This window comes from Gobio gobio (assembly GCF_949357685.1).
Source record: "Gobio gobio genome assembly, chromosome: 14".
NCBI classification, from domain to species: Eukaryota; Metazoa; Chordata; class Actinopteri; order Cypriniformes; family Gobionidae; genus Gobio; species Gobio gobio.
In genome coordinates this window covers 14,058,667-14,130,755 of record NC_137107.1, presented here as the reverse complement: position 1 = coordinate 14,130,755, position 72,089 = coordinate 14,058,667, and the positions used below count along the sequence as shown (strand labels likewise).

General features: G+C 37.9%; 3 protein-coding genes and 1 long non-coding RNA gene across 4 annotated transcripts in view; 2 read left to right on the top strand and 2 right to left on the bottom strand.

Moving 5' to 3' along the window:
• Positions 1-28,002: 28,002 nt before the first annotated feature.
• Positions 28,003-34,845, top strand: fundc2 (fun14 domain containing 2). Its single transcript, XM_079836010.1, has 5 exons — positions 28,003-28,087; positions 31,298-31,445; positions 31,528-31,603; positions 31,712-31,840; positions 34,148-34,845. The coding sequence occupies exons 1-5, from the start codon at positions 28,021-28,023 to the stop codon at positions 34,223-34,225; spliced, it is 498 nt and encodes a 165-aa protein (XP_079692136.1). The 5' UTR covers positions 28,003-28,020; the 3' UTR covers positions 34,226-34,845.
• A 269-nt stretch (positions 34,846-35,114) lies between these two features.
• cmc4 (C-x(9)-C motif containing 4 homolog) lies at positions 35,115-35,667 on the bottom strand. The gene is made up of 2 exons (XM_079836011.1): positions 35,498-35,667; positions 35,115-35,392 (listed from the first exon to the last, which is right to left on the bottom strand). Exons 1-2 carry the CDS (start codon positions 35,553-35,555, stop codon positions 35,262-35,264), a joined length of 189 nt encoding a protein of 62 aa, XP_079692137.1. The 5' UTR covers positions 35,556-35,667; the 3' UTR covers positions 35,115-35,261.
• Positions 35,668-41,622: 5,955 nt separating this feature from the next.
• Positions 41,623-52,209, top strand: brcc3 (BRCA1/BRCA2-containing complex, subunit 3). Its single transcript, XM_079835096.1, has 8 exons — positions 41,623-41,812; positions 41,918-42,038; positions 45,830-45,916; positions 46,246-46,334; positions 46,438-46,493; positions 49,219-49,350; positions 49,512-49,555; positions 51,215-52,209. Exons 1-8 carry the CDS (start codon positions 41,708-41,710, stop codon positions 51,361-51,363), a joined length of 783 nt encoding a protein of 260 aa, XP_079691222.1. The 5' UTR covers positions 41,623-41,707; the 3' UTR covers positions 51,364-52,209.
• Positions 52,210-68,900: 16,691 nt separating this feature from the next.
• Positions 68,901-72,089, bottom strand: part of LOC307137173 — a 6,798-nt gene continuing 3,609 nt past the window's right edge. The window contains exon 5 of the long non-coding RNA XR_013817876.1: positions 68,901-69,828. This is a non-coding gene — a long non-coding RNA (uncharacterized lncRNA). The remainder of the gene's footprint in view (positions 69,829-72,089) is intronic.

The following is a 72,089-nucleotide window of genomic DNA, read 5'->3' as shown; positions in this document are numbered from 1 at the left end:
GGTTAATTTAGTTTATTAATTAGATTTATTTCGATGTTTAGTTGAAAAATTTAGTGAGAGTGAGAGTGAACTATCCCTTTAATTAATTTCATAACAAATGAGATGAAAAAATACAGCAACATTTTTTAATACAGTTCTTTTCTTTTTCAATAAAATGATATCTTGTGAAAATAGCTTTTTGAAAATATCTTTCACTTTAATTATTGTTTTATTCATCCAAAAAAAAAAAAAAAAATGCATCAAACTCCAAATGTAATAAATTAGAACAAAATGACATGGAATTATTTTCCGATTAGCAACATTTAGCAAATAGCTAAAACAGTTTTAGTCAAACCAAAGTCTCCTGCAAAAGATACCTAAGCTAAATTCAGCTTTAGAATTGTGCAAGAGCCCTTGTCCAAGATATTGCCTGTGAGCTAAGATGCTTCTTTAAATTGTTCAGATCTAAAGGGACTGTCCCTTGTAAGGTGACTAACACACACGATTCCCAGCCAGGTGAAGGGAGAGACCCAGGGGAAATTTATAGAGGGCTGATAAACTCTGGCCACCCGCACACCCGACACACACTCAAAAAGATGTACAGAGGAGCACAAAGGTCTACCATGTGCAGACACAAAACGCTGTGAAGCGCTTCTACAACCAAGGAAGTCGCTTTTTCCGTATTCTTAGAAATCGGAGTAGACTGAGCAGGAGGAAGGATGTGGAGCAATAGACAGCTTGCGTGAGACGTCAAGTGAGGAGTTCAGTGGAAATTGGTATGGTTGTACAACAGGTAGGTTTCTGAGCCAACAAAAGTCTTTGTCAGTGTTTGAACATGTCTGTTGAAGAGCTCAGAGATGTGCAGCGCTGCAGGAACAAGATGTAGCAACACAAGAAGCAACAATGAATGGCTCACTGAAGTAAGTAAATTCTAGATAGACTTAAAAAACCTGAGACAAAAAATTTAAAAAAATGTAGGGGCTGGTCATGAAATATTTGTTTATGTGTTGTGCATTTTGTAGCTCTATTGTCCTGCAGCAGTAACTATATCTTTGTTAACTTCATACGCAACCATAACTAAAAAGAGTTTTTTTCAAAAGAATGCTATAAATGCAATGTTTTCTCTGTCACAAATATTGTGACAGACCCATGAAGAATACATTTTATGTTCAGTTTGTATCCAGTAAGCGTGGATGCTTTTGGGAAATAACCTAATATGCATGCATAATAAGGACATGGTATTCCCCCTGACAGACACCATCAGTTTCACTTTTTCTGAACAGCTTTCAAAGAGAAAGCACAGAACAGCCACAGAAGAATAATGTGACACTTTAATGGCTGCCAGAGTGGATTAATATTATTTTATAATACATTAATGACATGCTTATAGGATGTTTTGTGGACATGGAAGATGAAATCTGCTTCAATGCATAATTTATTTAATCTTTTAATTGAATTGTATTGTGTTCACTACTGTTCTGAATGTATGTAATGGGACAATGTACTGGTATGGTCGAGGATTGCACTGATGTCATTTGCTTACTCAGTACTCAGTGTAGAGTCTGTCTGATATCAAAATGCAGCTACATCTGATTACTGGGTCAGTACTGATTTCACAAGCTTCAATCAAAAGTTCTTCAAGAAAAACTATAAATTATATTTTGTACCTATATGAGTCTTTCTTTCTTTCTTTCTTTCTTTCTTTCTTTCTTTCTTTCTTTCTTTCTTTCTTTCTTTCTTTCTTTCTTTCTTTCTTTCTTTCTTTCTTTCTTTCTTTAGCACTGACATGAATAAGGCTTCTGTAATATTATGCTGTATAATCAATGATGTAGCACCCAGTTCATGTTACAAAATAAAATGTTGTCAAAAATGAGTTTTATATTCATCCTTATAGAAACAACTGTTAAAATTCACAATTGCAGACAAAAACGTTCAAGGAACCCTTTTTATGGTTTAGTCCAGTATACTACAGTTTTTTTTTTATTCAAAAAAAATATTATTTTATTCTTTGGTACTTTTTCACAAGTAAGGTGTACATTTTCAAAAATCCAAACTGATCACGCTATAGTCATTCTTTCAAAAGACGATCCCATGCTTTCATTAAAGTTATACACATTTTCATAATCACTGTATTAAAACACAAGCTTATTCTCTTTCATGGTAATCTGTTTACAGTATCACATGGCATAATGTAAAATGCTGTATGTGATGCCAACTCCCTTTTTTCGAATGTATCTCTGATCTGATGTTTTATAGTCATTGACTGTTGTACTCTATTCTGTTCACAAATTGCAAATCTCTCTGTCACACACACACACGTCTGGTTCATGACTCTCCATAGACGTAATGGTTTTATACTGTATAAACTGTATATTCTATTCCCTTACACTAACCCTATTCCTAAACCTACCAAGAAAACTTTCTGAATTTTTTAATTGTCAAAAAAATTATTTATAAACTTGTTTTCTCAATCCTCTAGGGTCCCCACTGTGACACGCGTCCCAATGAGCCTATGTGCATTCAGGTTGAAGTCCCCATCGGTATAGAAAAACATGAAGACACACACACACACACACACACACACACACACACACACACACACACACACACACACACACACACACACACACACACACACACACACACACACACACACACACACACACACACACACACACACACACACACACACACACACACACACACACACACAATCGCTTATAATGTAAAAATAATTCATTTGGTTATCCATATCGGAAATTGCAGACAACAAACTATATCTCTGTACTGAAATCTATAGATGCACTAAATGATTCATTGATTAACTTTTAAGATCAGTTGCATTAAATAATAGACACATGTATCAAACTTAACTAAAAGAGATGCAAATGAAAAGTTTGATAGTAATAGCATCATGAAAGGCAGTTACTGTATATAGATGAAACATTTATTTTGTGTTGTGAAAAGGATACTTGTATTGTATTGTACTGTACTGTAATAACATAATTGTAAAACATGCTAAATGTTTTTTTTTAAAAAGTGCACTTTCGATGATCTGTTGTGCTATTAAGAGTTTTGAAAATGTAACACTTGCGCCAAAGCAATAAAAAACCCTGTCATTTCTCTTTTGAAAGCTATACATTTAAAAACAATTAATCTCTGAAAGAAAAAAGTAAGCAAGTTAAATCCATCAATGCATATATGCATGTATTTTTTTCTCTCTTTCAGAAACAGCTGATTAAATGTCTGAACCCAAACATTAGATTATTATAGTCATGGTAAATGTAGGGTAAATTGAGGGAAATTATGGTAATCAAAACAGGGAACCCCCACAAACCTCAATATGTTCATAATAGAACTGCAAGAGGGTTCCTGTAAATGTCAATAATAATAATAATAAACTTTATTTTGATACAATAAGATGCATTATATTTTTTAAAATCACAATCAAAACAAAATATAACATTTTAATCTAAAAAAACTTAATCACTTATCTATTACATGTCACTTCAATATTTAATTTAGGGGCAGGTTAGAGGATTGCTTTAGGAGTACTTTTAAGTTGGTATTTCGTGTTATGGCAGGTTTAACAGACCAACAACAAGGAGAAAATGATCTAGAACATTACACAATATCAATGACAGTCCACATAGAGACAAACAACAGTGTTAACAAAAGAATGGGATAAAAGAGAAAAAAATATTTTAGTGTAAGATAATTTTATATTATCTTGCTCCTTGATTTTGCTTTATTACATTTATTCAGTGAATAATTGAATACTAATTTGTAATATTAAACCAATATTCTTCTGTATACATATAAACCTTGTCTTGGCTCCAAAATACTATTGAACATTTACACTGATACTGATATAATATTTATATATGAACGCATATTGATCCAATAGCGAGGCTTGTTATCATACTTTATGTGCTAAGTGTAGTTCAAAAGAATTTATATTTTTGAGCCACAAATTTTTCTATGGGTTTTCTGAAAGCTTGAATTTCATAATTCAATTAGGTAGTAAAGTAAGGACAACTTTCATGAGGATGTGAGTGAAGGGAAACTGTGGTAGTTCTTATAGCAACTTGTTTGCAACATACACTATATTGCCAAAAGTTTTGGGACGCCTGCCTTTATATGCACATGAACTTTAATGACATCCCATTCTTAATCTGTAGGTTTTAATATTGACTTGATCCACCCTTTGCAGCTATAACAGCTTCAACTCTTATGAAGGCTTTGCACAAGGTTTAGGAGTGTGTTTATGGGAATTATTGACCATTGTTCAAGAAGCGCATTTGTGAGGTCCACAAATGCGCTTCTTGAAGAATGGTGTTGGAACTGATGCTGGATGAGAGGCTTGGCTCACAATAAATTATTAGACAGAGAAGCGTGATTGGAGAGCACATCTCCACTGCTGTAGAGTCCAGTGGCGGCGTGCTTTACCCCACTGCATCCAACGCTTTGTATTGCACTTGGTGATGTAAGGCTTGGATGCAGCTGCTCGGCCATGGAAACCCATTTCATGAAGCTCCATATGCACTGTTCTTGAGCTAATCTGAAGACCACACAAAGTTTGTAGGTCTGTAGCTATTGACTCTGCAGAAAGTTGGCGACATCTGTTGCTGTTGTTCCCAATTACTTTCACATATTGTTATAATACCACTAACAGTTGACCGTGGAATATTTAGTAGTGAGGAATTTTCACGAATGGACTTATTGCACAGGTGACAACCTATCATGGTACCACGCTTGAATTCACTGAGCTCCTGAGAGCAACCCATTCTTTCACAAATGTTTGTAGAAGCGTCTGCATGCCTAGGTGCTTGATTTCATACACCTGTGGCCATGGAAGTCATTGGAACATCTGAATTCAATGATTTGGACGCGTGTCCCATTACTTTTGGCAATATAGTGTATGAGTTATTTTTTGCAACTTAATAAAAACATGGCGGCTACCAAATTCACATTTGAGGTATGAGTGATGGTATGATTTAAATTGTACAAAATGTCCAACGTCCAAACGTGACACATTCTACTCTTAAATAAAAAACCCATTATAAAAACACAGGAAATTCCAGATGGGTGAATAAGCCTTCCAGGTTTGCCAACCTACATCATGGCTGGACATGGACTTTAAAAAGCCTAATATTAAACTAACAGTTCTGGTCCTAGCAATGGTCAACAGAAACAAAACACCTGTTCACCATGTTACTGTGAAAATCCCATTTAACTGAACTATGTCAATATATGACCCATTTCAGGGATGTCCAAATGTATCATTTAAAATAAGAGTTATGTATCTAGAAGTGTGTCTATATATACACCCCCCACACACAACTTGTTTTGAAGAGGATCAAGACTCGTTTTGGGGTTTCTGCCTTGTTACGTTTTTTTTCTAATCGTGGAGAATAGAAAGGAAACTAATGGTCACGTGATGTACAGGATGCGCAGTAAATTATCGTCCGTATAGAAAACAAAGGAAGGTGGTGCTAGAAGATCTGAACATGCAGCTGAAACCTGGGAATTGACATGTCCAAGGACTGGCAGAGTTTACCATGTCTCTATAAGACCTAACTCAGATACAAGAAGCAAGAACTATAATCAGTTTCAGTTATTATTCAGTCATATTCGTACATTTGTATTGCCAAAGCATTTGCAGCATTGCTGCATACAATTAAAATAGTGCAAAATGAGAATAGTGCAAATCAACATACAGAAAGAGAAAAAAGAGTTAATTGACAGAGAATATAAAATAGATGGCATTAAAAATTTAATTAATTTAGAAGTGAGTAAATAAAAGAATATTACAAAAATTAAAGATCATTAATAAATTGTGCTAGAGTCAGATCAATTCTATTCAATTCACATTTGTTTGTATAGCGCTTTTCACAATTCATATCGTTTCAAATCAGCTTTACAGAAAATGCATGCGTCTACATTACAATTTAGAGTGATTTGTTATCAGAGGAGACTGTGTCCAAGTTATGGATTTCAGAAGTACATATACAAATCACAGAGTAACAATGTATTAATAAACAATGTAATTATTTAAGGCAGAAACAATGGGCTCATTGAAATAAATAATACATGTTGTTAACAATGATGAGGTATATAGAAACATAAATTTAGCATAGGTGCATGTTGATTCAGAGCTGCGTCATCTGAAGTCCTGAAGTCCATCTGAAGACTTACCTGTGAACCTCTAACCTCTGTGTCACTGTTCTACTGTCTCCAGGACTCCTGTTCGATTCCCCAGTGTCTGTGACCCCGTGCTCTCCCGAGCTTCCAGTGTTTCTCCCAATACCAACCACTTCTGAAAGAGAAAGAACAAGTATTAATGAACTAGGACTGTCTGGTATCAACATACCTGAAGTGGACGTACTCACCTGTGTTCAGCCCCGCACCGAGTGATCTGCACAGATTCTACACCTGGATTCACTGCAGACTCACCTTGCACTCTACACATCTTAATAAACACGGTGTTTGGATTCACTTACCTCTGCCATCTTGCCTATATCCTGACAGCTGGATTGATTTAGTTTTACAGTATTGTTTTGGTCCAGATTTGTGATAGGGGTCAGTGGATGTTAGAAACAGCAGGACCAAAGTGCTGGACTAGCTGAGAGAAGACTGGTTCCTTTCCTCAACTCTTGGTATTGGTGGGATTCATAATGGTATGAGTTGGGGTCACTGAGTTTAACTGCTCCCAGAATTTGATTGCCGTTTCTGTATTTTTAAAATTAGTGGATATTTGCCTAATTCTGCCCTGCATCTATTACTTTGATCTGAGTTTCAGTTGGATATTGATCCTATTTGATGAATTATTCACTTGAATTTGTCATTGAATGGAGCCCTTATCTCACTGCCACAGGGCAATGGCTTAATAATGGATTCCAATATTTTTAGCCAAATTCTAATCTTTATAGGACATTGTTTTATGGCATAAAATGCCCTGCTAGGTTTATCCCTCAGTTCATTCACTGCTGGGATAAAATTTCCAGTGGAGATGATTTTAGACCTAGATAGTTATTCTGTGATGAGTGAGTTATGTGGTTAGTTCCTAATTTAAATGTGTTGTGTTCCCTGGGATCTGGATCTTTTCTGAAAGGTCATGATGTTAGTTTTCTTGAGATTGATTCTCAGGGCCCAGGTCTGACAGTATTGATCCAGCAGGTCCAGGTTCGGTTGTAGATGCCAGTTCATTGATATGTTTAATAATGTTGCTCTTAAAGGGATAGTTCACCCTTTAAGAGCATGAAAATTTGCTGTTAATTACTCACCCTCAGGTCATCCAAGATGGAGTCGTTTTTCTTCAGTAGAAATGTAAAGAAGATTTTTAGCTGAAACCATGTGTGGCAAGCAGTCGAGGCAGAGGGACCATGAGAGAACGGCTCAAGGCAGATTGATAATGAGCTATTATTTTGACACTTCAACCTGTACATGCTACCCTTGGGAGATATCATTGAGAAGCATGGCGTTAGTTTTCATTGGTATGCTGACGATACTCAGCTCTTTATTTCTTCGCACCCTGACGAAACTTACCAATTCACAAGATTGACGGAATGCATAGCTGATATAAAAAATTGGATGACTAGTAATTTCCTACAACTTAATTCAGAAAAAATGATTGGACAAAACACCTCTGCGCGTAGTAACCTAGAATAGGCTACTATCTAACACTTGTTGGCTTCTCTGTCAAGTCCTCGTTGTCAGTTAGGAACCAGGGTGTGCTCTTTGATATCAATCTTTCTTTTGGAAGCCACATTTCTAGCATCTGTAAAACAGCCTTTCTCCATCTTAAAAATATATCTAAATTACGGCACATGCTTTCAATGAAAAATGCTGAACAGTTTGTTCATGCGTTCATGACCTCAAGGCTAGGTCTGCACAGGCGGAGAGAGTGAGGGGACGAGCGGTAAGAAAGTAGGGCTGCATTCCATTCAACAGGGTCCCTACGCACTATTCACTGCTCCCTACTCTCTGAGCACGGTATATCAGTTGAAGTGGACTTCGCTGACAATAATCATTCATTTGGAACGCCCTGCAACGTCATCAAAGAAGGGCAATGATGGGTGCAGATTATGATATAACAAATTAATATTGTAATTTACTTTACTTTCAATTGAAAACCATATAATAAGCGTATACAAAACACACAGTATATATCTAAAAAAGATAATCAAAATATTGTCCATTAGTTTTATTAGTTATAAGTTACCTGTATTGACTATGAACAGATTTGAAGCTGCACCTGTCATTCAATATGAAAATACATTTTGATTTGGTTAACTATGTATAAATGTAGGCTATTCTTAATCAATGGTCTTTGTAGCGGTCTCATCTCGTGCGCTTTCTTTCCGAAGTGCAGCTGCAAATAACATTCCTGAGTTAAATAAAGTAAAATATAAAAAATATCAGCCCTCAGGTGCTTCTCAGCACTTTTAATTGGTTTACATATTCATAAAATATAATATGCGAATGTAAGAGTTATTTCCATAACCATTCATAAATACTCTAGTTTGTATAATAACTATGAATATTCAAATGCATTTGTAAACTCCTCCATCGCAGAGCTGTTTAAAAACTCTTCCAACCAACGGCTCTGCACCATCATTAGTTCAGACAGGTAATGCATGCGACGCGCAAAGACAGTTGGGTGATTTTCACTCTCTACTTCTTGCGAAGTGATGTATCGATGTTCCCTTCTTCCCTATGCCATTCGCAGTACCCTTCGGACTGAACATGTTCGCTCCCTTTGGATTGGAATCTCACTTAAGATGGCGGAATACCCTCTGAAGTCCACTTCGCAGTCCACTTGCGGTCGAATGGAACGCACCCAAGGTCAAGTGCATGATGATAAACACCTGTGTCTAATTGCAGTGATTGGTGTGGAGAGACCGGATAAAGCCACTCCCCAAACAGTGCTCGGGAGAGAGACGGACTGAGGACTCGTGGACGTGGGAGAGTGATTCAGAAGGATATGCTGATTGCAGAAACCAAGTTGACAGATACAGAGTGTGTTGATATAAAGTGAGAGTGAGACCACAATGAAGCCCTGAGATGTCGACAGAGACCGTGTCAACTAGACTCTCCCCTGTGAAGGCCTCCTTCCCTTCCCCTCTGTACAGATAAAAACACATATGTACACATACGTATTCAAACTCCCTTGCCTATAGGCCAAGCATGTAATGCTTGCGTACTTGCCTTCGCCGTTTTCACGGATTTGCCTTTTTTGGGGTTTGCACGGGGATGATGATGGTATAGTTTCAAAACTATTTCAAACTTATTTCATGGTTTGCGTTCTCAGGCCACCAAGTGCTGTTGCGGTGCAGATGGGGGTCCAGAACGCATAGGGGGTTTTCTGTTTTATTAGAGGATAGTGTTGTCTAAGTGGTGCCAAATTAAATAACTAATCAACTTTTACAACAGAAATGAATCAATCAAAAACGTACTTTAGCTAAAAAGCGCTATATACAGTAAATGAAGGTGACTTGACTTGGCTCTCAAAGTGACAGTAGCCATTGACTTACATGATATGAATCACCTAGGACCAGGGTTTCAGCTAAACATCTTCTTTACATCTCTACTGAAGAAAAAAAAGACAACTACATCTTGGATGGCCTGAGGGTAATTTTTTTTTCTAGATTGCTAACACGCAATTCATGAAACAATTTACAATTTTCTCACAACTATAAACACAATCTCAATACAACACATCAGCTTGTACAAACCTCAAACTTCCACTTCAAATTCAAATATTTTAGCCAAAAACACATTCTCTTTTAATAGAATCAAACTTTGGCCTCAGATGACACACACAAACTACTATTACACAGACTACTCCACAGCCAAGAGAACACTAGTGAGAACAATTCATAACACTGTTACAAAAACTTCCTTCTGGCAATCAGGAATCATTTTACAGTATACATTACAGTATACAACCTAAATAGAGGGGTGCAGATACAGTGAAATTCAACAGTAAGCTTCAAGAAAAGTTTATTTTCATTACACTTCTGTAAAGAGATCTTGATGTAGAGATGAAACGCACTAGAAAAGGAAAGTTCAAATACCAAATAATTTAATATGAACTTGGTATGCAATACAATACAGTATACTGTCAATTACAGTACAGTAAAAAAAAAAATCAGCATCCTCTGCAAAATTGCATTACAGTATTGGTAATGACCATGAATTTAAAAATCTGAATTCAGAATGTCTGATCTGGGGCAAGAAAGTATTGTTTATATTATTATTTATATAATAATAATTTATATTTATATTGTAAATATTATTTATTAATATTTTTAGTCAGTGATGAGTTTATTCAAAAAAATGTATTCATGATAATTTTTGTTGAAAGCTTCTTTTGATTTGAACAGATTATGTGTTTTGTTAACACTGTAACAAAAACCACAAACTCACATAAAAAGCCAAAAGTCTAACTGCCCAACTAAAGGAAACACTGATCACCATAATGATCAACATTTTCAATAGAACCAACATCTAAACCTCTGTTAATTCTCAATAAGAGCTTCTATAGATGTCTTTCAGGGTTGGAGCCAAACTCTGCAGGACAGCGACTCACTAGGACCGAACTTGCCTGCCCCTGCTCTAAGTAGAGGAAAACAATGGTATGTATCCTAAGGACCAATTGTGTACCTAAGGTTAGTTATACATTTTGTTCCTCAAGGATTTTTTTTTTACCTCCACTGTACCCTTTTTTCTGAGAGTGTACTATAACAGTTTCTTAGTCTTCTGACAAGACTTTTTCTCCCTCCCCTATAGGCAGCCGTCTCTCAGTAAAAATATGCAAAAATGCAAAAATACCCAAATGTAGGACGTACTTAGCTACAAATCAATTTGATAATTATGAGTTTGAGGGTGTACAACATGTGCTACGATATTTACTGTACATAGAACAGTGTACGGTAATTATACTGTAGCCTATGTATAAAAACCCTGTAGATGAGCCTGTAGGCCAACTTTCCGCATGGCCTTTCCATGCACAAGAACGTGGTCAACTTTAGGGATTTGTATTTCATCAGGAACAAAGGTCTTTTTACCCGGTCCTCTTCATCCCTCCTCCTCTTCCTCTTTGTCTCCCACCATTTATTTTCCAATTAGCCTAATCCCCCATGGCCCTTTTTATATTATAAAATATTCTGATTCGTGTGTCATCAGTTTTGCTACTTAATGTTTACACGTGTTGTGTTCCAAATCGCCCCCTATACCCTCATTCACTATTCCCTCCACTAATGTAGTCATCAACTAATTGCCTGTTTATTTAAAGGGGGGGTGAAATGCTGTTTCATGCATACTGATCTTTTTGCACTGTTAAAGACTTGGATTCCCATGCTAAACATGGACACAGTTTCAAAAGCTAAGGTAGACGTTTGATGGGAGTATTTCTTTGCCAAAATTAGTACTTCCTGTTAGTCATAAGTTTCGGAAAGTTTTTTTCGATCATGGGTCCGCTTGACGTCAACAGGGCGGAATTTCCTTGTATGGGCCGTACGGACAATTCTACCGGAAGAGCGCGCGCGAGAGAGAGAGAGAGAGAGAGAGAGAGAGAGAGAGAGAGAGAGAGAGAGAGAGAGAGAGAGAGAGAGAGAGAGAGAGAGAGAGAGAGAGAGCGTGAAAGCAATAGGCTACGCCCATCAAAGCGCTGGCTCGTACAGATGGAATTTGCTTTTCCGGATCAGCAACTGAGTTGCGCAAATATTTATGTCTGTTCCCTGCATTTCGGTGCTGATTGTTTTATAAACAAGGCCCAGTTCGACGACGGATTTTCAGATCGCCTAATACTGAAGGATGGAGCGGTCCCAACGATAAAGGTCCCAACGTTGGAACCGCAGGTTTGACTGCTTCAAATGTCTGTTTTTGCCTATGCCCATCAAGTAGCCCAAACATGATCACGTATTGATCAATGGAGCATGCGATGTATAGTGTGTGTACATTTGTTTAGCTGGCCACTATATGTGTATGTTTGTGTATTGTAAAAGCACTCCAAACAACAATACACAAAGAGTGGGGAAATATGTTGAACTAAATAAGCGCGCTTCTTCATTCAAATGCGCTACTATTCCATGTCTTTCTATGTAAACACTAGCCTGACGCGCAAAACCAGTCCGCTTACTACAAATCATGTCTACACAAACCACGCGTAAACACACACACACACACACACACACACACATTGTAACACTCGCGCTTGACATGGTGTTCTAAATAACACAAGCCGCTAAACATATTATATAGTTAGTGTAACTTATACCACATAGTCGACGTTCTGCTCTAGTCGTTTTTGCTGCTGCTCCTGTTCAACTTCAACCTCTGGGTCTGATTCCGGATCATAGATGAGTGGCTGTATCTGATTAAAAGCCATTTTTTATGTTGAATAAAGTTTTTCCCCGCTTTTAGGGATGACGCAGCTTTCAGACGCACTCAACACAGTAACAGCGGCGCGCGCTCAACATTCTTTAGCTCCGCCCACACGATACGCCCCCAGCGGCACGGCTTTTTCCGGAAAGACTCGGAACAGCGCATCTTTCTTTTATAATTATAATAAAAATAAAGACTTTTCGGAGATATGCAGGATGCAATGCTACTCTATAGGTACTCAAGATTGACATGAGACTGACTGAAACTGAGTGTCCCCCCCCCCCCCCCCCTTTAATGAATAAGTGGGTGAGTATTGTCGTATTGAGTATTGTTGCTGTTTGCTTAAACCAGGAACGCCGGGAATGAATTGACGTGTGTAACGAACCCACTGGCATTGTTTCCGTGGCCTTTGAGTAGCCATAAGGCTGACACTATAGCGTCTTTCTGTTTTTAATACATTTGTTGAATATATGTCTTAATTACATAGGCCAATTATAGATAGTTATGAAATTTGTGGCTGCACCGGGGTCCGTTATTTACAAGTTCTGGGAACTTCAGAAATGTGGAAAGTTATTAAATTGCTGTACATTTTTTAAATTATTTTACTTATTATTATTAATAAAAAAGGGGTATGATCATTCATGCTTTGTACTGTAACTGCAACCTTTCAATGGGGTAAAGTGCTGAAACCCTTTTATACTTTATTTAATGGAAAATATATTAACCACTCAAAACTGACAAAGAATGATAACAAAAAGCTTACACACTTATCTTTCATCCAAAGCCACATGAAGCAATTTTGAATTTAGAATCATAGTTACAACTATTTAATGGACACTTTTCACATTTCTGAAGTGATATAATTGTCGCTGGGTAAACAACATAGATTTGGTGAAAGTATAGTGGTAATGTAGCGGTGAACTACAGCAATATGTAGGCATATTTCTATTATAGAAATATTATATTAATAATGCAATCAGTCCGTGGATGAAGCCACTGATGAAGTTATCTTTTGCATGTTTAACAAAAGGCGTCCATTCACAACTGACTTCCGGAAAAACGGGTATGGAAGGATATCGCGGACAATTTTCAAAAGGAATTGCAAATGGTATTTGCAATTGCGTTTTCAATTTGTGGACGCATAATATGTGACACAATCCAAACGCAATTGCAAATCGCGCATTACCATTTGCATTTTCGTTTAGGCAAACGCACAACGACTGCCAAATTTCAAATGGAAAAGCAAAGTCTGTTTGCAATTGCATTTCCAATGTCTTGCAAGTTATGACCCTGCCATTTTGGAATAGCAATAGAAAATCACCTATTTGCTCTTTCATTTCCTTCGTGTCCTGCCACAACCTGCACAAAATTCAAATGGAATCGCAATCCCCTTTGCGTTTGCATTTCCGATGCCTAACACAGTCAACTGTCAATCAGGCTTGAGGGCGGGGTTTATTGATATAGTCGGAAAGTAGGCCACGCCCTCAAGTGGTGGAAAACGGGGGATTTGGCTATTTTTGTAATAAAAAACAAGTTTAAACTCTTTAGTTCAAACAAAGTAAAAATGCAGAACTGATTGTATGTTCACCTGCAACCAGAAAAAAAACAGCAAATAAGAAAAGTGACATGACTGCATTCGGTAGGCTATAGCCTAGACTATATCAGACGAATATCATCATATTGCACCCGACACAGTAAATTATCATGAGTTAAAATCAGAAAATCTATAGAAACTTGACATGATGTGAGTTGTGTGTTGTCCATACGATTCTGTGCTCAAGAGCCAAGCGATCAAAAAAGAAAAGAAAACTACATTAGTGACATTCAATCGCAGTTCATGTTCGTTTCGTAGCCTACCTCCTCTGATGATCTGATTTTCTTCTTCATTTCATTTTATTCAACATTATTATTTTCATCATATGTAGCCTATTCCTATTCACTGAACTATATTTGTATCTTTATTTTGACATTTAACAGATTTGACAGAACAGCTCAACAACAGAACCTGGATTCACACAAATTTTCACGCACCTGCAGCGTTTCTGACAACAGAGAAAAACTGAAATAATATATAATAAAGTAATATAAATAAAAAGCATAAAATAAATAAATACTAAATAGCCTATTTCTCACTTATTCTAAATAATTAATACATTAAGATGACAAAACGAAAAACTACTAAATCATATAAAGAACCGGCATTTTTTTCTCATCAGATTAATTAAAAAAATTTCACTTTGAGGTCCGGTTATAAATTTGTGTGTGCAGTGCACGCACACAGTGCTTACATCTACTGTGTTTATGTGAATACTCGACTTGGCATTTTGATATAGACTATTTCTGTGTTTATTTGGCCGTTTGGGCACGCTTGTCCGTGTTGCGCTCGGAACACGCGCACAGCATCCTGTCAGTAATTCAGTTGTCTTTCGTGACTTATCACGCTTTTATAATTTATTTTCGTCAACTGAAATCTACACGGATTATCATAAATACAACACATTTATTTATCACAAGGATCTCCGTGGCAAAACCGAAAGTACCAGCTGGTGAAATCTTTCAAAATGTCTTTTTGCCCCAGGTGCAATTAAAGGATAGGCCTATTTTAAAAGATTATAGGCCTATATTATATATTGAACTGATTTTTAAACCGAATTTAGCATATTTTGCTTTAACCATGCAGCAAAAAAATTAAATAAAAATAAAAACCTTAAAAAAAAAAAAAAAAAAATAAATATATATACACATTTTAAACCGTTTAACTGTATATTAATCTGTCAAAATTCTTACTTTTGGTCAACGGTTAAAGCATCCCTATCTTAATTGCTTCTTGACAATTTGCTTGCAACCAGAGCAGTCTTCTTTTGGTTTCTTTTTGTTTGGTTGGCAGGTGATAAATAGTCTATTTCCAGGTATTTGGCTTTGTTTGAAGTGCAAAAAACTACACAGTAGTTTTATGACTTTTTTGTTGTTTTTGCTAAATAGACACATTGGATATTTCTCCCCATGTTCTTAGGAATGAATAATGATGAAAAAGTCCTTGGTTTTCCACCACTTGAGGGCGTGGCCTACTTTCCGACTACATCAATAAACCCCGCCCTCAAGCCTGGTTGACAGTTGACTGTGTTAGGCATCGGAAATGCAAACGCAAAGGGGATTGCGATTCCATTTGAATTTTGTGCAGGTTGTGGCAGGACACGAAGGAAATGAAAGAGCAAATAGGTGATTTTCTATTGCTATTCCAAAATGGCAGGGTCATAACTTGCAAGACATTGGAAATGCAATTGCAAACAGACTTTGCTTTTTCATTTGAAATTTGGCAGTCGTTGTGCGTTTGCCTAAACGAAAATGCAAATGGTAATGCGCGATTTGCAATTGCGTTTGGATTGTGTCACATATTATGCGTCCACAAATTGAAAACGCAATTGCAAATACCATTTGCAATTCCTTTTGAAAATTGTCCGCGATATCCTTCCATAAACGGGATTGACCAATGACATTTCAGGTTACAATGAAATAAGTAAAGTACCGCCCCACGACTGACAAAAATAAAAAGTTTTCACGCGAGCAAAATAGAAGCATAGAGTGTGGGGAATGATGACGCGCGTGCTGCGAATCGTGTCCAAGCTCGCGGGCTGCTGTTTCCTCGCGTGTAGATCTGTCTCTCTCGCTGGAGTGATTTACTGCGCGAGCAAGCATCAGTTGTGCGCTCGGTTATTAATGGCATTATAATGCCGGCATAATTATTGTATGCCGGCATTATAATGTTGCTCACTGTAGCCGTTGAGCATACATCGGTGGAGGTCGGCCATGTGCTGCGTTCCACTCCAGTTATACACACGAACACGCGAACTTCACTAAGCACTTCCCCTCGGGGGAATCCCCGCTGCCATTTTGAAGTGCGTTCCACTTCGTGAAGTGGACAAGGGAAGTTTATATGGACAGACCCTTGCTCTAGGGCCGACTCTAGCTCTTTGGTTGCCCTAGGCGAGATTGAGTTTTGCCTGACCTAACGCCTGAACGCCTGTGCTCGACAATACTCACCATCAATTCAATCTAATAATCAGGTTAAGTAATTAAACGTGTGGCTGAGGGGGCGCCCAAGGATGATCATGTTTAATAAACAGTATGTTTTATTTTGCTTGTTTTAATTCTATGCTTAATGGGAAGTAAGTTTAAGGGCGCCACTAGAGGGCGCCTGGCTGCGCTCCCAACAAATTTGTCGCCCTAGGCAACCGCCTAGCTCGCCTATAGCAAACGCCTGCCCTGCCTTGCTCCCTCAATTTTGACCGAGGGAGCGAGTCTACTTCATATGTACACTTCAGGCAGTCATATACCACAATGCAACACGATTGTGACGTCACCGCATATCGCGTTTAATTTACCCCACCACAAACAACTCTATGATATTTTTATTATTTTTTAAAAACATTTAAAACAACCCAAATACAGCTATATACACATAGAATGCTGCATTAAACAATTTCGTAAAGGAAAAAAATAAATAAATAAATCAACTCAATACTGGATTCGAAGTGATCAAGGGCTTAGGACGTTCCAGTTCAGTCCATTGCAAATGTTCCTCCAGTAGTGGGCACTCATGCAACGTAAGCAATGATGCACGTCCGAGTGAACGAGATGGAGGGAAGTTAACGAGTGAAGGGCCTAATAAAAATGAACTGAAGCGCAGCACTAGTCGGAGCTAGCTGCAAATGGGTGGGTCAGCAGCAAGTGGGTGGAGCTTTAGCCACAAGTGGGCTGAACAAAGAGGATTTTGATTGGTTTATTTAGTATAACCTGTGTATAGCTATTGGTTCATGCTCCACAGTTGGTCGCGGTAATGTTGTAAGTTTGTTGCGATCCATCAGAAAACAAGGAAAAAAAACCAACCACTTTCACGTGTTCATCAACGTTGAGTTGAAGGGGTAAGCTTGTTGTACAGTTTTTAGTTTTGTTAAAAAAAAGCATTATAAGTTGTGAAAAAGAACATTTCATAATGGCGTTTAGTTTAGTCTTGGTGTAGTTAAAAAGAATAAGGGTAAAGTGTATCCAAATTAATTCCTGTCGTTTTTTAGTAGCACACACAATTTATCAGATTAATAGATCTTTCCTGCATTCCATTTCTACAATTTGGATTCTGAAGACCATAATAAGGTATTGTGGCAGTGTAATTTTTGTCATTTTCTAATTAATTCAATTTTTTTGTATTGACAAGTCTTTACTGTATTTTGTGATCTATTTAATGCATCCTTGCATTCAATTAATTTTGATATTGTACTAGTTATATTGCTTACTTTATTTGCTTTTGTTGCATGACATTCAAATTGTGGAAGACATGGGAGAAAGAGAAAACATGCTGTTGTAGCTGGTATTGTCAGCTTTTTTATATTTTGCGGATATATATATTAGTCAAATAAAAAATTAATGGATAATTTTATGCATTTATATTTCGTTTTATTCTAATCCACTTTCAGAAGAAAAAGGCCCTGCACTTCTCCCTGAAACCTATGGCAAGGAAAAAACAGAACTTGCATATGAAAGTAAGAACTTTGATATGAAACAAAATACATATACTATGCTGGGATTCAAATTATGTAACTATAATATTGGTCAGCTAATTTTAAATTACTTCATTTTAGCAGACCAAACCCCAGTTGTGCCCTCTGTTTTATTAAGTTATGCATAAATCAGTTTAATGATGATTTAAAATGTATCATAGAACAATTTGAATCCACTTTTATTTTTCTTTAAGGATGAGCTGTTAAGAGATTATGACCCTCCATCATGCTTCATCTTCAAGGTAGTTGAATAATTTTAGATAATGTGCTTTTTAACTTTTCTAACGGCCTGTGCTAACTGTTGCTATCTTTTCAGTTATCAGGAGAGTTGCTAAAGAACATATTGCTTGAAGTTGTTCTTGAAGAAGGAGATGATGCCTACATGCCCCTGTCATTGGTTTGCTCTAGGTTCAGGGACATATAGTTGGGAATGAAAACTTCAAAAATCAGACACACTTCTTATAGCTAGAAAGTAACACAAAAAATAAAACGCACAACAAGAAAAACATTGTTAATGTTAAATGTTATGCAAATTTTTTTTTATAAAAAAATAAATCTTCACACTACAAACAACTCTTCTGGAAAATGTACTCAATCTCCACTTGTTTGAAGTGCCGTTTTGAGTAAATGCACACCTGGTACGTTTTGTGTAAATTGATGATGAATAAACTAGTTGTTAGAAAAGAGTAATAAAGTCTAATTTACATATGTTATCCCTTGGAGTTTAAAAGTTCTGGACACCATTCACTTGCATGACATGGACCTACAGAGCTGAGAAATTATTCTTAATGTTTGTAAGGTTCAATGTCAACTATAAACCCTGCTTATTGTGCTTCTTGTGTATCCACCAGGTTATGCTGGGAAGGGAAAGCAAGGCCAGCTCCAGGGCATTTATTCGGAAACATTCCACCCTGGACTTTGCAGAGTTCCTTGCATGCAGATCAATTCCAATGAGCTGCAATAGTGTACATTCAAATAATAAAAAAGACTAAAAATAATAAATTGAATGAGTGACTTGTACATGATTTTATTAATTGAAATCAATTTAATATATGTGTAACATGTTCAGAAGAACATTAGTATTTTTTTTAAAAATGCAGTAAAGAGGGATGGTATCTTAAAAATGTTTTACATTAGCCAAATGTTTTTTACACATTCACTTCACTGAGTGCAATTGCATCTCATTGTGTTCATATGTTCATTTTCTTGATACTGTAGAATTGTAGAATATGTAGCTAATATTCAGAATTATGCTTGATTGGTACTTCAACTGGTACAAAACGCGGCAGCACGTCTTCTCTCCAACACCTCCAAACGTTCACACATCACCCCTGTCCTCCGCTCGCTTCACTGGCTCCCGGTGTGGCTTAGGGTGGAGTATAAGGTCCTGCTGTTCGTGTTCAAGGCCATTTATGGTCTGGCCCCGGCCTACCTCGCCGAATTAGTAACGGTCTACCAGCAAGCCAGAACTCTCCGCTCCTCTAAATATACCTCTCTGGTTATTCCAAAGTTCAAGTACAAAAAGTTTGGAGGCCGGTCATTTGCCGTCCTGGGACCTAAGCTGTGGAACGCACTTCCAGCACACTTACGAAGCATCACTGTGCTGAGTGGTTTTAAATCACAGTTGAAAACACATTTATTCATACAAGCTTTTAACACGTAGCCTCTGACTGGACTGCTATTTTATGTACATTAATGTTGTTACATTATGTTGTCTAATGATGTTTTTCTGGAAAGCGCCTTGTGCTCCTTTTGGTTGTTGTAAGGCGCTATATAAATAAAACTTGATTGATTGATTGATTGAAAAGGTATAAAGACGTGACTTCACCTTTGACAGTTAGTGGTATTGGACACACAATAATAACAAAGCTGTAAGAAATTAAACAATTAAGAGGAATGTAATATTTAATCATTTATTTTCATTACTGTCGCTACTTCCTCCATACTCATTCATCTCGGTCCTCGGCATCAATGACGCTTGGGGATTTTTTGTGCAATCCCTCCTACTTGCGACGTAAGCTCCTCCCACTTGTGGTGTAAGCCCCTCCCACCTGCAGGTCTCTGGGCTGCAGCGATACATACATGCCTTATTGCGATACATTGTGGGATTGAATGAGTGCACTCAATAACGTCCACTATGGTTTCGGACATCACTACAAATGTCTGTCCCCTCAAATAGTGCCCTATTTAAGTAGGGGGCGATCTCGGCCATGGAGTTGTGTGACACTTGACGAACGTATAATGTGTAGTTGTGTTTTCTGAATGATAAGTGTCCCACCATAGTCAATAATTTCATCCCTTAAAACTCATCTTTGATCACCAAAATGACATATTTAAAAAAAATGTTCCATGAAAAAAAATCGTCATGCCTTCAAATAGCTTGAATGTAACTCTACACCCTTGCCTTGTATAGACTTCTGCTGCGTTCACACCGAACGTGAATAGAGCGTCAAAAGCGCGTCTACCGCGTCTAGTTGGACGCTTGAACATTTTGAATCCATTTGCACGTCCACATTTCCGAGACCTGTCCACGTCTTGCGATAAATCGTTGCAGTGCATTAATAAAGGAATCAGTATCCAATGATGGTACCACATCGATGTGAATAGTTAGAATGGCTAGGCATGTGAAGATAACTCCGTATCTCTTCACGATACTTCTCCTGCTCTTAATTTCAAAGAGTCCAAAACAGTCAACCCCAACATACGTAAATGGAGGTTTATCTGGAGAAACTCTATTCAAAGGTAGGTTAGCCATCTGTTGATGCCCTGGTGCTGCTTGTAAACGCCTGCAGATCACACACTTGGATAATATCATCCTTATGGCTACACTAGCACCAGGTATCCAGTACTTTTGATGCAACCTTGATGGCATATAATTTCGACCACCATGACCCACCTCTTGATGTATATGTTTAAGAATGATATCTGAGATGTGAAAGTCCTTTGCAAGGATAGTGTAATGTTTTGACTCTTCAGGCATAACTGCCCTACTCAAACGTCCACCAACCCTTAAAACACCATCTTCAAGGATAGGATTGAGCTTAAAAATGTGACTGCTTCTTTTCACATTTTCTCCTTTTTGTAAGCTTGAGAGTTCATCAGAGTATTTTTTTTCTTTGAGAGTAACGAATTACCTCTATTTCAGCTTTCTTTAGCTCCTCCACAGAAAGCTCCCTTCTGCCACATTGTGCCTTAATTTTCTCAATTTCCTCTTTCAATTGTTGTCTTTGTTGGTTTTCCAACAAAGATTGAAGAGTAATTGCTTAAATCTGAGGATCCAAGCCACTGACTTCTTTAAAAGGGTCCAAGAAGAGAAATACTGGATAAAGTGTATTGTAACATCCATATTCTCTTCTATTTGTACAGCATTGACTTTGACACTTCCTTTTAATTTTGGATCATCTGGTGAACATTCACCCAGGTCAACAGGATTAACTGGCCACTCCTGTTCAGGCAAAAGAAGAAACTGTGGTCCAAACACCCAATTCTTGTTCTTGAGAAATTATTCCACTCTCAACCCTCTAGAAGCTATATCTGCTGGATTTATTGCAGTGTTCACATACCGCCATTGTGATGATCAAGACACCTTAAAGATTTCTGAAACTCTATTGGCAACAAAAGTTCGATACCTAGAGACTTCTTTTTTGATGTATTTCGGTACGGAGGTACTGTCAGTCCAGAAGATGGAGTCCTGAAGGTACATGCACAATTCTGATCTCCACAATGAATCCATTCGACTTGCCAATGTTGCAGCAGTAAGTTCCATTCGTGGGATGGACACTAGCTTCGTAGACAGAACTCACGGTAGCTAGGATCCCTCTTTTGGTCAGAGGTCTTTGCTGCAACACAATCTTAAACTTAAAGGCATCAGACTGTATGCACCATTGTACTCCTAGCACTCTCTCCATCGGGAGTAAATCTTGGTCCAAATCCAAATCCTTCACAATTTTTGCTCTGAATTCATCTGGAATTTTTGCCAGGACATACCGATTGTTACTTATCCATTTGGTCAGTGTAAACCCTCCCTTTGCACAAATAGCAACAAGGTTGTGATAAAGAGAAACAGCCTTATCCTCTGAATCTACTGACAACAGAAAGACATCCACATAAAAACAATGCAAGATCGCATCGATTACTTCCTTGCTGAATTCTTTGTTGTCTTCTGCACACCTTCTGAGAGCAACATTTGCACAACTGGGTGATGAAGTAGCTCCAAAGCGATGCACGACCATACAATACTCAACCATATTTTGAGTAAGGTCACCATCAGGCCACCAAAGAAATCTCAGCAAATCTGCATCATCCTTTGGCACCCTCACTTGATAAAACATGGCTTCAATATCTGCCATGATCACAACTCTTTCCTTCCTGAATCTTGTTATCACTCCAATCAATGAACTGGTAAGGTCTGGACCCTGTAATAGTTGAGCATTCAAAGACATCCCTTGAAATGTAGCACCACAATCAAATAGGACCCGGAGCTTTTCTTTTCTAGGGTGATGGACACCGTGATGGGGTATGTACCATACTTTACCGTCACTACGTCTTAAGTCCTCAGTTGGCACTCTCTCTGCATAACCTTTAGAAATAAGGTCTTTCATGAAAACAGAATATTCAGAATGAAATGAAAAATCCTTTTTCAACCTTTTCTTTACGTTCAGCGCACGCTGTTTAGCAATTGTCCTCTTGTCCGGCATTTTAACATCTTTCTTCCTCAAAGGCAAGCCAATAGAATAATGACCATCTACAATATTTAATGAGTCTGTTACCATCTCAATGAACTTGTGATCTTCTCTTGAAAACCCAACTTGTTAATTTGTGTTACATTCAGGAAAATCAAGCTTGAATTGTTATTGCCAAAGCTCTCCCAGGTTTGAAACTGAAATCCTGTTAGCTGTAACATCAGGAAACCCAAAGGCAGGCTGGTCACCACCATCTCCTCTTAGTGGACCATTTACTGTCCATCCCAACCTGGTCTTAATTTGATAAAGGTCCCTTATTGACACTGCAGATCACTTGAACTGGCTCCATAACTCTTTGGGGCATTTATTCCTATAAGCAGTTCAATATCAGAGTCAATTTCAGGTAGATTCACATGTTTCAGATGTGGCCATCCCTGCAGATCCTTTTGTCTTGGGATGTTTCCACTGTGCACAGGCATACTATTTTGTGTATAGACATCAGGCAACTCCCAAAAGTCTTCCTTGTTCAAACCAGCCACCTCTAATCCAGAAACAACATGGGTAGTTGTGACTTTCTCCTGACCCATAGTACGCAAAAGGATATTAGTCTTTTTACCTGAAAGACCAAGTCTGTTCATCAATCCAGGTGTACAAAATACTGCTGTGCTACCTTGATCCAGAAAAGCATAAGTAATCACAGTCTGATTTCCTTTTTTAGATTTTACTTGCACAGGAACAATGGAAAGTATACATTCGCATTCACCAGCCCCAATAAATCCACTGGACTTCTTGCAATTCACAGACTTCAGATCTCCATTTTTCCCTCAATTTGTATGGTAATTTCTTCACTACAGTCAACATATTAGAGGGCGTATCCATCTCATGAAAATACTGCATATCTTCCATAGAGTTGCAACAGCTTCTTAGAAACAGACTATAATCATGTAAAGCTCTGACATCTTCACTTTTGACATTTGCCCATGAAAGATAAACCTTTTGCCCTTAAATACCCACGGTCAGCAGGCATATGCTGACAACTGTTTATGGTCTCTTTTGGATGACCCTGGTATACTGTTCAAGAAAGAATAAGCGATCATTAGGGCTTTCAGTTATACGCTCCACAACACTTTCAAAGGATTTCATGAAGGCATGATATTGCAGAGGGTTTCCATCAAACACTTGAATTTCCCTTTTAGGCAAAGATGACAAACATTGTTGTTGAATCAGTAGAGATGTTATTTCATTTTGTTTATCCATAATATGGAGAACTTGATCGTTATTTCCTGAACCTACGTTTAAACTACTTCCGTACTGGGCATTGGTATTCACATAACCACTCTGAGTTGTTTTACTTGACTTTGAGATGTTCTGGGAATAAATGGTCTGTGCATTCCCCTTGGTAGCCTTGGTACCTGTACAGTATTGTGACAATCCTTAGAAGACACAGTTTGTTGAGTCTCCGCTCCAGGAGTAAATGACTTTGCATCAGCATTGAATGTCTGTTTTGCCTGTTGTCCTTTATCAAAGTATGAATTCATTCCATCAGACTGCTGCATCACATCACTTTTAACATAATGTACACTAGAGCCTTTAAGCACATTCACTTTTGCCATAGTTTCAGCAATTTCCATTCGCAACTCAAAATCCTCTTTCTGTTTCCTTAAGTTGTGTTCTTTGGCCTCAATTTCATGTTTTTTCTTCATTAAATTTTGACGAACCAACAAAGCTGCTATATCAGCCTCTGCCTTGATGCGTGCCGAAGAGGTTGTTGAACATCTTGTGGAAGAGCTACGTTGACTTGATCCTTTACTTCCGACATTAGAAATACTGTCACTTGGATTTATATCATCTTGATTATGCATGGAAATTTGTGACATATTCTGGTTCTTTGACTTATTTGAAGGACATTCAGCTGTTTCCAACTGTTGATCTTGGTCATTACCACTTGACCTCTCAAATCCATTTATCCATTGCTTTGCATCTTTTATGAATGCATCACTGTGTTTATATATGCTTGGGAACCACTCATTCAGTTTGATTTGCTCATCATCAGGCAATAATGGGATCACAGAATCATGAAGCTTGACTTTCTCTTTAAAAGTTTGCGACAAAGTTCTGAGTTCAGAACGTAGCCTACAGCTGAAACGTTCTCATTTTTCAGCATAAGGTCTTTGATGGCTGGTATAGAACTTTTAATCACATTTCTTTTTCGTTCTTTCTGAAGTTGCTCAAGTTTATTAACCAAAGCCTTTGCAGTGAGTTTAACTTTTCTTTAACATTTGTCCTGTTCATGTTCATGTTCGACCTCCGCACCAGCTTCAATCTCACTCATGACTGAAGCACGCGCACCTCAGCGCATCAAAATGCGAAGCACTTAAAACGCTTTCCAAAACAAAGAACACCATCCAAAATACTGCCTATCAACAAACATGTCTCGCCAATCAAAATAGTTTCACCAAACCCCAGCGGTCTAAACAATGATTCAAACGCACCAGTAGGGCTGCACCAACCGTAAACAAACAGCAAATAGCCTATTACCGACCCATTTCAAATCATCAGTAAACACAAGCGAAGACATAACAACCCAATGTCCTACCGGTTCCCCAACAGCAAACGTATCCAAATGTGTCGGTACGGATGTTTTGAAAGTCGAACTGTGCAAAAATCCTTTTCTTTAAAACAAGCAGCGGCAAGATGATACTTTGTCAGCGCTACGCTTCCTTTCCGTCCAGTTCAAAGCGTAAGGGTCTCTTCCTTGATCCAAAGTTGACTCATACATAGCGTTCACGAACAAGCCAACAGTTTTGTTGACTAAATTGTAGCGGCAAAATAAAAACAATCCAAAACCACTAAGGAGCTGAGTGCAGGAAAAACGTATGTGACACGCCAATTCTTGCATATTTCATCTTGGTTTATTTCTACAGTTTGCACGGTCAACAAAAGTATGTGCTCCCGCACTCACCCCCATTCTTCCATGCCAACACACACCTCAACAGATGTCTTAACCACACTTAATGAATGACACTCCCCTTAGTCACATGACTTTACACCTTACATGGCTCCTACAGTAATGATTACAATTTATTTTTGCTTGATGCAGTCCCGAAAAGTAGTCATGTGGTGTTCTGCACCTCTAGTAAGTTAATAAACCCTGATCTGAAGTTTTATACTGCTAAATAAACAGACAGAGCCGTTCGTCAATTTTCGAAAGCCTGTGCAATACGTCCATTACAATTAAACATTTGCACTACATGATGCCGGTATTATTGTAAAGATTAAAAAAAGAGATTTCATTAACTGCAATGGCAAAGGTTTGTTGAACAAAACGCCAATCAAGTCATACTTACATTTACATTTACATTTAGTCATTTAGCAGACGCTTTTATCCAAAGCGACTTACAAATGAGGGCAATAGAAGCAGCTAGAGCAGTCCAAGGGCAACAATATCAACAATATGCAAGTGCTGTAACAAGTCTCAGTTAATCTAGCACAGAACAGAATTGTTTTTTTTTTTTATAAATAAATTAGACAGACAGACAGACAATGAATAGAATGATAAGTGCTATTCTCGATCGGTCAGGTGTTGCTGGAAAAGATGTGTCTTTAGACATTTTTTGAAAATGGCTACAGACTCTGCCGCACGAATTGAGATCGGCAGGTCATTCCACCAGGTGGGAACGGTCCAGGAAAAGGTCCGTGACAGCGATTTCATGCCTCTCTGGTATGGCACCACAAGGCGTCGTTCACTGGCAGAACGCAAGTTCCTGGAGGGTGTGTAAGTCTGAACGAGAGAGTTTAGGTATATTGGTGCAGAGCCAGTGGATGTTTTGAAGGCGAGCACCAGTGCCTTGAATTTAATGCGAGCGGCTATTGGTAGCCAGTGCAGACTGATGAGGAGAGGCGTGACGTGCACTCTCTTCGGCTCACTGAAGACCAACCTCGCCGCTGCATTCTGGTGATGTTCCTTCATCCAGGCTGAAATGTCTGTTAGGCAGGCAGCGATACGAACACTAACTGATGGATCATCAGGTTGAAATGAGAAGTAGAGTTGAGTGTCGTCAGCATAGCAGTGATAGGAAAAGCCATCTTTCTGAATGACCGATCCCAATGATGACATGTAGATGGAGAAGAGAAGTGGTCCAAGCACTGAGCCCTGGGGAACGCTACTTGTCACGGGACTCAATTGTATTTATGTATAGCAGTTTTTCACGATGAGTGATCACATATCCACCTAATGCGTGAGGTTATTAATGTACAGCACATTCAAAAGTCTTCTTTATTTCATGATGGGAAGGCTCATGCTTGTGCTTCAAGCTGATAGTCACATTATACGACACTTGTAAATTTTCTCGTCTAAATGCAGCTGCTCCCACCAGTATTACACAACATAATAGCTAGGCTACTTCATTAATCACCCAGTCTTTTGATGAAGACGGTTGCTAGTTTTTAAGTAAATAAAAAAACGTTGCTATTGTCGTAATTCTAATAATATTGTGACACTGACATGTCAATTTCATAGCACAAGACACGTTTTATGATCATTTTAAAACGTTAAATGTATGTAATACATACGTTTAATCCATTCAATTCAAGAACATAGAATGAACATCCTCATGGAAAGACTGGGTGATTTATGAAGTGGGCATGTCATACCTGTATGGGGGTCGGCGGAGCAGCATGTATTTTGATGAGAAAATGACACTCTGGCCATTGATTCCGTTGGGTCATAGTTACTGTACAGACAATCTGACCCAATACGGCTCAGTTTTTCTATAGATCTTGCTCTGTCGAGCAGCAAAAGTGATTCTACACCAGCTAAACTGGGTTAACCCCATGCATTTTTACATTGCGGGGAATGGACTGTTTTCCCCCACGCCGACTCCGCCCCCACGCCACGCCCCCAGCTATGATATGACGCCGACCAAGTCTATGGGCTATGTGGTTCTATGAATATTGCAAATCTGCCCCGCCTCCACTCACTGGCACCAACAGATCAGCAACAGATCCACTCCTTGACGAAAAGACTGGAAAGACAGCGCAATCTCACGTGATTGGTTACAAGGTAGTTTGTAACACTTTTCTGATTTCTTTGTCTCATGGTTCTCTGAGGTTTAAGGAGAAAATACTCAGCAATTGTGTTGACTTATGAATTTGCACATGATTTGTCTTAAAGCATGTTAAAAACCACATGAACAATATAAACAAAATTAAAACATTGATTTTCACCACAGGGGGACTTTAAACATTTTAAGAAATGTCATTTGAAGAACTGAATGAATAGTTTGGAAATTGGGCCAACTTAATCAGTTATAGTTAGTTAGGAATCAAGAAAAACTATCCCTTTAAGCAGCAGCCCTGTCTCAAGCTCAAGCCACACTCCTGGGAGTATTACTGCAGTGCAGTAGGTGGCGGTAATGTTCCAAAAGAACGAACCGCCAATAAACAAGAAGAAGAAGAAGAAACGCAGAATGTCTGAAAAGGGTAAGCACTATATCTTCCTTTTTTGTTTGTTTGTTTATCACTTTACAGATTTAGGCAAGGCTGTACATTGCTTAATTTGTCTGTTTGACATTATAGTAAACCTACTCCTCACGAAACGACCTTCAGAGCTGCTACATTATGAGTACACACGTAACTCATGTGAACACACGCCCTTCAGTATATAGCACAATTTACATTTAAATCCATTTAAACCGCGCATAGAAACAGTTTAAACGATGAAGAGAGTTATATCACATTTATATCACATATAAAGCATAGCAAGACGCTCGTTAGCTTATTAACACTAGCCAAGCACTGAAAGTCACATGCAAAACCAATTAATGTTTGTGGTATGAGTCATATTACCCACACACCCCTCTACATTTGGTTATATAAGCGAAGCTCTGAATGTGTCTAAAAACAGCTAAATATATACCTCCCAAAAACCTGCTTGAAATATTGCTTGTCAGATTGAATGAAACAATCACAAATACAACCAAAATATATAAAACAGTTTCTTAAGATTAATGCTGTCAAAGAATGCAAGTTTAGCCTTTGTATTAGTGTGAGTATGCCATGTCATGACAAGTCAAACTTGTTGGTTTAATAGCTGAAATCCATTGCATTGCAGATTAGATTTAAATGTCTGTCTTTACTGCAAATCTGTCTGAAAGTGATACTGTGGTCTGTCTGTGTATTGGCTGCTGCAGTAGTGTGCTATTTGTGTCTGGCTTATGTCTGAAGTCCAGCAAGGTCACTTCTTTGGCCAAGGCTACTGTCACATAAAGACGCTGACTTCCCACAGTTCCCTCTGATAGCTCCTGTATCCAAAATCCATTATCCCACCTGGATGGAAAACAAAAGCAGTGCATTTAAAATGGTTGAACTTTCTGCCTTTCTTGTCGAACTTGTTTTGTATAACACCCAGAACCGAAAATGATAGTAGCCTCTATGTTTACTTGAAAGTTGCTTCTGTGGTTTGCTTTCATTTATGACAGTGTATTAAGAACCATTACATGCATGCAGTGACTTTTAAAATAAATGTAGATATTTTTATTTGGGCATAAAGTAAACTGATCAACTGGGCATAAAGTAAACTGATCAACTGATCATAATGAAAAGTACAAATAAATAACATTCTTGAAAGGAAAACCTTAAAAAGGTAGTTTTGTCAAGTCAAGTCAACTTTTTTTATATTGCGCTTTTTACAATGCAGATTGTTTCAAAGCAGCTTCACAGTGTTAAACAGGAAAATAATGCAACAGAATTTTATTCGGCCGTACAGCCGCTCCGGAAAAAATGGTGTTGTCATCTAGCCCATTTCAATTATCATACAGTGACAATGTGGGCATTAGATTAGTAATTAGATCAGTAATTTAGTTTATATGGTTAATTTAGTTTACTAATTAGATTTATATATTTTTCGTTCTTTCTGAAGTTGCTCAAGTTTATTAACCAAAGCCTTTGAAGTGAGTTGAACTTTTCTTTAACATTTGTCCTGTTCATGTTCATGTTCATGTTCGACCTCCGCACCGGCTTCAATCTCACTCATGACTGAAGCACGCGCACCTTTATTACACGCGAAACATAAACACATGTTATATTGCACACTGTAAACACAATCAAAGCTTCAAAAACAGGAAAAACGGGACCTTTAACAAACAGCGTATGATTATTATTCTGGCAACTTTACAGGACAGGGGTCATATTAGATCGTTTTGTATAATGTTTTACCGTTATTTTTTCGAAAAAAATATTTGGTCACATTTTATATTAGGTGTCTTTAACTATGTACTTGCAATCAAAAAATAAGTACAATGTACTTATTGTGTTCATATTGTATTGCAAAACACTTGCTGCTATTGAGGTGAGACATGGGTGAGGTAAGGGTCAGTTTTGGTGGTATGGGTAGGTTTAAGGGTGGATTAAGGGGTAAGATAAGGGTCAACAGTGTAATTATAGTAGGGCTGGTACGAATACCATTTTTTTGAGCTTCGAAGCTTCAGTAGTAATCAACACGGAATATTCAAAGCTTCGGAGGGAGGGGGCTGAACATATTCTTCTCTCTAATAAAGTCAGGAATCTCGAGAAGCGGCGAACTTCACGCGGGCAGGGCTTATATGCTCCGAGAACGGACACTACACTACTGATTCTAAACACACAGGTCCGTTACGTCCCAGTAACAAGCTCCTATATTTCGCAGTAGATTAATTTAGGTTACATCACTTGCCCACCGCGGCACTGCCCCCACCGTCGTTTTGATATTTTATAGTAGTAAAAATGTATTCGTTCAGTTAGAGAAAAGATTAACTACAATTAAAAACTGAATGTGCAGTGTGAGCCGAACAAGAGTGGCAACACAATCATGACAAGATGATTGCGGAAGATCTATTTTAAAGTTTGTCATTGTACTGTTTTGTTGTTGTGTTTTTCATTAAGAAATATATGCTAATGAACCCACCATTCAACCAACCGGCCCCTGAATAGGCAAACCGAAAGTAAAATGCGCACGGGCGCACAGTGCACAAGCACGGTGAGAAAACTTTCCCTCACCGTCACATCCCTAACGGATAAAAAGGCTAATACATTTTTATTCTATTATTCTATTTTCCACAATGTCAAACGAACGCAGTTTAACCCAAAATGCAAACTCAGGCATGCGCTTCTTAAGCTCATGCAGTTGTGCGCTCTAGACAGAGAATACTCAGTTGCAGGGAACACTTAGGCTAAGAAGAAGCAAGTAGGCTATATTTATTAAGTATAACGAGGTTGGGTTCCATCAACTGTCAATTCTATTAAAAATGGTTAGGCATATACTAATCTCAAAATTGAAAATCGAATACCAACCCATCGAACGAATATTCAAATATTCCTATATCCATAATTTATAGATGTAATTACTGAAATTAATTGCAGATGTAAAACATTTATGTACACAATAAGTGCATTGTATCAAATTATTCATTTAAATGTAAGTACGTAGTAGTTAAAGACATCTAATATAAAGTCAGACCAAATATATATAAAAAAAGTTAATTGTGAATTGCAGTGTGTTCATCATGTCTTTAAAACATTTAAAAAATATCTATTTGTTAAACAGTTGTCTCAAAGTGGGGTCACTATGATGAAAGAGCTTTTTCTGGGTTATTAAAGCATGTGGTTTGTAAACAGATTTAAATTTGCTAAATGAACATTACTGTTTTCTGACAGACACTGAAACGTTTGATGTCATGGAACTGGCAGAGCATGTGAAGAAACAAAGGTGGTGGAACAAAATGTTTGGCAATAAACAATCTGGACCAGCGGCTGAGAAGTACTCCGTTGCAACGCAGTTGGCCATAGGAGGAGTAACTGGCTGGTAAGTCATTATTTGAACAATGATGCATATTAAAGCACTGAGTAAAGTATAAACAAACCATTGACTCTTGTGTTTCTTTCAGGTGTGCAGGGTACTTGTTTCAGAAAGTTGGGAAGCTTGCAGCATCAGCTGTAGGTGGTGGCTTCTTTTTGCTCCAGGTAAATCGTAAAAAATGTAACCAAGTGCTTATCATAATTGTTGTTTTGACAGTACATTATTTAGGACTGTTTAAGAACTGTATAAGCAATCTTCAAATGTACTTTCAGATTGCTCATCACACAGGCTACATTCAAATAGACTGGAAAAGAGTTGAGCAAGATGTGAATAAGGCCAAGAAGCAACTGAAGCTGAATTCAGACAAGCCCCCTAAAGAAGTGAGAACAAAATTTAATGAGGTAAGAAAATACTTTCATAATATTTATACATTTATGTAATTTAAATATTCTGTTTCCTTGTGTGCTCCAAAAAAGCAACTACAGCAGTGAGAATTAGCACTAGCAAAATGGTTCTAAAATTAGTCAGGATTTTCTTTAAGCAAAATCTTACTTTCTATGTTCTGGGATGAAATATGAGGTTTCACAAGATAGCTGATAGTGTAATGTTGCGGTCACACAAGAATTTGACCATACAAAATTTATTTGGACACCGCAACGATTGTCATACTTTTTAAATATTAAAGTAGGGGTGTAAACTCTGGCATCCTCGCCAAATTTGCCCATTGGCCCCTGTCCATCATGGCCTCCTAATCATCCCCATATATATATATACAAATGGCTTCATAACTCTGTGTCTGGCGCAATAATGCTGCCGTCGCATCATCCAGGTGGATGCTGCACATTGGTGGTGGATGAGGAGATTCCCCTCTTCTATTTGTAAAGCGCTTTGAGGGCCTAGAAAAGCGCTATATAAATGTAACAAATTAATTATAAAAAATATTATATTTAACATATAATACCAAAATCTATAGACACAATTAGCGCTGCCCCTGATTAAAGATTTTTCTAATCAACTAGTAGTCTTCATTTGAGGCAATAGGCGACTAATCACACGTTTATGCTATTATTTTAATTACTTAAATATATACTGGAAAATACCAAGCTATAATTTTAAGCCTTTAAAAAATATGTTTTTTTTTTTGTACCACCTCGGTTGAGGTTCCAAGCGAGCCATACCGATACTAAAATGTGATGTGTAAACACTGAAGTACACTGATTGGTCAAAGAGAATCGTCACTACCAGCGTCATTGGATTTGCGACACGAGACCCCAAACTCGCTAGATTTAAATAGTCAGCAACAGTCACCACTGCAAACGACTTACTTTAAACGACCATCGCACGCAACTGGAAAAAAGAAATGGCTGTATCGTGGTCAGTAGACGAGGTGGTGGCGCAACTATAACGTTCAGTCTATAATCCCACCCACTTTGGAGCGGTACTAAACTGCAGTGGAAAAGCAAACCGAGTCAAAGTAACAATATATTGGTTCTGTGCAGCTCTTAAAGTGACAGCAGCCTAATAAACCTGCTTCCGTCTGTGTGCTTGGTGTTAATCAAACAACAAAAGACAGAGAAAATCACTCACTGCTCTAATAAGAAACGGTATGTATTTAATTAATACAGTGATGAAGACTACGCAGTGTTTTATTTTTGCATTTGATTAATTTCTGTTGTTAAATAAACCCAATGTAGGCCTATCTGAAACCCTAAAACCCCTGGTTTACACTGACATTAAAATGACACTTACTTTTTATGAAAATGCTACAGTAGAACCCTGCTGTTCACTTTCGGAAGCTGTAGGGATGCTTTCTTCTCACTAAAAGAATGTGAAATGGATGTTGGTTAAATCATTTTCAGTTTTTAAATATATCTAAATAAAATATAATTTATATTTATTTTACACACTTTAACCATTATCATATCACACATTGCATTATTAAACGAGTTATCGCATATCACATTTTTCAGCAACCCTACTTCCAGGTAGGTTGTTACCAACTGTTTACCAACCAGTTGATTTAAACTTCTTAATAACTGCCAAGATAGTAGAAATGACTATTCCAACAATTCAACTATTATCTTTTAGCCATTTCATGATTTGTGCAGCTCAACAATCTTTTGACACACATAATTACTGAATTCTTAGGTCTTTCCCATAGCCTGTCACTTCATATTTAGAGCCCAGTGAAACAGGAAGTCATGACTTATCACTCAAGTGTTGCTGATCACTGTGGTGAACTTAAAAACATACCATATGATTGGGAATATACTTCCGTTAGATTTCTACTCATTAGAATTTGTAGGGGTGCCAATCATTTTGGCACACATTTTTGGAGAAAAACATTTATTTAATTGATTCCACATTTCAATTTATATTCAAGTAAATGTTATGAAAATGAAAGACTAAAAGGAGAAATGGCAAAAACTAATTTTCAGTCAGTTTAAAGTAGTTTTTTTAAAGCTGTTTTCTTTTTATTCAGCTAAGAAGTCACGCCATGATGTATCGATTTCCTTTTAGTCACACATCTTCATGTGATAAGAATTCCCAGCTCAGAGTTCAAAAACTTGAGCTTTTGTTTCCCGCATTCACCAGCATAAAACGAATGTGACCAAATGTGACCGCCCCTTAATTGCTTATTGTCATTGATTTACAGCAGAGACCGTGTGCTTGTGTTGAATTAAGTTTCATTTTCTCTTTCCATATAGGTCCAGGTATTTGTCAAGAAAAACATTGTTCTCACAGGGGGCTTTGCTGGAGGATTTCTGATTGGCCTTGCTTCATAGGAGCTCTTCCATTGTTGTCTTATACTCTGAGGATGTCATCTAACTATGTATACAGCAGATTACAGCTTTTGACTGATATTGCAGCTTATATTTATCTCAGCACACCTTTATTAGTTTGACCTCTAATTAATAGATGTAGGCATGTTATGAGGTGTTCAGAAGAAAACATTTAAGCTAGCAAGAATGTATAGTTTCAGTTTTTAAGTTTGTATTTAACACCCTGTTACATTTGTTTATTTGAACATTTTGCTGTATTATTTTGGTACAATCAATTTCTGACAAATGAAGTCGTCAGTTTGTTTAAACATGTAAATAGTTGCAACATTTGAAATTGCCCCAGTTAAAAACCCATATCTAAACTTGCAGAAATATGGCTAAGAGCATTTAACTGTTCAAACTTGAGCTATTTTTGTAATGCATTATTTAATTATTTAAAAAGACAACAAGGGTCAATACAAGTTGCAATTTTAACTGATAATGACAGAAATGTTCAAAGTAAATTGTCAATCAGATTTTAAACAATGCTGGTTTGCCTTTTTTCCCCTCTTTGTTTTGTTAGTGATATTTAAGAAATGCATCTCCTCTATTTTGCTAAATTACAGCTAATGCTTAGCACATCATGATGATATTCCAGTGTCTTTTTTATTTCGTGATCTGAGTTTCATGTGTCTGATTATACAAATCACTGCTGTATTTTCAAAATCTGAACCTGACCAAATGGTGTTCAGTGTCACTTAAATAAAATATGAAATGAACTATAAACATACAACAAGAAATTTACTCTGACATAAAATGAATAAACAATATTCTCACTAAACTGTACTACTAGGTTAATTAAATCATGACAGCCAGACGCAGCTTGATGATTTAATGAAAGTTTGACATACACATCTAAGTACATTAGAGACAGGTGGACGATGACTGTGTAAAATACACACAATTACACAGCCTTCTTTGATGAATATGTTTTTCACATGTCCTTGAAAGTCTCCATTGATCTCCTGCAGCAAATATACACACGTGTCTTCTGTTGGATTCATGTCTTTGTGTCTTTTGATTTGTGTTCCTTTACAAATCCGGAGCAGCAGACTGAGTTTTCATGGACTTCGCAACACTTCCTCATGTCTCGAATCACATCCTCGCAACGCCTTTCAATGTATTTGTTGGCTGTTAAAAATACAAAAGGCACAACATGTTAAAACTGCTTCAAATCAACAGCCTGAAATATTCATGCGTAGCAAGGTCAACTTAGCATTAACACCATAAAGCTACCTTGTAAACATTTCTGTATGGCACAAGCCTGTTTTTGACAAGGATCTTTCTGTGACATCTTATTTTAGGATATGAACAACCAAGCTCCAGTTTCGAGGAATAATTCCAGTTAAATCCGACAAACATTTATTGTAAACACATGAACAATGACGTCACCGACGTGCCGTGCCGCCGACTGTGCAACTGTAAATTTCTTCCGGTTAGAAAACTGGAGGCTTTTTTTTTTTTTTTTTAACAGTTTATGGTTTTAGATTAAGGGTGGCACTTCCGGTTTGGGGAAGTCAATCAAAAAGATTGAAATAAATAATTTTGCGCTACAAGTAAATTAACCGTCAGTTTGACTGAATGAGCTGTAAAATTTCCTTCATGTTCAGACGTCATGAGAATAAAGTACGGTTTGGCATTTTAATGTGAAGTGGTATAACAAGAATATCAATGGCAAGAGCTCTTAGTGCTGCATTATTTTCCCTCCTAATTTTCTTGTTTTTCTTCTTCTTATATGTGGTCTGCTCTCCCGATTTAATTTACGATATATTCCATTAATTCACTGGAATAATCTCTGTTCTCCCCAAATTCTCACGTCTTTCCAGTTTTGTTTTGTTTTAACTTACATCAACTTCTTACATACTTTAAAATGTAATTGTGTCCCCTTTTCACTTCTGATCCCTATAAACAGTGTTTACTAGCAGGTAATAAGATAAGATAAGATAAACCTTTATTCGTCCCACAGTGGGGAAATTTCTTTGTTACAGCAGTATAAAAAATAAATAAAAATAAATAAGAATAAATGCATATAAAGGAATAGACGAATAAGACATACGAATAAGACATACTATAAGACATACTATAATATACAAGTATATACACAACACAATGTATAAATTATACAGATGAGGGAAAGTACGTATTGCAGGATGTATTGCACCTATTTCAGGTGATATTGCACATATTGCAGGTTAATATTGCACACTGGTAGTATTATTAAATAGTAAAAAAGTAACTATTACTCCATTGAACAGTAATAGCAGTGTGTATTTTGGTTAATGGTTCACTGGGAGCAGCTTTTATTGTACAGTCTATAGCAGCAGGGAGAAAAGACCTTCTGTATAGCTCCCTCAGACACTTAGGGTGTAACAGTCTGTTACTGAAGGAGCTGCTCAACGAGGTAACAGTTTCATACAGGGGGTGGGAGGCATTCTGCAGTAATGATGATAGTTTTTTTTTTACCATCCTCCTTTCTCCCACCTCCTGTACAGTGTCCAGGGGAATCCCCATGACTGAGCTGGCCTTCCTGATCAGCTTGTCTAGTCTCTTCCTGTCTGCAGTAGAAATGCTGCTACCCCACCAGACCACTCCATAGAATATGGCTGATGCCACAACAGAGTCAAAAACAAAACAAAAACAAAAAATATATATTTTGATTTTTAATAAATATTATATTCTATTTATTGTCTGTTGCAAAGACTGAAATCACTTTTACTTATTATCACTCAATGTTCAAGTTAATGGACATTTTTTATTAAGGAAGCGTGCCACATAATACACATTGCAGTAATATTTTACCGTCTGTATATTGCTTTTTGTTTCTCTGATCCCTGACTTTATCTGATACATGTTATGTATGTTATGGTATTTACCTCAGTTTAATATGTTATCTAAGTTTATCTGAATTGTTTCTTTGTCTGTCATGTTTATTTGTTAATATTTCCTAATATTGTAATCGACCTATTACTGCGACCTTGAGTTTGCAGAAAGGCGCTATATAAACATCCTCGACATCTCTTTGTCTTACCTTTTCAAACGTTTATAAGTTTTATTATTAATGAATGATACACACAACATATCACAACTACAGGCCGTTTCACATTCAGTACGGTTCTTCAGGACGCCCTCTAGTGCTGCAGATACTGCATAGCATCAATAATGAACATACAATTATAAAACAATAATAATATACAAAAAATGAAGCGTAAATGTAAAAAATAAAGATAATGAGGGTATACATGCATATTCAAATATGGGATTTAAGTTTTAATAGATATCCTAATGGCTTTATTGAAAGTCAACATGTTTCAAATGATAGCTTACGGTAATTTCATTCTTGGACTGGATGATATTGGGCTTCCTTTCAGACCACTTTCATTTATGTATGTGAAAAGCAGATTTACCATAAATTTATCTCTTGTTTATGTCATTTTCCACATAGGCCTAGTAAAAATAATATCTCCTATAGGCCTGTGTTAATTTAATCACATTTAGTACAGCAAATATGATCAACATAAATCCAAAATAATTTTATATAAAAAAATAAAAAAATATTTAATGTTAGTGTTATATGATCACTAACTTTGTTGTTGACAGTATTGTTATTATATATATATATATTTTTTAAAATCGTAGCTAAATCGGAATGGTCCAAAACTTGGTGACTTTCTATAAAAAAACTCATTTCCCATTCATTCATTTTTGACCCGAAGGTCCTGAGTGTGACTATTTTTTTTAACCACTTAGACTTTTCAAATCCTGTTTTTTCCAAACCCAATTTTTTTGGGTGTTCATATTCCTAGTACCAAACACTGACCAAGTTTCGGACCATTCCAATGAAGCTACGAATTTTTTTTTTATTTTTTATTAAACGCAAGATCCACTATAGTGGTAAAAATGTGCTATTGCGTGATAAAAATGCTCAATGTGTCCACCGGATGGCACCGATCTCTTTAAAAAAATTGCTTTCATGAGGCCTAGGCTTGACTCTAAAATAGGGTGACCACCCGTCCCGCTTTGCGTTGTACCGCACAGCATTTTCACCCCTTGTCCCGCATGTCGCATATTGAGAAAATGTCCCGCATTTTCACCAGTCTATTGATTTTTAATGATCATATTGAGAAAACATGCATGCGTTCTTTTGCCTTTTTAAGAAAGCATTTTATTTATTATTTTTGCGGCATCGTTTTTCACCTATATTTAACAGCGCTTCGTCAGAAGTAACATCCCGCCTTACACAAATACAAAAGCCGTTTTTTAAAGCATATCCAATGGTTGAAAATAAAGGAGTAAACATGGTCACTATAGGTTGTGACGGCTGTCAATCAAAATGTGGAGCGGTGATTCGTTCCATGTGTTCCCTGTCAGAAAACGAATGGATAGTTCTGTATATAAATGAATATATTATATAATTAATATACAAGATTAACTAATTTAATGTTGTTTTATGTGTTTCATTATTTAGTTGGATTTTAGTTGCACTTGGTCAGAACTGTTTCAAAAGTAGTTATCTGCATGATGCCTGCTGCCTTTGGGCTCAGTGATGTTGAATTTAAGATTATACAACAGTTTCAGGTTATGTTTTAGTGTCGGTAACATGTCCCACATTGTCCCACACAAACTTAGTAATCGTCCCACATTTGGTTTGTTTGATGGTGGTCACCCTACTCTAAAATGAAATACAGCTTTAATAAAAAAAATAAAATAAAAAAAATAAATAAATATATATATATATATATATATATATATATATATATATATATATATATATATATATATATATATATATATATATATATATATATATATATATATATATATATATATATATATATATATATATATAAATAGTCCCCTCCAAAAGTATTGGAACAGTGAGGACTATTCCTTTATTTTTTCTGTAGACTGAAAACATTTGGGTTTGACATCCAAACATTTATATGAGAAAAAAGATCAATCTTTCAGCTTTTATTTCCAGGCATTTACATCTGGATCTGATACACAACTTAGAAGATATAACCTTTTGTTTGAACCCACCCATTTCTCATGTGACCAAAAGTATTGGAACATGTGACTGACAGGTGTGTTTTGTTGCCCTGGTGTGTCCTATTACATTGATTATTCAAACAATAAATAGCACTAAATGTCTGCACTCAGTTTCAGATTTGGGTTTTGCCTGTGCAGACTGCATTTATAGTTAGACGTGTAACCAACATGAAAACCAGAGAGCTGTCTATGGGTGAAAAACAAGCAATTGTGAAGCTGAGAGAAGATGGAAAATCAATCAGAGCCATTGCACAAACATTGACCATAGCAAGTACAACCATTTGGAATGTCCTGAAGAAGAAAGAAACCACTGGTGTACTAAGTAACAGACCTCGAATGGGTAGACCAAGAAAAACATCAGCTGTTGACGACAGAAACATTGTGAGAGCTGTAAAGAAAGACCCTAAAACAACTGTTAGTGACATCAGCAACAACCTCAAGAGGGCAGGAGTGAAGGTATCACAGTCTACTGTCCGCAGAAGACTTCATGAACAAAAGTACAGAGGCTACTACAGAAGATGCAACCCTCTCATTAGCAAGAAGAATAAGAAGGCCAGGCTGGAATTTGCCAAAAACTACTGAGACAAGCCTCAAACATTCTGAGGCAAAGTTTAATGGACTGATGAGACAAAGATTAACCTCTACCAAAGTGATGGAAAGGCTAAAGTTTGGAGAAAAAAAGGATCTGCTCATGACCCCAAACATACAAGCTCATCTGTGAAACACGGTGGAGGTAATGTCATGGCTTGGGCTTGCATGGCTTCTTCTGGGACGGGCTCATTGATCTTCATTGATGATGTAACACATGATGGCAGCAGCAAAATGAACTCTGAAGTGTACAGAAAAATGTTGTCTGCCAATTTACAGAAAAATGCAACCAAACTGATTGGGAGATCCTTCATCATGCAGCAAGATAATGACCCAAAACACAGTGCCAAAGCAACAAAGGAGTTCATCAGGAGCAAAAAGTGGAAGGTTTTAGACTGGCCAAGTCAATCTCCAGACTTAAACCCTATAGAGCATGCATTTTACCTGCTAAAAAAGAGACTGAAGGGAGTAACCCCCCAAAACAAACAACAACTGAAAGAGGCTACAGTGGAAGCCTGGAAAAGCATTACAAAAGAAGAATGCAAAAGTTTGGTGATGTCAATGGGTCATAGGCTTGATGCAGTTATTGCAAGCAAAGGATTTTCAACTAAATATTAAGTCTTATTCACTTTAATCTATTTTAAGTTAATCTGTTCCAATACTTTTGGTCGAATGAGAAATGGGTGGGTTCAAACAAAAGGTTATATCTTCTAAGTTGTGTATCAGATCCAGATGTAAATACCTGGAAATAAAAGCTGAAATGTTGATCTTTTGTCTCATATAAATTGTTTGAGGTCAAACCCAAATGTTTTCAGTCTACAGAAAAAATAAAGGAATATTCCTCACTGTTCCAATACTTTTGGAGGGGACTGTATATATATATATATATATATATATATAATATTCAATGGGAAAAAATGGGTCATAATTATTGCATACATATTAATTATAAATCATAAAATTATCTCAAAACACCAAAAAAGAAAAGAAAAAATATTATTGAACAAAAATATGTTTCATTGATTTTACTCAAATCTTTTTTATCTTAATCCCGCCCTCCGGGTCATTTCCGAAGGTCCTGAGTGTAACCAATAAATGAAGAACCCCAGAGGGTTAATATTCTTAAAATGGTTATTCCAATGGTGTTTATTATGAAAATTTTATGGACAATGAGTCAAACCTCTGTTTTCCGTATATATTTGATAACTTTTATATTAACACCATTTAACAAAACAAACATACAAGGAACTGAATATGTAAAGTTATCAGTAAAAAAATTATATATTATTGCTATAATAATTATCGATATGAACAATTATTATTTTATTTATTAATACGTCAAATAATTTCAGTTTAATAAATTAATTATATCTGTAAATGTATTTGAATGGCGTATTATTGTGATATTCAACTAGTGGCAATTACAGATATAAAGAATTACACGTTTACTATATAGACTAAATCCAGTTGTTGATGTTAAGAATTATGCGAGAGATGTAGGCTATTTGTGTTTTTATAGTGAACATTCCTTTGTAAAATTATCATTGTAACTAGTAAAAACTAAATTTCTAATTTAGTTTCTAAACTAAAAAACTACAAATTCAGCTTGCCATACACAACAAAAATAATAAGTGAATCTAATATGTCCCTTCCCGGTTGCCGTAAATAAACTGACTGCCATGTGATTTCTATCCAGTTTCCTGTCGGAAGGAATTGAATGTAGCGCATGCGCTTTACGAATGTGGAAGTATTGGACATAAACAAGCGAATAAATCAAACCAAAACATTAACTATTAGATTGTACTACATATCATGGCAGTAAACGCGGTACATTTAGAATCAGACGCATTTCTAGTGTGTATGAATCATGCTCTGAGTACGGAGAAGGAGGAAGTAATGGGGCTCTGCATTGGCGAGGTTTGAATATCTGGTGTTTATGATGTGTTGTTTTGTAAAATGTGCTTGAACTGCAACAGGTGTTTATGAAACTTTGTAACTCTGTATATGACTTATCTCCATCAGGTTGACACAACCCGCATTGTGCACATTCATTCTGTCATCATTCTGCGTCGATCAGACAAGAGGAAAGACAGAGTGGAGATTTCACCAGAGCAGCTGTCTGCAGCGTCCACTGAAGCTGAGATATCCTTTATACAATATACATATCATCAGGGTGCGATTTGTGAAAAAAAAAAAAAATAGGGGGAATGTTTTGAAAAGTTGTTTCCCCTTGAAAATAAATCATCACAAACTACAGTGGAGCCATATATAATATTTTTTGGCAGCTGTTACAGATACATTTTTTACAATAAATATTCTGATTTAACTTTGAGCTTTGAAGTATTAGCTTCAAGAGTACTATTTACAATGACACTAATAATTCTCAATTTCTGAAAGGAATGCAAAATCAATTGGTAATTATTTATATTTTGAATAAAATAACGAGACACAAACCTGTACATATTCAATCGCATTTGCTCCCATTTATTTTTGATCACACGCAGTGCTTCGTACACAACATAGGCTACAAACTTTTAATCTATTTGGAGAAATATGTGCGTTTACCTCAGTCAATATTGCGTGATAATAATTCCGGCCATATGGTGTCGGTTAACCTCTGCATTCTGTCTCATAATACATTTATGCATCAGTTCATCACATATAATATCTTTATGTCACAACAATAGAGTAAGTTTTGTGCAGAAAGATTTGTATTAATCTCATACTAGCACTCTGAAATCGATTAATGGTGCGCAATGATTTTCTGAAAAGCTCTGCATGGATTGAGGTGCGAGAAACAGGATCACGAATTCCAGACTGTGGAGTGCTAACAGTTCAAGTCCATTTCTGATTTTATTGTTGTTTGTATTTTCATTATTCAGTGTTTTACTTAATGTTTTAAAGAATTATTTTATTTTTGGTATTTTATATGCTCTGTTGGTGGTTTGACCCCCCCATCCCCCCTACTGCATATGAGATATATATATCTATATATGTCTGTGTAAGGTGATTTTTTTGGAGGGTTATATATAGGGCTATTTTTTGCTCTATTCTACAATACATAAACAAAACAGTCATAGAACTGCAGCACAGCCTGCCAGTTTTCCATCTTAAAAATACAAATTTGTGAACCAGATGCAAGTTTTGGGCACTTGTGATCCATACACAGCACCTACTGCAGTAGTAGTAATCACTAAAAACAGTGGAACGTTCTAAAATGTTTAACATGAAAAACACTTGGGGTTGGTTGCACTAATAATTAAGCTAAGTTTAACGCTAATCAAGGATTTGTTGATCTGGGTTTTATTTTAAATCCATTTGTGTTGCACCACTTAATTTTAAACAGATTAAATATGTAGGAAGACCGGTAGAATTAAAGGGCTGATCATGCAGCGTAGGCGGAGTGTGAACCGACGTCAGGCTAAGATGCTTATCGGTGCAACCCATCTTTAAAGTGCCATAATATACTAAACAGTGATATTAAAAGATCAAATTCAGTTTACACCTTTTTAATGATGCATTCTACTAGGCTATACAGGTGAGCAGATGAGCCCAGAATATGAACAGTTTAGTCACTTAACGAGAAACCTGGTGTTGTATTTATATTCTGCTTGCCTGTACAAAGTATGCATCATCAATAAGGTGTAAAAATTACTGGTGGTCAATGGAATTGTTTTGCCCTCCAGGTAGGGCTGTACGATTAATCGAAAAATAACCGAAACCGACATTCAGAGCCTCTAACCGACGTATTTTTCCCAGGTCGGTTATTTCGGTTTTCACATGACTCCGCCCCGTCAGTCACATCAAGTGCAGTTTGCAGGCACACAGAGAGAAGCAGGAGTGGTTATCTGTGTTTATAGATGCCCAGAATCCCTATAGTAACTGCATGTTTTACACAGTTTATATACAGGTCAGTTAATCGCCGTTCTTATAGCCTACACGCGCTGCCACACACACACACACACACACACACACACACACACACACACACACACACACACACACACACACACACACACACACACACACACACACACACACACACACACACACACACACACACACACGGCGCGCGCAAGCCCCGAAGCCAGATCGCTTTCACTTTCGTGCTCATAAAGTTTGTCAAGTAAATGCGTTTAAAGGCTTGCCAGTTTCAACATTTAAAGCGATTGTGCACTATTCAAAAACAACAATACGTATCTGTTCAGAGCTCAGCTTCTTTCTGTGACACAGAGCCGAGCCGTGTCGCGTCTCTGACAACGCGCGCGCATCCTGAAGGCAGACCTCTTTCACCTGCGTCCTCACAAAGCTTTGTCATTTGTATGTGTTTTAAGCCCTGCCAGCTTGAACATTAAAGCGAGTTTCGACCATCAGATGTGTGTTATGTTGAACTAATGCCTGATATATTGTGACAAACTAACACTGAGACAGAAGCTCGCACATCACGTGAAGATCGCGCGCAGAGAGCAGCGCAGAAACGCAGTGTCAACGCCGTCCTGTGACTAAAGTAAAGTCACTAAAGTAGCTTAGAAATTCAACCGTTATAGGCATATATTTTAATACCTTTGAAGTGAGTACAAACCACAGCTTCATAATGAATAGAGACAGTATGAGTCATTCACACTCACAATCACTCTCTCATTAATGCATTCAAATAAATGTAATGTAGGCCTACTGTGTCAATTTATCTGTATCTGATGTACAAGCAGAAATCTGCCTCATAGACAATAACTGCTGAAAGTGAACCGTTTCCTTAAAGTGTTTTTAAAATCACAAAGAAATGCACTTTTTCATTAGAAAAAAAAAATTCCACCTTTTAATAGTAGAAAATATTTGCAGTACAAACCTTATCAGGAACTTACTCAAAAACCTTACGAGGGCAAAAAGAAAAAAGTAAAATAATCGTTCATTAATCGTAATCGAGGTAAAATGTTCAATTAATCAAGGTTTTTATTTTTGGCCAGTGCCATGGTATTTCTCAGGCTGGAGAACCATATAATTACATTCAATACCATGGCATCTATTAAACACTGCCATGGATACAAATTTTTTAGGGCATAATCTGTATACTGTACTGGGTATATGCCCGTTCACACAAACGACAATAACTATAAGTATAAATGATAAAGAGTCCACACCACAACTATAAAGATAACGGCACAGAAAATGATATCGATGGAATCACTCAATGATGAATGATAAAGACAATGAGAATCCACCCAAACTTTTGTTCTGCAACGTAAATGACACACAATCATACCGAAAATGTGCATTTTGAAGCAGTTGTGTTTATTTTTGGAAACATGTTTCTAATAAGTAACTAGTTAAGAATGTTTGGGGTGTGAGTGTGTGCAGAGTTTACGTTGTAGAACAAAATGTCAAAGTATCATAAAGTTATGCTTACCTCAGGCTTTATTTTACTTTTTCTATTTTACTTATTTAAAAAAAAAAAAAAAAAAACATTATAAAACTCCCTAGGAAAATCTTGAGGGAACCAGCTGTGAATTATGCTTCCTTCATGTGCTATCGGAAATGCACTACTTCCCACTTTTGTAGTCATGATTGCGAGCTTGTCGCATTTAAGTGCTTTGTTGTCAGAAGGAACAGAAATCATGGAGCACACCCGTTTTGTTCTTGCCTATTTTTGGGAAAATCTAATTGAAGCCAAAATGATATTGACAACATCCCTATGACAATATAAACATTCACTGCACTATCTAGATAGCTTGCTGACGATTCTGGAATTTTGATTGCTGGTAATATATGAATATTATGAATTTCTTTCTTCTGCTGAACACAAAAAAATAAATTTTTAAGAATGTCGGTAACCAAAAAGTGGCCCAATTGACTTCCATAGTATTTTTTCCCCTCATACTATGAACTATCCCTTTAAGCACAATACAAGTTTAGTATATTTTCTTAATATGAGGCACAGGTTGGCTGAGATGACAGGACGTCCCATGAGGGTTGTGGGCTGGTACCACTCTCATCCACACATCACTGTGTGGCCATCACATGTTGGTTAGTATCATCTTTTATAATAGATTTTTATTTATTGTTTGTTTGTTCGTCATAATGTTTTTTATTATTAAAGGAACACCTCACTTTTTTTGAAAATAGGCTCATTTTCCAACTCCCTTAGAGTTAAACAGTTGAGTTTTACCGTTTTTGAATCCATTCAGCTGATCTCCGGGTCTGATGGTAGTACTTTTAGCATCTCGCTCAAAAAAATGACCAAAGTTGGAAAATGAGCCGATTTTCAAAAAAAGTGGAGTGTTCCTTTAATGTTTTTAATCATTCATATAGTCCCTTTATTTTTTTTAATTTGATTTGATCTTTGCATTATACAGATGTTAGGACTCAAGCAATGTATCAGATGATGGATCAGGGTTTTGTTGGACTCATCTTCTCATGCTTTATAGAAGACAAAAACACAAAGGTATGTTAAGCACACCATCTTGACAGGAGACCATAAATTCTGAAAGGTTTTAATTTCATTGCCACATTTCTTACCTTGACTGTTCTTTCTGTTTCTCTTGTAGACTGGTAGAGTTCTGTATACCTGTTTCCAGTCAGTACAGGCCCAGAAAGGCTCAGAGTAAATCAACCTCTTTTTATTTAAAAAAACAGTAGATCTATACATCATGCCTATATATATATATATATATATATATATATATATGTGTGTAAATAACTGTCTTAATATATATGCAAATATGTCTTAATAACTACTATTAATTTTGTATTTAATCATTAATAAGTGATTATATATTTGTTCATGAAGGCTGAAAATGAACAACACCTTATATTCAGGTGTGCAGAATTATTAGGCACATTGTCTTTTACAGATAAAAGGAGCCAAAGAAGAGATTTAACTCTATTTAAAATTATGAAATGCCCATGAGAAGGATACAATACTAATGCAATGCTAGACATTGCAGTTAAAGGGTTAGTTCACCCAAAAATTAAAATTCTGTCATTAATTACTCAGCCTCATGTCGTTCGACACCCGTAAGACCTCCGTTCATATTCGGAAAACAAATGAAGATATTTTAGTTGAAAGCTGATGGCTGAGAAAGGCTGAATATGCGCGAGAATATGACGTAGCGCCAGCGTTCGGGAATCCATGAAATGCACACTTCAGCCCGATTTTGAGAACTACGCCGAGACCTAAAGCACGATCAATGTAGAATCCAACAGCTTAGACACGCGCGTCTTCCTCTGCTTGTAAACAAATCGCTTCTGGGTCATGTGTCCGAACGCCGGATCTGCGTCATATTCTCGCGCATGCGTCGTGGAGGCACACACGGAAGACGATAACAAGTTGGATAAAGGTGTTATTTAGATTTTTTTTTGCGCACAAAAACTATTGTCGTCGCATCGTAAAATTATTGTAGAGTCACTGTGGTGAGATGGACTTTGTAACGACGTTTTAAGTGCCTTTTATGCGTCTTGGGAGTGTAAATGTACTGAATGCCAATGGAGGCCTATCTGAAGCTTTTCTCAGCCATCAGCTTTCAACTAAAATATCTTCATTTGTGTTCCGAAAATGAACGGAGGTCTTACGGGTGTCGAACGACATGAGGGTGAGTAATTAATTACATAATTTTCATTTTTGGGTGAACTAACCCTTTAAGGCATGACCATTGGACAGTGAAATGCTCATTGGGTCAGCAGACAAAAACAAGTGGCGAAGAAAAGACACATTTTAACTGCAAAAGAATAAAGAATTAAGGTGAAGAATTAAGTGTGAAACCATCAGGAACCCTTTAGTCTCCAGCGCCACCATTTTCCAGAACTGCAACCTACCTGGAGTCTCCAGAAGTGCAAGGTGTCAGGATCTCAGAGACTTAAATTAAGTAAAGAATCCTAAAAAATTACCACCACTTAATAAGAATCCCAAGCTGAAGTGTTGTAAAATACATGATGACTTTTTAGTCCATCTCTGCAAAATGGACTTCAGTATAGGGGATACAAATCAACCCCCAAAACTTACTGCCAGATTCTGGAAGATGGATTCTTCAAATAGTGGTACAAGAGGATGTGGTGCTGGTCCTTCAAGAGTCACTGTCAGCCTATCAGTCTATAAAGCCTATAAAAACCAGTCTTCATCATGTACTCTTCAGGTTGTGATTCTTATTAAGTTGGGGTCTTTTTTTTGGATTCTTTACCTAACTTAAGTCTCATGGGCATTTAATAATTTTTGACTTCAGTCTGAGTTAATCTCTTTTTTGGCTCATTTTATCTGTAAAAGGAAACGTACCTAATAATTCTGCACACGTGAATATAATGCATTTTTCATTTACAGCCTTCATGAACAATTATATATCACTCATAAATGATTAAATACAAAATGTATTGTAGTTATTAAGATTAATGTGGTTTGGAATTGGTAAAATGTGCCTGAAAACAAAATATGATCAGAAAATCAACGTGCCGAATAATTCTGCATGCACTGTATATATAATTACAATTTATTTAAAGCATTTTAAACATATGCCTTTAAAGGGTTAGTTAACTCAAAAAAGAAAATTCTGCCATTTACTCACTCTCATGTCGTTCCAAACCTGTAAGACTTTCGTTCACCTTCAGAACACAAATTTCATCTTTATGATGAAATCTGAGAGCCTACATTGACAGTCAGCACAACTACCACTTTGACACACTTTTTCTTCACATATAAACATTGATCAGCATACATAAACGGCTCAACCGAACAAGCTTGATGCGCGAGAACAAACCTCATAGGTAATTGCGGAAGCTGTGTAATGAGCATAATGACACATGAGAGTAAACGTCATTGATTCTCGGATGTCAAGTGAACATGCTTGAGTTTACGTTTGAGTTGATGAAGGTTTATATGTGAATAAAAGCCTAAATTCAATCTGTTCATCATATAAAGCGATCGTTTCTCTTCAGACATTTTTTTGACTAAACCACTCAATTCATATGGGTTAGATTAATGATCTCTTTATGAACTTTTTGAAGTGTCAATGTGTCAGTTGCATTCATCAAAAATAGATGAACGACATGAGGATGAGTAAATAATGAAAGAATTTACATTTCTGGGTGAACTAACCCTTTAAGATTATTAGCTTTAGTACCATAAACAAAAACATAAATTCATGCATGTCCACACCTGACTAGTAGTGTATACTTTATTTATCTGAACTCTAAATATTTGAATAATTGTTTAACTGGTTCACAAACTTGGTAAAGCCAATTCAGAGCTATTGGAGCCTTTTTAGTGTGCAAGAAAAAGTATTTTGTGCAGTGTTTTTGTTCATAAATATAGAAAAATGACATTCCTCTCTTATGACAAGGTATGAGCGGATTGAGATTCCAATACATGTAGTCCCACATGAAGCCATTGGAAAAGTATGTCTGGAGTCTGCCGTGGAACTGCCCAGAATCCTCTGTCAAGAAGAACAGGATACATACAGAAGGATTCACAGGTATAGGCCATTAACCGAGTTATCCATTTCCTTGTTTCAGATTACTTTAATTTGTTTATACATTTTTTTATGGCTGCATTTTAAATTATTTTACATAGTCAGGGGGTGCTTAGGACCTCATGCAATATATAATTTTTTTCTCCCCAATTTCCTTTTTTCAGTTTAACTCATCTGGATCCAATCACAAAGATACATAATGGATCAGGTAATTATAATTTGTATTTCATGAAGGAGATGGCAGTGCTTGCATGGCAGCATTTTAATACTATTAGGCCTGGTTTCACAGACAGGGCTTGGATTAAGTCAGGATTAGGCCTTCAGGAAGGACATTTAAATTGCTTTTATAAACGTGCCTTAGAAATAAACGTTACTGGTGTGCATTTTGAGACAAAACAATGGCACTGATATATAGAGCTTATTTGTCATCATGACGACACTTGTTTTCTAATTTTTTTGTCGTCTTTGCACACAAATTAACGTGTGACTATCTTTTTAGTGTGAAGCAACTTTAGATTGTTAAATATAAAGACTTTTGAATTGCATATGCAAATTACATAGATCAGTGGTTCGTGATCTGACAGACGTGGTACGTGAACAAAATGCTGAGTTTTGCCATTCATTTAATTCTACCCCACCTTAAAATAACCTTTAAGCCGAGCATGTATTTCTAACAGGCAAAATGGTAGTGCCGTAAAAGTTAAAATACATGTCATCCATTCAAATACCTGATCTTTTGCGGTCAAAACTGACTGCCTCCACACGACCAGCGAGCATATGATAGGGTGCCTGCAGAGTATGCTGCCTTAGCAAACCACTCAATTCACATGAATTAGATTTATGCTCTCTTTATGAACTTTTTGAAGCGTCAATGTGTTGCATTCATCAAAAATAGATGAATGACAGTCTTACGGGTTTGGAACGACATGAGGTTGAGTAATTAAGAAGAACAAATATAGACACAGACTGTGCATAGAGATCGATTTAAGACTTAAACTCTCTTCAATACAAAAACATAAGAACAAAAAAACATTTGTTCTTCTTGTTTTTATTGGTGATATTTTTTACCAAATATCCACACAATTGCAAATGTGACATTTATTTTATACAACAGTTCAACAAACAAAAAGGTGATGCACATTTTAAACAGTATTGTCAGTTGTTTGCTCTATTTTGAAAAGAAATAATAGTTCCAATGGATACCGCAGCAGAACTGTTGTGCATCTCCAACACACAGCGGCGTTTTGTTAGTGAATGAATCTGCGGCTTTGAATGAATTGGGACAGTCAATGATTCAATGACCCATTCATAAATACAGCCGCTTGTTTTGTTACATATTGTGTAATGTACAAGTCAAGTCACCTTCATTTATATAGCGCTTTTGCAACACAGATTGCTTCAAAGCAGCTTTACAAGAACACTAAGGGGTGAATAGTATCTGTAAACTACTATTTACATTTACTAGAAAGAAGAAAGAAGAAAATACTGCTATTTTACATAGTTTTATGAATAGCCACTGCCAAAAAATGCACCTAAAAATCAATTTAAGTGGGGAAATATTGTCCCTTAATGGAAAAGGTGTGACTGCAGTCTAAATGGAAATGGAAGAGGGGGGTCCGCAGAAGGATGTTAAATGTCTCAGGGGGTACGCCACTCAAAAGTTTGGGAACCACTGGTATAGATCAATCTGTTCATGTTTCAATAAAAGATCATTTGTAAGTTTATTAATTATAAATCATTATCATAAAAGTATTTTTGGGCATAGTTTGGGACTAACCTTATTTATTTTCATACATTTTAAGAATTTAGAACCATTTTTTTACTGTTGTGCTTTTGTAATTTGTATGTATGTATGTGTGTTTCTCAGTGTTCACTAAAAACCTGTGCAGTCAGATGTCGGCCATAAGTGGCCCGCTGCTGCAGTGGCTGGAAGATCGACTGGAACAGAATAAACAAAGTATCATCAAACTCCAGAAAGAGAAAGAGCAACTGACGCAAGAACTGGCTTCATTATAAGGAGAATGATAGGAAGCAATGAGAGTTTTAACAAAATCCTTAAAAGCCTCATTCTTTTTTTCATTCCTTTGTTTTTCCACTGAAAGCTTAGATTTTTCTGCCCTACTGGCCCTTTTGGATCAGAAATCACTGGGAGATCTAAGACAGGATGTCTGTACTTACACATTTTGTGATATCAGTGCATATCTAGTACTGTGTCTCAGTGCTTTCAGGCAAAGATTTGAATTATGAATCCTCTTAGTTGTCCACTACTCTTTACAGTCTTTTTAATGTTTTCACACACACACACACACACACACACACACACACACACACACACACACACACACACACACACACACACACACACACACACACACACACACACACACACACACACACACACACACACACACACACACACACACACACACACACACACACACACACACACACACACACACACACACACACACACACACACACACACACACACACACACACACACACACACACACACACACACACACACACACACACACACCCCTCTTTTGTTGCTGTTGTAGTATGTATACACTGAACCCCCTAAAATGACAAAAATGCAGATGTTATTAAAGTTTTGATTTGATTATTTTTGGTGGTAATCATAAGTATTATGTGATAGTGATGGATATTATTTACTGATGCTATTTCTTAAATAAGCTGTAAATCTCTGAATGTATAAATATTACAATGTAAATACCTGCATGGAGTCTAGAGTGGTTTATCTGTTAGATTGTTTCTTTTCTTACTTTTCTCTTTCTTAACTAAATTCAGTTTGGAATGTGTTTGGAAATCAAAACTATAACACCTTAGACTCTGTAATACTTTGCACAGGTCACATTTGCGCACAGCTATATAAATTTTTCTTCATTTACATGCAGATTTTCAGTCTAGACTGAATGTTTCTGTGAATGTCAAGTAGCTTTCTGGTTGAACAGTCTGGCACTTAGACTATAAGTAGAAAAGGTGTAATAAAAAAAGAGCTTTTCCAGATGAAATGCTAAAATGAACATTTCAGCTGACAGTTTGAAAGACCTGAGACTGTTTAAGAGATTTTTTTAACTGTAGTCCTGTCCTGCACTTTATCTGTCATATGTTTTTTTACTTATCAATATGATACGCCACACTGGTGCTGACTAATCTTACCTAAATGTGTTACTATAAAACCTGTAACGTACTGTAAGAAAACACTTTCTATGACAAAATATTAATCTAATTGAAAACCCAAAGGATTGACGTTTTATTTCTTGCCACTAGGTGGCACTTGTGTTCTTGTTGAACTGCAGACCGTTTTTATTGAACAGAGTCTTTTATCTCTTTAGATTGTGAAACTGGTCAAGCAGACAGACAGAATACTAGCAATGCAGTTTATTTGGCATGCATGATTTTTACAATATTGAGGTGTGCAGTTCTAATAAATTCCAGACAGTCTAATGTTCTTGCTATGAGGGAATCATAAAGTGTTATGTTCCATACCATATTGCAAAATGGATACTTATGGTCCTAGATGTTAAATGGTCAGTAAAACACAATATATTTATTTACTATGAGGAAAACATCTCTGTGCAGCACCTATAGAGAGAACTGTTAACCTTAGTTAATAGGTCAGATACTATATCTTCTAGCGGAATTATGCTAAAATATATTTGTACACGAGGAACAATGATACAATTTTGTGTCTTAAATATTTATGTTGTATTTATTGTATAAGCAGTAAGTCACGTCAAGGCTGGAATGCATGGTCATTTACCAAGCAGTTGTGAGTGCAGTTTCTTTATTCAAAGTGAAGAATTAAGGAAAAAAAGGGGAGTTACAGCCTATGACTTATTAATATTATTTATTCTTTGAAAGCGAGCTGTGTTTTGATGCCATATTAATGCCTGTATGAAGCAATCTCACATTGCTCTTACAGTTACAGTGGTTTATAGAAATGGCCCTTCTGCAGTGCTATTCTCAGACACATTCATCATACTTTTACAGCATTTTTGTCCTCGAGAAATGAAATCTCAGGCATTGAACCAGGTCTCTAGATATTGTCTGGAAGTGCAAATGCTCATTTAGAATAAATATCCCATATTTACAGTGTACAGTGGACCATAAAGTTATACCATTTTGTATTATGGCAAGGCCTAACACTCCACTAAAACAGAATGTCTTGTATGTGTGTAAAATCCTGGGACTGGAAGCAAGCAGGTAATATTGAGGCTGTGCTCTGAGACTGATGGAGAGAGCGAAGACATCTCCGCCTCCTTGCGAATCAGCATAGTGGTTATTACCCCTGGCAAAACACTGCCATTTATTTAGTGTGAAGGCAAGTTGACTGTAAACCTGAAGCCTCTATAAATCTGGAACGGTGTGTGGTGGGTGGGGGTTATCTATGTATGAAGTGAAGGGGACAGAATTTATGAGTGTTTGGAGGGCATTCTGTTTGATGAGATGCCTAAGGGACCTTGGGCCTTTGGATATATTTATGGCAGAGGGGCCAATGAGGTAGTGGACAATGACATCCTGAGGCAGACAGTGTTTAATTAACACCTCCAAAATAGGCAGGACAGAGACAGAGAGACTGTCTGCGAAATAAGCTGGTGGTTTGGCTCTTGTGTTCTCTCTGGAATTATGAAATCTGTCTCACTCCGTTTTAAAGCTGCTGTACGTAATTTATAGGATGTTAAGAGACATTTTCCTTCCCCTGTTCAATATGCAGTGACAGCTATAAGAAGGTTGACTTTCTGACAATTTGGCAGACCGGGCAGTGAAAGGAGTGTTTGCTAAACATGTTTGGAAACAATCCTTAAAGGCACAATATGTAAGATTTTTGGGTCTCATTCACCAAGCATGCGTACGAACGTTTTTAAGAACAAATTACAAATTACCACTTTTTTTTTTCTTCTAAATTTATGAAAAAATATAGGAGCAACTGAAACCACATACGCGTATGGACAGCTGGCTAATGAGAGTCTGTAATCTGGGTCTTTATAAAAGGTGTTTATTGTGAGAACTGGTGAGAATGGCACACTTGCTCGAGGATCGGGTGAGAGCGCATCTGTGAACAGCGGCAAGTTTGGCGAGATTGACGAAAGGCTGTAAGGAAAGGTTGTGCAGAAAGCCCTTATATGGAGATGGTTTGGGTGTGTTTTATGCAAATAACTAACCTCGTGCATCAGAGCATATGAGCAGAGTGGAGCGGTGAGAATCTCCGCTCATCGCTCACGGAACTGTTCACCCCTCCGCTCCCCCGCTCAAAGCTACATCAGGCCGCTCCGCTCATTATCGCTCAGCGCTCAACGCAGTTTGCTTTGGGCTCCACTCAAATCGCCCCCCGCTCGCTCCAAAAAAGGAAAAAAATCTACATGTATATCACTTTTAGCTTAGACCACAGCCTTACCTCCTAAAGAACTGAGCAACAACAACATTTTTCAAACAAAAATGTTTTATTTCAAATTACAAATTAGGCTAGTCACAAAAAGTCCTGTAAAATTAAACGAATAAATGGGCCTTATAATAGCTATAAATAAAAATGATATAAACAAAAATATACATAAAAGTTTTAAAAGTAAATGAACTATTAGGCCAGAATTTTGATTAGTGAACTTCTGCGCAACGCCCATGATTAAAATTTAAATTGGCTTATATCCATCCATTGTACACACAAACTGCTGTAAAATTAAATGAATAAATGGGCCTAATAATATAAATAAAACGTAGGCTATATAAACAAAAATATACAAAATCCACAAACGTTTTAAAAGTAAATGAACTATTAGGCCAACATTCTTGTAATTGATTTCACATTCTTGTAACTGATTTTTGCGCAGCGCGCAGGATTAATATAAATTGGCTTATATCAATTGTACAAAAAGAAAGCTGTAAAATTAAACGAATTAATGGGCCTAATTATATAAATAAAAATATACAGGCTATAGGCCTAGATCAAAGTTTTAAAATGAACTATTAGTCCAAAATTCTTAACTGAACTTTTGCGCAGAGTGCAAAAAAAAATGTGCTTTCCATGATTGCATAACGAATTAACAATTCATTACCACCCGTCAGCATGTTTTAATAATTTGTTTCCTCATTTTAATTATCGTGGCCACATTGTAATAATCCGTTCCCTATAGTTTTAATAAAATTGGAGAACAAATTAGTTCAACGTGGCCACGATTTACTTAACCAGGGAGAACGAATTAAGAAGTTGTGGGAACGAATTTCATTTGTGGCTACGATTTAGAAATGAGAAAACGAATTCTTAATTCATGGGAACGAAATATTAATTTGTGGCCAGTGGCCATGGTATATTTTTGTCTGCATGTAATAAGAGCAGGGCTCCGTATACACGACAGACCTACCGTGCCTTACCTATTTATCTATTAATTTATTATCGAATGATATATAGCTCACCTTTTGCTGCACTGCCATGTTTGCGTAGCACATCCTCGTGCTTTCTGGCAATGTCGCTTTAGATTCCAATATCTTAGCTAACTCTCACAATCTCTCCACACTCCCTTTCAATTTCTTCTCCCTGCTCGTTCTTAACTTTGTGCATTTATGTATAAGGTTCGCAACTTCATTAAAACAATATTTGAACTCCATAACCTATTGCTCCACTATTGCTTAGCTATTTCACAGATTCTAGATCTAGCAAATCACCAAAGGACATTCTGTGTTAAGCGGGTTGAGCGAGCGGCGCTGAGCGAGTTGAGCGGAATCTTCAGAAAGGCGCTCACCGCTCTGGAGGAAATATTACCGCTACGCTCCCCGCTCCGCTCGCGCTCCGCTTACATGCTCTGTCGTGCATGCGGCCGCTCTTTAGAATACTCCAAATTCACTAACATCAGAACGAGGTTAAGAACAAATTCATGTGCGTACGAACGTTTTGTGAATCAGGCGGAGATTTTTCGTAAGAAGTTCTCCTGTGCATACAAATACGAAAGTATCCATGCAATTATTAGTAAATTAGACTAAATTATTATTTTTTGACTTGTGTACTTACATCCCAGCTAACAGATTTTTGTTATAAGAACGTTCTCCAAATATCTTCTGAGAACGTTAAAAAATGTCAGTTTTCTTGACATTAGAGGAACGCATTTTAAAAAGTACCCTTGAATTTATTAAAACTTGCGTTACACCAAAGAAGAACCATGGAAACACCAAAGACGCTTTTAATATATTATGCATTTTATTAGACAGGTGAGCAGTTGTTTGGATCCCTTTATCGACAGAAAACTAAACATTGTTATACAGCTCAACACGTTTAGTCTGTGAATCTCGTTTTCTTGATTTACCTCGAGTAACATGTTTGTACCATGCCTCAGAGGCAATGGTATTTTGTCAAGTGGCTAACATAGCAAAATCAGAAAGGACTTTATTTGTAGTAACAGTAATACAGCATTTTCTCCACCAATATCTCTTTTAATGAATTGCATGCCATTTAGCAACACAAGTCATCCAGCATTTAATCTAGCTTACTGCAATGTGCATCAAGTAATGCCTTCGTTATTTGAATAAGCTACATCTAGCAGCAAAACTTACATACTGTGCCTTTAACGTCAATTGTTTTTACCAACAATTACTATGAGTACAGATAGTAAGCATCAATTCTCAGTTTTGCTGAGCAGTTTTATTTCTCATCAGCTCTTTGAATCAATGGTGGTTTGTTGAAAACAGCCAAGGGCTTAACTGCGATGAGCTGAATTAACATGTTAGGGGCTGTTCAAATCAGATAAGTATGATTTAAACCATGCCAATGCAATTCCACTAATGCCAATATAATTTTCGAAGCAGAGCATTGTGCAGAACTATCATTATGCATGGAACCAAATAATAAAAGAATAGAATCAAATAAAACAGAGGCAGAGGCTACCTGTTCAATTATGGCAATGCCAGTGAAATTGCATGTAATTAAAGTTTTGAGATTTTAGCACTGAAATTATAAATTAATTGTTCATTTCACCAGAGACGGTTACTTACTAGCAACATACTACCATTAAAAACAAACTAATAACAAGACAGGGTGGCCAACCAGACTTTACTGTTGGGAAGAGGTTTCGGTGTTGATGTGCACTGGCCCTTTTTCCTCTAACCAGAGGGCTGAGCACTTGTGCCTAAATGTTTTTCTCAATGGTCTACAGAATTTTTTTTCCAGAAGCACTGTAAAACATCCAGGTGGTCTTGGCAAACATGAGACATGCCTCTATATTTGTTGTAGCAACAGTGGTTTTCTACTTGTCCTTTTATGAACTCCATTCTTGTTTAGGGTTTTTCTGAACAAAGACTTACACCGTTTGTTGAGTTTTCTGGTGGTCTTTTGTTGTCATTGTTGGGTTCTTCTAGCCTGGGAAAACCCAGACAACTTCCGGCAAATTTAGATTTGCTCTGCAAGTAGTCTGGCAAAGAGTCCATTCAAACCCATTTCTAAACCCTAGAAATCGCGGCACCAATTAGAAACGTTGGGGCGGGCTTTACACGATGACGACAGCGCAGCGACGTTGAAGCAGATTTTCCGCTGCTGTGGAGCATCACTCGTTCGAATCAGCTATCGCATCTGTTTTAAGCGATTTAAGCTTCTCCTTTTCGTTAAAACCAGAGCAAAGAACAACACTCGAAGCCTTTATATCTAAAAAAGATGTTATCGCTGTCTTACCGACTGGATGCGGCAAAAGTCTGATACCAGCTTGGCCCTTTGGTGGCTAAACGAATGGGTCTTAGCGAGAGTCCTCTGGTAGTGTTAATGTTTTACAAAATATAGTTTAAGTCCTTTTCAGGAGTGAATGAAGTTGTTTAAAGCTAAAATCTGTGGTTTATTTATAAAGAGAGCACCTTTTTTTTAATTTGATCTGCCGTTTTCGGAGTTGTGAGTTCGTCTAAGGTTACGTATGTAACCTCTGTTCCCTGAGAACAGGGAACGAGCGCTGTGTCTAGCTGACGCTATGGGGAACGCCCTCGGCGTGACTGGTGTCTGAAGCTACTATCGAATCACGGCAAAGTCTTTGACCGACGTCAGCCCATGACGTCATCATCGTGCGACCCGGAAGTATAAAAGGGCGCCGTGCCAACACATACACATCTTCTCGTCTGAAGGGACTGTATGGCAGATAGGCCCTGAAGCATGGCAACGCGACGCAGCGCTCATTCCCTGTTCTCAGGGAACAGAGGTTACATACGTAACCTTAGACGTTCCCTTTCGAAAGGGAACTCTTGCTGCATCTAGCTGACGCTATGGGGAACGATATACCAACGCCGCCATGCTGAGGGGAGTGTCTGCACTCAAAAAAATATTTTGGTCTAAATATAAGTTTTATGTATTTGAATTACATTACAATTTTCCATCCATTTGGACTACATAGTTTTAACATAAACAAACAAATAAACTTAATGTGATTCATATTTGTCAGTCAAACGTAAATGAAATAGGTAAGTTTTATGTAATGGTACACAGAAAAATGCCCATGATAAATTAACACAGCCTAGTGCACACTACTGAGATAAAGTACCATTGAAGCAGTGTTGAAGTTAATGAGATAATTGAGTGATGATTGAGAGTAATGATGAACACCTGATGATAATGAGCAGAATCACTGACGGAAAGAGAAACACAAGAACTACAACTGACTTCAGCCACAGCCTTAGATGAAATCAACTGAAGATAAAAGAAGACATTAAATCTCTGAAGATATCAGTAGATGAGGATTAAACAACTTCACAAACAGCATTATGAGCTTCACGCATTACTAACCAGACTGACTTTATTTCTGTAATTTCTGTTTTAATGAAAATAATAGTTTCATAGTATGGAAGTCACCATACTGGAGATGAGTGTCTGCTTTAGTTGGGCTCTTGACCCTTAATTTGTTTAGCTTTAGTTTTTCTCTGTCTCCTTTAACTGTGTGTTTATAAAGCACATTTGTTATTTCAAGGGAATCCAAGAGAAAATATTATCAGGTGATGTTGGCTATTTGTTTTGGCCTGAATCACTGCTCAAATTTAGAGGCTAATTTTCTGGTTATAGAGGTAATGTGTTATTAATTGTGTTGTATTCATAGTATTAGCCATGGGATTATGCAGCACAAGATACAGGACGGTTGTGTTAATTGAATAATATCCAGATAAAAAATTTAAAAAAAGTGCACAAAAGGTTTTAATCTACGGCATTACTTAGACACACACAGACATCATGAATCAGCGTTTGAATCTCTACAATGGTGACAATAAAAAAAAATTAAGATAAACAGATCAACTTTGAACATAAAACAAGCAACTAAAATGTCACGACAAAAACAGCAAAAGTAAAAGCAATTAGTAAGTATCAAAGAAAATTTGTCAATTCAGATGCATAATTTATTCATGCCGCAATGCATGCTGGGACACATGGGGGGAGGGGTTTGATTGGTGGTACCCAACATGCACTGCAGCTTGAAGATTTTAATTGATTGTCACCATTGTTGAGATTCATACATTGATTCTTGATGTCTGTGAATATCTAAGCAATGCCATAGATTTAAATCCTGCATATTATTCGAATATCACAACGGTGCTGTAACTCGTGCTGTAGAATCACATGGCAACTATTATGAATAAAACAAAACTATTAACACAGTACCACAATAACCAGAGTATTAGACTCCGAATGAGATCAGTGATTTAGCCACACGATGTCATTAACAATATATAAATAGCCAACATCACCAGATATTCTCTTGGATTCCCTTGCCATAACAAATGTGCTTTATAAACACACAGTTAAAGGAGCTAGAGAAAAAAGTTTAAGAGTTAAGAGCCCAACTAAAGCAGACACTGATCTCCAGCATGGTGACTTCAAACAAAACTATAAACATAAAATTACAGAAATAAAGTCAGTCTGGTTAATAATGTGTGAAGTTGGTAATGCTGTTTGTGGAGTTGTTTAATCCTCTTCTGCCAAGATCTTTAGATTTAATGTCTTCTTTTATCTTCAGTTGATTTCATCTAAGGCTGTGGCTGAAGTCAGTTGTAGTTCTTGTGTTTCTCTTTCCGTCAGTGATTCTGCTCATTATCATCAGGTGTTCATAATTAATTCTCAATCATCACTCAATTATCTCATTAACTTGAACACTGCTTCAATGGTACTTTATCTCAGTAGTGTGCACTAGGCTGTGTTAATTTATCATGGGCATTTTTCTGTGTACCATTACATAAAACTTACCTATTTCATTTACGTTTGACTGACAAATATGAATCACATTAAGTTTATTTGTTTGTTTATGTTAAATCTATGTAGTCCAAATGGATGGAAAATTGTAATTTAATTCAAATACATAAAACTTATATTTAGACCAAAATATTTTTTTGAGTGTGCCCATTGGCAGTGACAACTGTCAACACAAGTAATTCATAGAAAAACCTGAGTGATTCCCCCTCAGGTCACTGGGCTGACAGTGACAGCACTCCCTACGGTCATAGCTCAAGCTATGCAACTAAACGGAACCCTAACGCACTGCGTGGGGTTCCATCCAGACAGCTCGAAGGCCCGGGACCACTACTTCCACCGAAGGGGTCCCTTTAAGGGAATGTGGCTAGGGGACCCGAAGGAACCCCAGCCAGTCACTACTCGGGAAACCAGTTCTCCCGAGTGCCACCAGGGAGGCCTGACCTGGTGCCCTAAGTGTTATGGACACTTCGGTTTAGCCAACCCTGTCTGTTCAAAACAGAGCCTCTGGATGGTGCCCAGGGGGCATCCAAGCTAAGGGACTGAAACACTGGCAGTCCTACTTAGCCCGGAACTCAGAGACGGGTTATCCAAGAGAGCAATACTCAGCGTAGTGCTTTTCAACCCTTGCTATCAAGGGGAGTCTGCCTGCTCAAATCAAGGATCTACCAGGTGCTTGTGTTTCAAAGCAGTAGGGAGGCCGAAAGGGCCTAATGACTGATCTAACAGGGAGGCCTCATGAGAGGCCTACGACCGTCTGACCAGGCTCAGGTGGCTGAGCACTCATAGACGACCCTCATTGAGGGGAGCAGCTGAGCCTGCCTGGCGAGTAACCTCCAGCTGTAGGCCCAACTACCACAAGTTCTCACAGAGAACTGGTAATCAAGTGCCTAGCTCAGGAACTTCACCTTCAAGGAGGCCCTGTGGGCCTACTACTTGATAGCGGGTATTCCAGGGAGGCCTATAGAGGCCTACTACCTAACCGCAAGCCATGCTGGAAACCCAAGCATCCTGGCTCGGGACTCCGTCCTCAGGGAGGCCTAGTGAGGCCTACTACCTGACAGCAATACCGCCAATTTTCAGAGCGTTCAAGCTCACTTCCAGGGAGGCCTAGGGAGGCCTACCACCTGCCAGCGAAGCATGATCCTGCTGAGGTTACCCTTGTTTACCCTTGCCTAATGGAGGCCTACTACTTGACATTCAAGCTACGCAGGCTAGTCGAGCATCCTGTTTAAGGAACACGAGAGGAGACGCTAGTCCTCTGGTCCTGCCTACGGTCCTCAAGGGACCGTGAAGGACCAGGTCCCGCCTGCCTGGGTGGGGGTGCGCATCTCAGCGGTATGCATGCTCTTAAATGCCGCTGAGCGCGCCTTCGCCTCCCTGAACTTTCCAGCCACCGCCTCAACGGAGGTGCCGAAAAGTTCAGTAGGCGAACCGGCGAATCGAGGAGAAAGCCCTTCTCTTTCTCCCCGATATCAGCCAGGCTCAGCCACAGATGCCTCTCCGTGACCACCATAGCCGCCATAGAGCGGCCGATAGCAGCAGCAGTCTGCTTGGTGGCCCGGAGAAAAAGATCTGTGGTGCGGCGCAGCTCAGCAACCGCCTCAGGGGACAGCCCGGCCCCCTGGTCGAGATCCTCCAGCAGGTCCGCCTTGTACGCCTGAAACACCGCCATGGTGTGAAAAGCAGCACCAGCCTGACCTGCTGCAGTGTATGCCCCTGCCATTAAAGCACAACGTGATTTAGAGAGGCAGAGTTTGAGCTCTCAGTGTTGATGCCCACGAAATGCAAGAAAAGTTTGCAAACTTTCCTCGCCAGTCGGTAGCCCCAACACATATCCATATTTCCCTATCCCCTCAACATCAGCGAAGTTAAAACGCTGATGTTGATGAACATTGGGTCGAATACGGATTCTTCCATGCCCTCTCGATCTCTGTAAGAAGATCAAGAAGGAATGGAAGGCTCATCTGAGCTGATGGTTTATGGCCAAGGAGAAAACGATCGTGCAATCTATCACGAGCGATCTCTCCTCTAACGCGCCAACATGGCAGCCGCAGCCTGCCTGCAGTACGTTCCATAACATTCATCAGCTCAGCACACATGGTCAAGGTGGCTGAGAGGATTCATACCACTCTCACCAGCCATCCCTAAGAGCACTTGCTGTTTAGTCTCGTTAGCCGCCAGATCGTCGCGACGATCGGCGGGCTGCATCTGAGAACCCATGATGTATGCCAACGCTCAGCCTCAGCTTGAGCGGGACAGCATCATCCAGTCCCAGATGCCAAACTCTCTTCCCTCAGGAAAAAAGCCAGACTAGAGTGGAGCGATCTCAGATTGAAAACCGCTCACACTCACACACAAACAACTTCAAATGAACTTGACTGTGCATGCTCTTGATCCCAGGCAGTAAATACACACTCGTGTGTATTTAATAATTGAATTTGTTTTACCTTAACTCGTAAGCAGTTCAAACAGACAGTCCCTGAAGACGAGAAAGATGTGTATGTGTTGGCACGGCGCCCTTTTATACTTCCGGGTCGCACGATGATGACGTCATGGGCTGACGTCGGTCAAAGACTTTGCCGTGATTCGATAGTAGCTTCAGACACCAGTCACGCCGAGGGCGTTCCCCATAGCGTCAGCTAGACGCAGCGAGAGTTCCCTTTCGAAAGGGAACCAGTGGTTTAGCGGCGCTCAATCGATCATTGAGCCCGCCGAGAGGCGCCTTTCCTCGGCCAGTCCTTCTGCCGTCTGCCGCTGGCTCTGATGTCTCTGTAGTGGTTAAACCGTCTCGTCTTGTGTAGATCTAACGGCTGATCTTTGCTCTCATTAATCTATAATTTGTTCCTAGACAGATCGTTTTGTCTGAGGGCAAAGTGAAGTTTCATAACTTTATATTTTTAAGATATTAAATCTTACCGTTGTAGTCTCCTAGCGCTGACTTTGACTGAATTGCTTTATTTATTGTATAGCTTCTTATACCTTTTACTTACACTTTTATATTTGCTATTGATGATCACACATAAACTGACATTTAACAAAAAGAGACTGGGTTGTGTTTTGTGTCATATTTAATTTATTACAGTGATAATCATAGCCTATATTATGTGTGTGTGTTTTTTTAAATGTAAACGAAAAGAGGCTGGGTTTTTTATATTTCGTTTTGTTATAAACATGCATTGAAGATAACATGCATTGCCTGCACTACATATACAAATATATACTGAGTGATACTGTCAAGAGCATTGTAGGCGGACTAGTGTCCTCCCGTCCTCGGGAGTTCGTTCTCCGGAGTCAAACTTGGTAAGTCACGGACGCAAGTCAGAAGTTCGCGTACGAAATATGTCATAAAACACCACTGCCTCATTTCATAAAAAAATACCTGTTGCCTGCCTAATTGCCTGTTGTATTCTTAGAGTGATCTTTGGAGGATGCCTGCTCCTAGGGCGAGTAGCAACAGTCCAGAATTTACATTTGTAGACAGGGTATTGTAATGCGTTTTAAGGTCCCATTAAAGCTTTTTGAAAGCTCTTGCCTTTATTTAAATGGAAGGGCACACAAAAACTGTCACGTTTATGATGAAGATGATAAAGAAGATAAGATCCGTAACAGATCTACTTGCTGGTGACCGGGAGGTGACATGTTCGGTTCACTTAATTTTGTTGTGGCCACGACATATTAACTTTTGGGAACTTGATAAGTTGTGGCCACGACACAAGATCATTTTTGTCACTGGGATGACCTAATTTAATCTGTATTGGATTCAAACTCTTATGTACTTTGTTTGTGAATGTAGAGATTTAATTGTTGTTGTATCTATCATTCTTTTTTCATGTAGACTTATGTTTGTAGTAGAGTTTATAATTGTTAATTTAATTATTGGATGATGATTCGGATGTCAATTACTCTCATCTGTGTATGATTATCATCTCTATTTATGCTGTTTCATTTTTTATGAAGCTGTACCTTGAAAAAGGCTACTTGATTTGCTGAAATGTTGGTAATAATAAAGTGTGCTTAAGAAAGTGTGCAATTTTCTCTCTTCATTAAGTTTTCTCCTTCAACTTGCACCTCTAAAGGTTTTTCTCTGTTGTTCTATTAGTAATTCACTCAAGCATTAAAACAGGACTGTTAACATGAAACGTTTTGTCACTTCATAAAGAATTGACAAAGCAGACCATGCAAAAAAATCCGTAGTGATATAGTATAAGAAAGCGTTCACGATTTTCCTCGATTTGGTAACACTTTAGAATAATGGTCCGTCATTAATAAGTAACTATGCAGGAAGTAATGCAGGACTAATGAGTAGTACTACATTAAAGGGATAGTTCACCCAAAAAAGAAAATGTGATGTTTATCTGCTTACCCCCAGGGCATCCAAGATATAGGTGACTGTGTTTCTTTAGTAGAACACAAATGAAGATTTTTAACTCCAACCATTGCCGTCTGTCAGTCGTATAATGCATGTGAATGGTAACAAAATCTATGTGAGTAAAAAAAAACATGCACAGACAAATCCAAATTAAACCCTGCGGCTCGTGACGACACATTGATGTCTTAAAGGGGTGGTAAACCACGATTTCACTATTCTAACTTTAGCTAACGTGTAATGTTGCTGCTTGAGCATAAACAACATCTGCAAAGTTACAACGTTCAAAGTTTAAAGCAAAGGGAGATATTTGCTTTTAAAGAAATCAGTTTCTAAGGACTACAGCAAACGGCCGCTAGGGACTACTACATATTCACCCAGGTTTTGCTGACATCACCAGGCCCAATATTTACATAAACCCCTCCTCCGGGGAATATGAAATAAGGGGGGCGAGGCAATTTTGTATCGCCGCGGGGAAGCGTTAGTAGGCTGTGTTTTTGCCGCAATGCCGAAGAAACGCTGTTATTTTCATCCGGATTGCAGGTCTGGGGTACTTGCTCTGTTCAGCCTTTCTTGGGAAGGGGGTGCGTTGCAGAGCGTTTAACATACAGCATGTTATATGCACGTGTGTTTGAGTCAGCGGGGAATCAGGCGCGCGCAGGGCTCCCTGCATCCACCGTCTTCGCGATTTCAATGCCAGATTTGCACAACGTCAGCTGCGTGAAAAAAACACTGCCGGTGCGTGGATGCACGACGCGCGCGCTGCACATTTCACGGAGGACAACACAATCTTCCACAAACTTCGCGAGTTCAATACAGGATATGCACAACGGCTTGTCCTGAAAGCTGGATTTACAAACAGAAGCTGTTTACGGGCCACAACCTGTAAGTCTGATTTATTTTTCATCGATGTGTTTTCCTGTAATAGGTTGTAGCAAGGAAGTAAACAGATGACAGCGCTGTTCTGCAAACCAGTCTGTTAAATGCTCATTCATACTTAAGGTTATCCGACGAACACTTAACGTTACAAACACTAACGTTAAAATCTCAACAGCGAACCTGGCATTAGTGTAAATGATTCTTTGATTAGAGCTTTTATGTATTGTTTATCTACAGGCATGCTAAACATGGTTCTGTGTGTGATTTGGCTAACTTACTAGTTAAAGCCAGTGCTTAGTGTTTGTTTTGGGTTAGTTCTTGCGACAGATATTTGGCTATAATCGTTCTAAAAATACAAAAGTTAAAGTGCCATTCAGTAGCGATCATTATAGATCCGCAGTCTTTACTCTCGAGGACTGAACAGGTTCTGCTCGATCATCTTCACTCAAATGTTCTGGGTCTGATTCGGGCGGTAAGGGGCGTGACGTTTCCGACGTGCACTGCGGTTAGCGAATCACAACACACTGGGCCAGCTAACCAATCTGAGCCCACTGCGTATTTTTGAGGGACTGGCTTCATACAACCCGGAAAGCATCAGACCGTTTTACAAGGAGGGACAGAGCAGTGTAGAATAAAGGTCAAATATATGAAAAATAAGGCAATTTTTTTTAAAACGAAGCATGAACACATGTTACAGTGCACCCCACAAACACAATCAAGCCTTCAAAAGAATGTGTTTTACCACCCCTTTAAGACACGAAACGATCGGTCTGTGCGAGAAACCGAACAATATTTATATAATTCTTTACCTCCAAATTCCAATACACCATTATGTCCAACAGCCTTGAGCGCACGATCACTTCCGGCGCTTGCTAAACTATGCCAGATTGTGTACAGATCTAATGCACCTAGGGCCTCATTTATAAAACGTGCATACGCACAGTTTGATCTTAGAGTGTGCGTACGCTGAAATCCACGGCAACGTTCATATTTATAAAAATTTGACGTGGAAAAGTGCTTACCGCCACATCAGGGTCTGAGCAGACGTACGCACTTTTCTTTGTGGCAAATATTGAATATATTTTAAAATGCAATTTATTTCTGTGATTCAAAGCTGAATTTTCAGCATTATTACTCCAGTACTCCAGTCACACATGATCCTTAATAAATTATAATATGCCGATTTGCTGCTCAAGAAACATTTACTGTATTATCATTATCAATGTTGAAAACAGTTGTACAATTTTCTTTCAGGATTATTTAATGAATAGAAAGTTCAAAATAACAGCATTTATCTGAAAGCTTTTGCAACATTATAAATGTCTATACTGTCACTTGATCAATTTAATGCATCCTTGCTGAATAAATGTTCCCTTTCAAAAGCTACACTCAATGCTGCATAAGCTTATGCAAATGGGGATGTCTTTGACATAACCAGCTGTGAAAATAGTGTGAAAACACGTCAATGAAATTGACCCGGGAGGTATTTATAGCCTCGGCTGGTGACGTCATAGGCGCACCTGCTGCACGAGGCTATAAATAGATGAGCTTCAGCTGGAGCAAACCAGGTCTTTTTGTTTTCAGACCAACTCTGTGTTATGGTGTGTTACAAAGTCTCTGAAAAAAAAAAAAAAAAAATTTCTCTCTCTCTTTCAAGACTCAACTCGAGATCTTTGTTAGGAGTTAGTTTTCAACATGGCAGTGTGCAGATTTATCTCTCTTTCTCATCTCTGTTACAAAGAAACATTAGTGGAAAGAGTTCTAGTTAAATCTGATCAGTTGGAAACGAGTCAGCAGAGTAAAACGCTGTATATCCATGTTCTCTTTCAAATAACAGAACTGGATGCACACGTTTATTGCTGTGTGTGTTTGGGGAAGAGCATGCGGTTGCTGCATTGAGTCAGACGAGTGCGAGCATTGCAAGCCTTTGCAGTTAGAATGCTTTATGCTCGTCTGGGCTACTTTCAGTCCGCACCAGTTTTCGGAGCTCTCGAATGGGTTTGTTGACGAGCAAGAGACGGGTCCGTCCCTTTCGCTTGCTCGCTCAACAAATGCATCCCAGCCAACATTTATATGTGGGGCCCATATGGGTATGACATGGGCTGAAAAATGGGCCCCATATGGGATTGTCCGCGGGTTCCATAATGGCCCCATGTTAGTTGCCCACATGGATTTCATATAGGATGGCACTTGCCACTAGGTGGGACCCAAGTGGGCAACATGCACAAGACCCATCTCGGTCCCAGCTTTAACCCAGACAAAATTTATATATGGGGCCCATGTGGGTATAAAATGGGCTGAAAAATGGGCTCAATATGGGATTGTCCGCGGGTTCCATAATGGCCCCATGTTAGTTGCCCACATGGATTTCATATAGGATGACACTTGCCACTAGGTGGGACCCAAGTGGGCAACATACAGAAGACCCATCTCGGTCCCAGCTTTAACCCAGACAAAATTTATATATGGGGCCCATGTGGGTATGAAATGGGCTGAAAAATGGGCTCAATATGGGATTGTCCGCGGGTTCCATAATGGCCCCATGTTAGTTGCCCACATGGATTTCATATAGGATGACACTTGCCACTAGGTGGGACCCAAGTGGGCAACATACAGAAGACCCATCTCGGTCCCAGCTTTAACCCAGACAAAATTTATATGTGGGGCCCATGTGGGTTTGAAATGGGCTGAAAAATGGGCTCAATATGGGATTGTCCGCGGGTTCCATAATGGCCCCATATTACTTGCCCACATAGATTTCATATAAGATGACACTTGCCACTAGGTGGGACCCAAGTGGGCAACATACAGAAGACCCATCTCAGTCCCAGCTTTAGGTTTTATGTGGGTACTACATGGTTCCTATATGGGCTGAAATACGGGCTGTAAGTTGGTTTGTCCACGGGTTCCATGTTGGCCCCAGCAACTTGTTCATGTGGGTTTTAAGCAGGATTTCACAGGGCTTTAGGTGGGGCACAACTAGGGATCATACGCATGGGGCCCCATTAAGGATCATCTGGGTTCCATCTAAATGAGTAGCAACACCACACAAATACATTTTAAAGCATTAGAGCACACAGTGAGATTAAAAGTTTTTCAAATATCAATTTTATTGAAACTACCAATCACATTATGCTATATTCTGACATTTCCGGAGACAATATTTAAGCTGTTTGAAGAGTATCTTTTTAAAGGTATATACCTAATGTTTAAATAATTGTAATAATTAAAGTTAATACACATTTTGAACCTGTATTTAAACAATCTTTACTCAAAGCTTTGGGCATTTGAACAGGAAATACAGTGAATTAGTGTTGTCAAAAGTACAGACCGCAATACCAAGTCGGTACTGAAATTTTAAAAAAATTTGACGCTTTGAGCACTGTTGATCAGAATCGTAAATAACTCTGATTGCCCATTGTGCTCACACGCTCATCAAATGTGATTGGCTACAATGACCAGCGCTTCAAAAACATGTTGTTAATATAAATCAATTATGCTTTTCACTGAGCGCTTAAACAGATACACATGGGAGTGTTTGAATGCAGGTGCCTATCAGCCTACCGGTCCGCTGGTTGATGCCTGCTTGTGCTTTCAAATGCTCCCGCTTTAAAAACACTTTCAAACACTTCTTTCTGCTTTCAAACGCTCCCGTGCGTTGATCATTGTATCCAATCACAGACACATCCAATGATCGTGTGAGCACAATGGCCAGTCAGAGGTGTTTACGATTACAGCTCAACAGCGTTCATAGCAGCATTTTTAACATTTCAGTACCGACTTGGTATCGCAGTCGGTACTTTTGAGAACACTAAAATACATACAGTGGGGACAATTATAAGCAGCAGCCACTATACATTTTTCAGTACTGCTTACACTGTAGACAGTCATTTGTGCATTCTAGACACCCTCAGTCCTCCTCCGTCTCTTGTCCCAGTGAACCATTTTGAGAGTTCCCACTCAGCTTCTTGCCGGTTGATCTTTGACATCACCAGTGCAGTCTTTTTGAGAGCCTCTGCAAAACAATTTGTTTTTTAGATATAGCTATACAATATAACATTAAAAATTTCACTTTTTTGCTTGGTTTAATCAGGGTAATATTAAAAATGGTGCTAAATCTGACTAAATGTTATTTTCTGCAGTCGATTTAAAATGTTTAATCTGAATGTAAAAACTGTTTGAATTAGGGCTGTCAAGCAATTACATTTTTTAATCTAATTAATCACACATAAAATTTGCCTGAGAAGTTAGTCCCAAAATATAATTTAAAGTAATCAAATAGAAATATTTTTGGGTGAACTTTACTGTTTGTTTTTATTCATATTGAAATATGAAATTATACTCTAAATAATAAACTAAATGTCTAATGGAGTAAGTCATTGAGTCATTCATTCGATTCGCTCAAATGTGAACGCAACACAGACCCGGGTGGGCAAGAAAAGTAACCTGCGCATGCATTTTATCAGATGATGTTGTATTTAATTCAATAAAACACATGTAAGGGATGATGGTGTTGATGATTTACCTTGGATACGAGAGTGAGTCTGCAGTGTATGTGTATTCGCACACAGCACCGGCAGGAACATCGCGCTCTGACACGGACAGTGTAAAAACGCCCAGAGACTGAAACATTTTTGCCCTATATCTTGCATTTTAGGCACAACGTTTTCTTAGGCCTTTTATAGAATTGCATTCTATAGGGTTCATTACGCAGCCAGTTGTTGCCCTGCATCATATTTTTCATGACCTAAGTAGGGGCGGGGCAAGTGCGCTAAATGCGTTAATAATTTTAACGCGTTATTTTTTACCGTAAGTAAATAATCAAAATGTACGCGTTAAATCGACACCCCTAGTTTGAATGAATGATTTAATGACTCACTAAAATACATGTTTCATTACTTTTTTTAACAAATCTCTTGTCGCCACCTACGGGTGTAACAATGTGACAATTTTTATTTTAAGTGTCAAGTTCCTTTCAAAAGGTTATTTACTTGCTACTGTAGACAGTGTTTATATCTAAACCATAAACTTTTTACTTCTGTGATCATTTGAATAATTGTAACACAGAAATAACAATAGTGTGGTTAAAAAGACCTGAATATTAAGTCTGCATTTTAAAACAAAGGAGGATGGTTAGTATGCAGACCTGCAAACTCAGAGTAAAAAAGGTGACAGTGGGGGGTGGGGGGTGCGTGCCCCTGGCTCGATTTTTTTTGTTTGTGATTTTAATATGCAAATTACACATTTCTGAGCGTGACTTAAAGTGAATGACATTTAATATTTTAAAAATAATTTTATTTACAACAAAGAAACGCCTGCAACTCAGGGAAGTGTTGTGACGCATGACACAAATAAAAAATAAAAGACTGACATAAGGGGTGTAACGGTACACAAAACTGACGGTTCGGTACCTTGGTTTAGAAATCACGGTTCGGTATGAGTTCGGTACAGCAGTTTTACAAAATTGCTTTTTATTTATTTTTATATTTAACAGTGGTTTACTGAAGAAGAAAAAGTGTCTGTCCTTGAATTAATTCAATTATATCTAAAAGTTTATTGAAGACATTTCTGTAAACTATATAGGGAGCCCTTACTTGCACACTAATATTAAAGGTCCCGTTTTTCGTTTTTTTTTTTTAAGCTTTGATTGTGTTTACAGTGTGCAATATAACGTGTTCATGTTTCGCGTGTAAAAAAACAGTATTTTTCACACAATTTACTTATCTGTATACTGCTGTTTTCACTGTCCTCAAAACGGCTCGAAAGATTTCCCTGTTCTATGAAGTCCCTCCTTCAGAAACACGTAACGAGTTCTGATTGTGCCAGCGGGTCCCGTGTTGTGATTCGACAGCAGCTTAGGGCACGCAGAGCGCACGTTACCGGAAAGGTCACGCCTCGCACCATAACGGGGATGCATGCGCTCAATAATCTCTAAGTACAGCGTCCCTGGGAAAGCCAAACAAAGGTGATTTGACTCCGGGATGAAAATAACAGCGTCTCGACGACATGGCGACAAACATTATACAAACGCAACCGAACGCAGCACTTCCTCTTCTCCACGCGGGAGCAACAAGACCACGCCCCCTTTTTCGCGTACTCTTGTGGGCGGAGGTTAGTCGACAAACTGCTCTACTGACGTAATTAAAGCAGGATGTACAGGGATGTAGTCCCAACCGGCCGTTCGCTGTAGGCTTTGAAAGGGAACTTCTGTTAAATAAAATATCTCGCTTGGCATTGAACTTTGAGCTTTATAATTTTACAGGTATTATATATGCT

Coding starts and splice junctions, on each gene's coding strand:
- fundc2 (XM_079836010.1), top strand. CDS start 28,021: ATGTTCCAAAAGAACGAACCGCCAATAAACAAGAAGAAGAAGAAGAAA. Junction 28,088..31,297: donor ACGCAGAATGTCTGAAAAGG/GTAAGCACTATA, acceptor GTTTTCTGACAG/ACACTGAAACGTTTGATGTC. Junction 31,841..34,147: donor TGAGAACAAAATTTAATGAG/GTAAGAAAATAC, acceptor CTTTCCATATAG/GTCCAGGTATTTGTCAAGAA.
- cmc4 (XM_079836011.1), bottom strand. CDS start 35,555: ATGTCACAGAAAGATCCTTGTCAAAAACAGGCTTGTGCCATACAGAAA. Junction 35,393..35,497: donor CATACAGAAATGTTTACAAG/GTAGCTTTATGG, acceptor TATTTTTAACAG/CCAACAAATACATTGAAAGG.
- brcc3 (XM_079835096.1), top strand. CDS start 41,708: ATGGCAGTAAACGCGGTACATTTAGAATCAGACGCATTTCTAGTGTGT. Junction 42,039..45,829: donor AGCGTCCACTGAAGCTGAGA/TATCCTTTATAC, acceptor ATATGAGGCACA/GGTTGGCTGAGATGACAGGA. Junction 46,494..49,218: donor CAGGCCCAGAAAGGCTCAGA/GTAAATCAACCT, acceptor TCTTATGACAAG/GTATGAGCGGATTGAGATTC.